This window comes from Sorex araneus, chromosome 4, assembly GCF_027595985.1.
Source record: "Sorex araneus isolate mSorAra2 chromosome 4, mSorAra2.pri, whole genome shotgun sequence".
NCBI classification, from domain to species: Eukaryota; Metazoa; Chordata; class Mammalia; order Eulipotyphla; family Soricidae; genus Sorex; species Sorex araneus.
The window spans coordinates 207,451,610-207,523,698 of record NC_073305.1 but is presented as its reverse complement, the minus strand read 5'-3'; positions in this window follow the sequence as shown (position 1 = coordinate 207,523,698).

Below are 72,089 nucleotides of genomic sequence, written 5' to 3'. Positions count from 1 at the left end.
ATTTTTTGGCGAGATGGTCCATGACTTTGGTTTAGAAGTAGATTTGGTTAATTCCCCAAAATAATAAATCCAATACCTTGTGAAAATGTATCATTATTTGTTATCCAATATGTTAAGTAGATACACAGCTTTGCATTCATTCTTGACAACAAATAATTGGTTATTATAATTATCTCCCTTATGAAAATAAGAAAATCAAAGAAGTGTTAAGAAATTTGTTCAAGGCCACACAACTAATTGATAGTTATAATTGTCACCCAGGGGGTTTACCCAAATATATATGGCTTTCCACTTTCTTGATAACAAAAGCTATTGGATTCCCTTGTCCCTTAGAAGTTGACAGATCATGTGACATTCTTTGGCCAAGGACTTGTGAGGGACGTGGCAAATGTCACCACCAGGAGCTGAAAGCTCTAAGGGTCAATGTGGTATCCATTATGCTCATTTTTTCCACCTGCGTATATTCCAGGGGATGTCGCCTTCACTCATCTTAGTGAATATGACATTTATGACATAGCATTGAGTCTTCTGCTGAAGTTATACTAGAAGCAGGACTAACTAAAGAATTATTGTTTAAAATGTTAGGTCTTTCAATTACTGGCCCACCACCTAGACAATTAAACTAATCTATCAGTAGAGTCAGGATTTAAAATGCGGAGAACCAAATTTTAATGCCATAATTTTAGCAGTTGTCTCTTTCTCAATAAGACATGAAGAAATAAGAAGTTTGAAGAAGACAGAAATTTTACAGCATCTCTGTAATATCTGAATCATTTTGCCAACCTATAATAGCAGCAATATCTTGGTTGCTATGAGCACATGATTAAACACTAACATCCAGTGTTCTCTACCCTAAGGTTGCACCATTTGACTCTAAAGCAATTGTGTCTTTAGCTTGACCACAACTTCTATTCCCATCTCAGTTTGGTGATCCTTCTTACTTGCCTTCTCTTGGCATCTTGGATTTCCTTCCTACCCTCTACTTGTCTTGTTGTTTTTGCTTCTGCTTTGGATAATGGTTTCTATAAAGTGCCCCAACATCTCCATCTTGCATTGTCAATTTCCTATAAGTGAGTGCTGAATTGGTTTAGAAAATTCTGGTCCACGCTGGAGGCTGATTTCCATAGATCTATAGATCAAAAGGTCATGTTATCACCTGCTAAGAGACCTAGAGGCTCATATAAAAAGCTGCTTGAAAGATACTTTGTGTCAGATGTTAGAAAATATGAGATAGTCCATACTGGAACATTATAATCACTAGGTATTTATTTTGTAGACTTTCCCACATTACCCTTGAAATCACATCGCTCTTCTTTCTTAAAGTTTCCATACTTTCCTCCCTTCTGCCTAAATCCTATGTCCACCTCTTCTCACAGTCAGTAGACTTCTATGAAATTGTCTATGATATAATATAGAAAACAATATAAAATATAATAGTATAAATAATCTATGTTCTTGTCCTAGAATCCAGAGGCATAAAATTCTTGTTGTAAAGAATAGAAAAGAAAACAGAGTTCTTTTTCACTGAGCAATCAGTGCCTATGTCCTATAATCTACTCTATTAATGGAGCTGTCTCAATGATAGCAAGATTAGAAAAACATATTAATTTTATGTGTCAGTTTGACTAGGCCAATGCAAGCCAATAAAGTGGTTATTCCTAGAGAGATTAGAATTTGAATTGTATACTGGATAGAGGGATTATTTTTCCCCACATGAATTTATATCAACCAATTTAGTGAAGGCCTGAATAGAACATGAATGCAAGAAAAGGGGATAGTCTCTCTCTCTCTGTATCTCTCTCTCTTTCTCCCTCTCTCTCGTCTCTCTTCTCTCTGTTTTTGTCTCTCTCTGTCCCTCTCTATCTCTGTCTCTCTCCATCTCTCTGTCTCTGTCTGTCTCTCTCTCTCTCTTTCTCTCTTTCTCTCTCTCTCTCTCTCTCACTCTCTCTCTCTCTCTCATCCTGATTGCTGATTTGCTGATTGCCAGAACATGGATGTCCTGTGGTCAAACATGGGACTCTGGGTTCTCAGGCTTTTTACACTCAGCTAATGTGACCACCAGTTTTTCTGGAGTTCCAGCTTGCAGATGGCAGATCACGTGATAGCCTCTATCATGGAAGGAGCTCATGTGTTTATATGAGAATTCTCCACCCATGTTCCTCCTGGGATTCCCCAGCAATATTCCTTTCTCCCTCTGAACTCTCACTCCTTCTTAACCACACCCCTCAATAGATCTAAGCAGTCTCAGTTTTTGTTTAGGAGGCAAGTTAGGGTAAGGCTCACACCCTAAATGTCAGGAGTCTGGTGGTCCTGATTTCGGATACTTCCAAGGTCACTTCATGCAACTTCATCTAAATTCTGTATTTTTTCAATACATTTAGTATATTTAATACTTAAGATATTTTAGCGCTTATTTATTTACTATTGTGGGAGTCACACTTGGTGGTCCAGAGGGTGAGAGGGACATGCCATGACAGGGATCCCACCCAGGGCCTGACACACATAAAGTCTTCTTCTTGAGTCACATCCTTAGCTACACAAATTAGCTAATCTCTCTCCATTTTAATTTTCAAAATATGGATAATGAAATGAACCACAAAGTTTCTGAGAGGACTGGGTCAGAAAAAAAATTCTTGGGGTGTATGAGATAATAAAGGATAGCTGTCTCTGGAATGATGTATTAGGATGAGTTGGCATTGATTATTCTTTTCCATTTTCAAAGTCCAAATCCATCTAAGGACTCAAAACATTCTTTCTGGATGCATGGCCTTAAACTTCTTAGTTTCCTCCCTGATTACTCACTTGAATGGAGGATAGTAGCCCTGTGAGAGCACAATGGGGAGCATATGCAAAGGCCCTGAGGTGGTAGAATACATGATGAACAACTCTCAGAAGTTCACTGTGGCTGTAAACGAAATGTTGAGAGAAACTGATCTGAAATGTATCAGAAGAATCAAATACATTAGATTTTCCTCCAGAAAGTATTCCTAGGTTGATGAAAAAATAAAACCAAACAAAATGAAAGAGATGTCTGCCTAAGAGCAGCAGTTAAAAATCTAACTTTTTATATCTTTGGGCTAAAAAAAATACTTCTGTGCATCCCTATATGACAAAAACCATATTATTCCTGGACCAGCCTCAAGATCTTCAATAGGATGCACATTACTAAATACTGGCTGTGGTCAATACCTCTTTCTGTCAGATACTTTCATTTTCTTATTACTGTGAGCATTTATTTTGATTTGTGTGCAATAAAAGCTCATGAATTTGAATTCTACCCATTCAAGAATTTGTAATACTAAAAGAGAAATTGAGTTGACATTAGGAGGCACATAAGAAAGTTCTCGAGCCACTTTAGAAGTATTCAATTAGATACAAACAATTACTAGGCTAATTATAAATCACTCCTACCTATTCATTAAAGCAGGTCCAAGATGGTAGTTAAAAGTAATAAAGCTGCATCTCTTTGCAAACAGTCTATAACTCAGGATGTTGCTAATTCAAATTAGCCTCCCTCTCAATCAAGGAGATTACTGAAGTGTGTTGACTTGCTCTTTTAAAAATAATGAAATGAAACATCTTTTTTCTGATTATGTAAGTGCACCTACAATGCCATACATTTAGAAAATTTATAACAAGAAAAAAAGAAGTCAGCCATTATGTTAGAATATAGTCACTCTGGACACATCCTTGTATTCCTCCTTAAATATTCATCTCTTGTATTCATCTCCTTAAATATTCATCCTTGTATTCATCTCTTAAATAAATGTGAAAACTGAAAAGGATAGGTTGAGGCATGGTAAGATGGCTAGGTAGATGGTAGGATAAATGATGTGGTTATGCAGACTTATCTTCTAAAGATGGGTAAAGAAGGCTTCAGGTTGCTAATGTTCAGCAACTATCCATATGTTCCCCTACAGTTCTCCATTAAAGTTAGTTGGTGTCATGAGACCAAGTCTGATTAAAAGGATGGCTAAGGGGGCTGGAGAGACAGAACAGTGGGTAAGACCTTGCACACAATAGACCTGAGTTTGTTCTCTGGCACCACTTATGATCTCCCGAGCACTGTCAGGAGTGATGTTTAAGCACATAGCCAGGACTAAGTCCCTGAGCAGCACAGTCAGGTGTGACCCCACAAAATAGGATGGGATGGGGCCAGAGAGATGGTACAGTGGAAAGTTACTTTCCTTGCATGCTGATGACCCGTGTTTTATACTTGGCCTTATGTGGTTCTCCCCAGCACCCTGAACACTGCAGGAGTGACCCACAATACGGCCAGTGTGGTCCCAAACCCTACTCTCTCTCTCACTCTCTCTCTCTCACACACACACACACACAAGAATGATGTAGATATTATATGCATGATTTATGATACATATGTATATGCTATAAGCCCTGGCATTAATCAGTACTGTCCATCACTGCCTGTCTCTGGCTTGTTTGTCTTATGATGAAAGGGTTCTTATCCTCCTAAGAACACCATATCAGGGACCTGTGTGACCCGCATCCAACAGGGATAAGGGTAGGAAATAAATTTTTTTGCTGTGTTAGGCAATTGAGTTTTCATAGTCTATTTAGTACAGTCTGTTACAGTCTATCCTGACACACAAACTTGGTATATAATGATTCATGTTCTATTTTGAGTCTTTTTATATGATATCTTATGCAACTTCTTCTGACAACAAATATTACTTAAAATACTACATTATTGGTTACTGAATATTTGTCTATTCATTTGTCACATGTTTGTTCTAGAATTTTTGACATTTTCATCTCTGTGCTTTTTTTTAAAAAATATAGAGTAAATTCCTGTAAGATAATTTCAAAAAATTGTGTTATTTTGAAAAGTTCCTGTTATTTTCTACATTATCTTCAAGAAAGTAAGATGAGCTTTCCCTGTCTGACTGTCTAAGTCAATGTTACTCTGAAGGCATTCCTAATAAAACTGGAGATAAACATAAAGTAATTTTTGCCAACTCACTGGAGACAATGATATGATTAATTAAATATTTATTACCAATGAAGCCAAAATATTATACACTTGCCACTTTCTTTTCAATTCCTTTATGAATTACTACTTCTTTAGCTTGAATTTCCTGTCCGTTTGCTGCCTTTTGCTAATTCCCACATATACCTTAGGTTTTAACTTAGAATCATTCTTCCCAGATAGCATCACTGACTCATCTAGATAAAATTATGCCACGCCTTTTCATAGCACACCTATACCTCCTAAGTAGCAATATCAGTCATACTCGACAAAAATCTGGTTCAGTGTCTTTCTCACTAACAGAAGTCATTTCTGATATTGACCACTGCCCCTTGAACACCCTACATTTGATAACTAGTTATATACTTAGGTAAAATGTTTTTTAATGAATAAGTAGGCTGGAGTGATAGCACAGCGGTTGGGCTTTCGCCTTTCATGCGGCCGACCTGTGTTCGATTCCTCCGCTCCTCTCGGAGAGCCCGGCAAGCTGCCGAGAGTACCGAGCCCGCATGGCAGAGCCTGGCAAGCTACCCATGCGTATTGGATATGCCAAAAACAGTAACGATAAATCTCACAATGAGAGACGTTACTGGTGCCCGCTCAAACAAATCGATGAGCAATGGGATGACAATGAATGACAGTGACAGTGAATGAACAAGTGAACTGATAAACATAATAGTTATAATGATAAAGGAATAGTAATGATGATCGTATTAATGACAATTCTTTATGCACTGAAGTTTTTATTTCTTTTTGAGACACACCCAGCAATACTCAGGAGTTGCACCTGGCTATGTACTCAGGAATCACTCCTGGTAGTGTTCGGGGGACTGGATGGGAAGCCAGGGGTGCACCCTGATAGGCCTCATGCAAGGCAAGTACTATGTCTTCGACCCTACATTGAACTTTTAAAAAATTCAATGATAATCACCACAGTGACAATCATCTTTTAAGGGATAACAGGGCCATACTGGAGAGATCATTGTATGTTAGCAGTAAAAATGTGGCATCGTCTTGTGATGGCGGCTATGTTTGTGGTAGGGACTGTGATCCAAAGATAGCGGTGAGGATGGAACAGCTGACGTGGGTGGTGAATGTTTGGTTAGTAATTCTGCTTGTCAGAACTTTTATATGAGTTTCCTGCGGGATAAGATAAATTAGACTTTGTCATCTGGCTTTGTAAAACCTATTGGCAAACACGCATACCCCTGGCCATGGCAATATGACCATGTCTCAGCTAGTTTTGAATAAGATAGGAAGGCTTTAAGGTTCCAACGTAGGAGATTCATGGCAAAAAGCTCCATGGAACTGCTCCAGGAGATTTAAGCCCTCAAAGTAATAGTTTGTTTCCTAAAATTTAAAAAAAAAAATCACCTTTCTTTCCCTTTGGATATTAGGCTGAATAAAACTTTGGCTTTTAAGTAAGGTCTTTGAGAAACAGGAACATAATGACTGATTATTATTTAATTTTTTCTTTTGCTTTTTGGGTGACACCCAGCGATGCACAGGGGTTACTCCTGGCTCATGCACTCAGGAATTACCCCTGGCTGTGCTCGGGGAACCATATGGGATGCTGGGAATCAAACCCGGGTCAGCCACGTGCAAGGCAAGCGCCCTACCCACTGTGCTATCACTTCAGTCCCATAATGACTGATTATTGAGAGCAAGACTAGAAGCAACAGTGTGAGTTCAGGGTGGTTGAGAGCTTATAGTTTCTAAGTCAAAATAATCCAGGGCAGCTGCAGATGTTGCCGTACACAGAGATGGAAGGAGATATGAGGAAGAGTCAATGCCTAGCTAAAGAGTCAGGCCCTGTAACAACATGTATGTGGCAACATGAGCCTTATGGTTACCACAGGGATTAAGAGAAACAGGCAGTCAGAATAGGAACAGGATATTAGAACGATCTAAACTGGTACAAGTGAGCTGCCACTAATTAATAACATGCCCACCCCAACCTTTTAGTAAAAGAACTAGAAAGATCTTTGTTGAGAAGTAGTATCACCTGAGAGCAAGACTTTTCTGGACTCTTCACAAATGGATGGTGATACAGGAAAATAAAGTTTGGTGGTAATGATTCTGTAAATTACAGGGGTCTGGAAAACCTCAATAATTTGAATTATTAGATAAGCTCTAATAAAACAAAATGAAGCCTATACAGGTTAAAAGTCAGTAATTTAGTTGTTTGAAAATAGTCTAGGGGGAAATAAAGTAGAATCCCAACTATATATAACAATTTATAATTTATAGTATATGATAAAAAATTACTAGATATACAAAGAAGAAAAATGTCAAAGAAAACTAAAGCTCTAGCCACTGCAAAACAGTATATTTAGTATACCTATAAGTAGAGTTCCAGAGGAAGAATACAGTATAAATAAGACAAAAAGGCCAAATAGCATAAATGAAGAAATAATCAGAGAATTTCCCAATTACTAAAAAAATAGGCTTATGGATCCTGTCAGAATAAAGCAGAATGAATATAAAGAAAAGCATGCCAGAAGCATAACATAGTCAAATTGCTTAAATCTAAGAATAGCACATAAAACTTGAAAGTAGCCAGAGGGAAAAAAATATACATACAGATATATGCTTATGCATATACATATGCATACATAAACATATTTACTTACATTTGTGAGTTAAAATAAGAACATTTTAGAAGGAAACATGAGCATTAGGTAAGATTTTTTAGATGCAGCCAAAAAGTCATGACCTCTGGAAGACAAATTTAATCTCATCATAATTAAAAACATTTTCATTTCAAAATAAAACCACTTCAATATATATCATGAGCATAGACACAAAAATCCTGAACTAAATGTTAGCAAAACGTAGGTGGAGGGTAAGCTATTTTGTCTTGTATGTGACCTTCCTGGTTTGATCCCTGGCATCACATATGGTCCAGATCCCAGTCCCAGGAGTCATTCCTGAGCACAGACCCAGGAGAAAGCCCCGAGTATCGCCACAACTGTCCCAATGCCCTCTTGCACATAGTGTTAGCAAAATAAATTCTATATATATGAACAGGAAGATATATGTATTAGCACTAGTGTTCTCCACGGAAGCAGCACCAATAAGAGATCATCGTCATCATCCCGTTGACGGTCTAATTTCTCGAGCGGTCTCGGTAACATCTTCATTCGTCCTAGCCCTGAGATTTTAGAAGCCTCTCTCTACTCGTCTTTCCCAATGATGCCACATTAAAGGCTCTTTCAGGGACAGGGGAATGAGACCCAGCATTGTTACTGGTTTTGGCATGTGAATACACCATGGGGAGGTTTGTGAGGCTCTCCCATGTGAGCAGGAAGCTCTCAGTAGCTAGCCAGGTTCTCCCAGAGAGAGTACTAGGCTACAAGATAGGCTATAAAACCAAGCTTCCGGGAGCTCGGTTTTAAGTCTCTGGATGTGGGCCATTGGTGGGATTACATGGCGCTGGGAGCAGTCCCTGGGTGTGACCACCTAGCTACTGGAAAAATGGAAATCTGGGCAGAAGAGGCCCAGTCCCGATCCAAGCAGGCTTGAAGGTCTCAGCCCCGGGTCTCACACACCTGGGTTCCTCTGCCGGTACCTTCACGCGTGAAGCTCATCTGAACATGTGGAGAGGGGCCTTGAGCATGGCTGTGGCTAGGTTCCAGAGGTCTTTGGCCGTGGGAGCACTGCTCGGGGCAGGGAGGGAAGCTGGAGCCCACCCCCTCCCAGGGGCCCCGGGGGAAGACAGCCAGGTGCAGGGACAAGAAACTCTCTGCCACCAATAAGAGATAGAGATAAAGAAAGAGAGAGAGAGAGAAATAGAGAGAGAGGCAGAGGCAGAGACAGAGGAAAGAGAGATAAGCAAAAATGGGTCTATTGGGAGGGATTGGTTCATAGGATGGTGCCTGAACAGCCCTTTGATCTGAAGTCACTATGTTAAAGTTTCAAGGAAGCTGGTGATTTAGTTCTAGTCCAAACCCAAAGGTCTGAGATTGAGAAAAGCAAAAGGTATAAAATCCAACTCCAAGTTTAAAGGCCTGAGAACCAGAAGTGATACAGTCTAGGAAAGATTGGTGTATGTCCCAGTTTAAATAAGCAAAATCTCCTTCCTCTACTTTTAATTCGACACAGCCCCTTGATGGACTGGGCAGTGCACACCCCAGGGATGAGCTAGATCTTTAGTTGGTCCATGAATTCAAATGCTGACTTCCTTCTGGAAACAGCATCCTAGGCACACCAGAAGTAATATCATACCAATTGCACTGAAATCCTTAACTCAGCGAAATCAACATATAAAGTTAACCACTAACTAACCACTAAGTTAACCATAAAATTACCAAGCAGAGTTTATGCAAACTCTACATTCTTTATACAAACTTTCCATTCAAAAGCCAATCAGTATAATTCGCTATATTAGCATATGAAGGAGCAAGCAAAAACTCTTATATTTATCTTAATCGTTACAAGAACAAGATGCATTTCACAGAATACAATAGTTATTCATGATGAAAGCCTCAATAAATTAGAAATGGATAGAAGAGAAGATTAGAAATGTCCCCAACCTAGTAAAGGACACTTGCAAAATATTAAATGAAAGAAACAGACCAAGTGAAAGCCTCAAAAACTTAGAACTAGAAAGAGAAGCAGATTAGAAATGGCCCCAGCTTAATAAATAACTCATATAAAAAATAAAATAAAGCAAACAACCAAAATTCCTATAGATGAGATCATAGATAACAATGAACGAACAGGCATTTTTCCTTTGTTAATGTCAGGAACAAGCAATTCATTTTATATCATGATTTGTAGCTAAAATTATTGTAAAGGTCCAGCCAGTGTGATAAGGCAAGAAAAATAAAGCTATGTACATGGGGGGCAGGAGATAAAATTGTTTTTATTTACAGAAAAATTATATTAACTATAGAATTATAAGAAATCCACATAATTATAACTAGAAATATTAATCAAGTTTAGTAAGACCAGGTAAAAGAAAAAAATTATGTTTAAGAATATGTGAAATAAACAATTGGAAAGTAAAATTTAACAAAATTGTTTCATTTACAACAGCAAGAAAGGTCATAAAGTATGTAGAAATGCAACAAAATACTTGCATCAAATATGTGCTGAATACTGCAGAACATTGATGAAATAAATCAAAGAAGTCCTAAATAAATGGGGAGAAATTCCACTTTCATAGACTGGAAAACATGACATGATTAAGAGATCAATTATTCAGAAACTTAGATTCATACAATTCAAACCTAACCCCAATAAATATTTTTGTAAAAATCAACATCAGGGAAAGAAAGAAGGAAAAAAAAATAATGCAAACATTTACAAAACATTGAAAAAGTTGAAGTGCTTGCACTCCCTAAATTTAAAAACCAATAATTAAAAATAAAGCTACAGAAATGATGACAGTAGGGGATCAATCAAACCAGTGGATCAGAATAAATCATTAGAATAGAATAGAGTACAGAAATAGATCCATGCATATATGATCAATTGGTTTTCAAGAGTGATACAAAATCAATTCAATGAAATATAATAGTCTTTTCAGAGTGGACTTGGAACAACTGGATATTTATGTGTGAAAAACTGCACCTTGACCTCTGTTTAAAAATGAACTAAAAATGCATTATAGACCTCTATGCAAATTTTAAAATGAAAGTAAGACCATTTTTTTAATCCTGCATGACAGATAGATTACTTTTAAATGACACACTCCTCATTTTAAGAAAGAAAATTGATAAATTGGACTTCATCCTACTTTAAAAGTTCTGTTACTTAAAATGCCTTATAGCACAAATAAAAAGGCAAATTATAAACTGTTAGAAACTATTTATAACACATATACCCATCAAAAATTTTATATCTAAAAGTTTTGAAGTTTTCTGACAGCTCAGTAATAATAATAAAAGCAGATACACCAATTTTAAGAGGTGGGGTGAGGGAACAAATTGAAGTTGACATGACACACCAAAATAAATACAGATATAAACTAATCACATGAAAGGATACATAACATAAACCATTGAGGAAATTCAAATTAAAACTATACTAAGATAATATGTGTCTTCTAGAATGCCTAGAATTAAAAGGACTGATTATCCCCAATGCTGGGTGAGGTGAAAAGCGTCCTGTCCTGTTACTGAAAATGTACAATGGGGCAATTCCCTTGAAAACCAATATGACCATTTCTTATCATGTTAGTTGTGTATCTAATACATGACAGGACGATTTCACTCCCAAATGTTTACTCAAAAGGTGATATCAGTGTCAGTACAATTACTTGTAAGTGGAAGACAACAGCATCATTCTTTGTGATGTTTAAAGACAAAAAGGAACCAAATGTTATCAGCAGAATAAACAAATCATGATGCATCCACCCAATGGTCTACTGTTCAACAATAAGTAGCAAAAGAATAGCAACACATGCACAATCATGATTATAAATCACGATTATGATGCTCAATTAAAAAAAAAACAAACTGACAGCACCCAGTACATATCCGGGCCAGAGAGACACCTCAAGTGGGAGATCACATGTTTATTTATCTATCTATCTATCTATCTATCTATCTATCTATCTATCTATCTATCTATCTATCTATTTATTTATTTATTCTTTTTGGGTCACACCCAGCGATGCTCAGGGGTTACTCCTAGCTCTGGCTCTGCACTCAGGAATTACCCCTGGCGGTGCTCAGGGGACCATATGCGATGCTGGGAATTGAACCCAGGTTGGCTGCATGCAAGGCAAACACCTTCCCCACGGTGCTATCGCTCCAGTCCCTCATGTAGTTAGCATGTATAAAACTTCTACATTCATCCCAGGGACATTGTATGGCTGACCTGGTGGCCACCAAGTTCTGCGAACCCTAATGATTCAGTCCCGCTCCACTGGCATCCACTTAGCATCCCTGTGAGTGGTTCCCAGTCTCCTACCAAGTGCACAACAGTACCCCATCCCTGGGCACGAAGGTACACACTAGATCGTTCCACTCACGTTGAATATTATACAACGCACTGCAGCTATAGGAAGAGAATGTGGACCAGGGATTGCCAAGGAAGCAGGGGAAGGAGAGAGGAAGGATGAAATACAAGCACAACCCTCACACTTTGCAGTCACTTTGGAACAAAGCCTGGTGGTCTCATAAATTTAAACACATTTTGTGTATGAGGTCTAGCAATTGACAAGAGAAGTAAAGTCATCTGTTCACAGCCAGCCTTGTGGATCACTATGTGTTTTTTTAGGGGGGAGGGGGGCACACCTGGTGATGCACAGGGGTCACTCCTGGCTCTGTATTCAGGAATCACTCCAGGCGGTGCTCAGGGGAGCATATGAGATGCTGGGAATCGAACCTGGGTGCGCCCCATATGCAAGCCCTACCCGCTGTGCTATTGCTCCAGCCCCCATCACTATGTTTTTGCAGCATCTCCCAAAGTAACCAACTACTGGGATCAATTAAATGGCCCCCAACTGGAGACTTCCTTAAAAAAAAAGTCCTACATCTGAACATATTTCTTAGATTTCTGATAGATTACATTTTAGATGAAATATTTCTTACATTCCTGATAGGTAACAATTACATTGTTGAGACTCAAAAAGATTATATTAGCAAGGAATTCATATATGGAAAAAAAATCCTGCATATCACTACGTTTATTTGCAGATTAGGCAAAAGCCATCCACAGTGATAGAAATCAGATCAGAAAAGCTTATTGTGTGAACGTAGGGGGAATTCCGCACCCAGGTTGGTAATCAAACTATCTGAGAATGTGGAAATGTCCCATATCTTCATTAAAATGATGGTTCTGCAGCTTCATTTGCCCAACTCATAGAACTGCATACTTAAAATATGTGCATTTTATTGTATGTTAAATATGCCTCCTCCTCAGTGATGTAGAATTAAAAATGGAGTGAGTCTGGGGAAACTGGGGGGGAAAAAAGTGAAAGAGAATAAATCCCTGGGGACCTTTGGATCTGTGCTTCCCAGCCACTTTATAAGAAACAGCAGGTGGCTCTTACCAAATTGAGTTTATTTTTAGGCAGAGTTCATTGGTTTACCCTTGGGGGTTATTTTCTATCACGGAGTGCATTTTCTTCACAGCAAAAGAAAACAAAATAGTTGGAAAAGAGCTTGGCTGCATAAAAATGCGAAGGGCTTTGTTCTCCTTGGGATGCTTTTGGAAGCAAAAATTTCTTATTATTTTCTCTAATTGCGAAGGCTGGCACACAACTGCAGACGGCCTCTGTGACCGTGGACAGGCGCAGCGGAGTCCTGAGTTGCACCGTAGATAGCATGCGCTGGGCTCTTTGCATGGGCCCCTGGGAGCCGCTGGGATTCAAGTGCACACACTCCCAGCTCACTTTGGGCCTTCCCTCTCCTCGTCTGGTTAAAACAACATGAAAGAGGACGCATGTGCTTCCTAAGACGAGACACTTATTACAGGACTCCACTGAGCTCTTTTCTGTAGATGCAAATCACACAGGTTGGAGAGCTCCCAGCAGCTATCTGAAGTCACATTCAGCTGTAAGGAAGAATGGCCAAAGAGAGGCTGTAGGGCTTAAATTAAAAAATAATAATAATAATAATAATAATAAACTCTTTATTCTTGGGTAAATTACTGAACAACTCTGAGCCTCTAGTTCTGTAGTTTGAATGCTCAAATAAAAGAATAAATGAAAATGACTCTTGTCAGAATCCATAATAAAGAATGATTAGATTGAAATAAATTTCATAAAAATACATAATATCACTGTGTCACTGTCATCCCATTGTTCATCGATTTACTCAAGCAAGCACCAGTAACGTCTCTATTACACTCAGCCCTGAGATTTTAGCAGCCTCTCCTTACTCGTTTTTCCCAACGATTGGAGGCTCTTTCAGGGTCAGAGGAATGACACCTATCGTTACTGTTTTTGGCATATCGAATATGCCACGGGGAGCTTGCCAGGCTCTGCAGTGCAGGCGGGATAATCTCGGTAGCTTGCCGGTCTCTCCAAGAGGTATGTATATATCTTTTACTGTATTTGGGATATGAATACGCCATGGGGAGCTTGCCAGGCTCTCCCATGCGGACAATAGACTCTTGGTAGCTTGTCAGGTTCTTCAAGAGGGAGAACAAGGCTATTAGATGTCTCGCAGCTGCTTTGCGGCCGTGCACTTCTGGGAGCTTGGTCTTATAGTCTCTGGATGTTGGCCACTGGTGGGATTACACGGCACCGGGGGCAGTCTCTGGGTGTGGCTGCCAAGCTACTGGAAAATTAGGGGTCTGGGTGAAGGCCCAGTCCCAATCCGAACAGGCTTGGAGATCTCAGCCCCCGGTCCCGCACACCTTAGTGATTATTGTGATAAACAACACAGCTGTCTGTATATATCTCCTCTGTAACTCATGAGGTAGGCACAGTCACTGATTCTTCCTTTATCAATGAGATTTGAAGCACAGAGAAGCTGAGTCTCTTAGCTACACTCACACAGCTAATGAGCATGGAACTGGGATTGAGTGTTCAATCTGCGCCAGCACCATTACACACGGACGTGACCACTAGGCCACTAATTAGGTTGAATCACGGCTGCAGTTGGCCCTGTGTGAAACCCAGTGACAATAAGCCCTTGCTATTATAGGTATTCCATGATCCTGGCGCTGACTCTGTCTGTCTCTTGGGGAGAAGCCGTTCTTCAGGTCCTGTGGCTTTTGTCACCACAAAACATTTGTGTGTCTCCAGGAACACCTCCAGCCAGCTGCTCCTGTGGTGAGACACAATTCATATGTTCCGGGGCAGGTGGCTTTCACTCACCGTTTATCAACAAACACATCCATTGCACAGACACACCTGCTGTTTTCAAGCGCTCCCACGCCGAATTCTTTTGTCAGAAGAAAGAACATTTTGCCAAGGCTGAAAATTCCCCTGCCTTCATTGATGGGTCTCAAAGATTTACATTTGCCTAAAGGGGAATCAGGAGAAGGATTTAGGTGGTAAAGTAAAAGATGACTATAGTCCACCCAAACTGAATAAAATGGCAATGGAGCTCTTACCTAGCACCTGGTTAAATGCTTTTAGCTTTAGCACTTTCACGTGATTAAAAAATAAAATATTCATTATATTGTTTAAGCTAAAGACCCAATTTGCTTCTGTAGGGGTTTAAGCTTCATGTAGACTCTTTGAGACCATTGGATACTCATCATGTGACCAACACGATGTCTATGAAGGGTATCCGGATCTAAGAGTGCATACTGGCTTTCCAAGCCTAAAAGGTGGTATATAACTTCCACTTTGCGTTGATTGGCCAGAATTAATCACGTGACATTGCTTGACTGCACAAATATGAAAATGAGTAGTAGAAAGGGGAATATTGTTATACAGCAGCAAGTATTTCTTTTCTTTTGGTGGGGGGGGGTCACACCACAGGGTTACTCCTGGCTCACGCACTCAGGAATTACTCCTGGCGGGGCTTAGGGGACCATATGGGATGCTGGGAATCGAACCCGGGTCGGCCTCATCCAAGGCAAACGCCGTACCCGCTGTGCTATCACTCCATCCAGCCCCAGCAGCAAGTATTTCTAACAAAACTATTATTCTTCCCAACTTGATAAACAATGAATCGAGGTAGATATTTGACTTATCCAAAGTCACAGCTCTTTGTTCTTGTTTGTTTTTATTTTTTATTACAGAACTGTGATTTACAAAGTTATTGATAGTTGAGTTTCAGGCATGTAGTATTTTAACACCAATCCTACCACCAGTGTCAACTTCCCTCCACCAGTGTCCCCATATTACTGTGTAATTCACAGTGAGTAAATAAAAGTTTTAAATTAGATCAAAATTAGGTACTGAAGCAATAGGACAGCAGATAGAGTGCTCACTCTGTAAGCAGACAACCTGGGTTTGACCCCTGGAACTCTGTATGGCCATTCCATGACCAGGAATGATCCCTGAGTGCAGACCAGTCAGGAGTAAGCCCTGAGCACCATGGGGTGTGGCTTGAAACACAAAAAAAATAAGCATCCTCCATTGTACTCCTGAAACTCTATTATGAACAACTTTGTAAATCACAGTGACTTAAATTAACTTTTTTAAAATAAATTATTGTGGGTCAAAGAAATAATACAGGAGTTAAAGCATGTACCTTGTAGGTGGTTAGCGGTGGTTTGATGGCTGACTCCAAATGCTCCCTTCAAGCAGCCCTGAAAGTGGTACCCAAGCACAGAGCTGGAAGTAGCTCTTGACTACTGCATTGATTTACAAAGAGACTAAGGCTGGAGGCCAGGAAGATAACTCAAAGGGATGGATTGTGTATTGTATGCACAAGTGCCCAAGGCTACTCCCAACACTAGTTTGTGTACATGCATGCATACACACACACACACACACACACACACACACACACACACACCCCTACCTCTCCCCTCACATACATCAAATATGGTCCTTGTGGCCCCCCAAACTGCTGGGCTAGATCATCACAACACCAGCAACAAAGGGAAGAGAAAAAAAAAGCAGTCAGTATTCCCCGAGAGCCACTATTCCTCCTCTGGCTCTGAAGCCAAACTCTCTAGAGAAGCTACTGATGTGGAAACTCTCATGCCCCATATACAAGGGAAGGTGAGGCCAGAGAGAGTACAGGAGTCAGGTGCGACTGACCCGGGTTCAATATCACACCACATATGGTGCCCCAGCACTGCCAGCAGTGGTCCCTGAGCACAGAACCGGAGTAAGCCTTAAGAATTCCTTAAGGAATTCTTCAGAGCATCGTGGGAGCTAGGTGAGCTATCTCTGTGATGCTGGGACCTGAGGTCCACAAGCTGACAGGAATGGAAGAGGATGAATAAGCATGAGCTGGAACTCCATGAGGAAGGATGGGAACCCTTGTCTATTTCTTGGTCTTTGTGTTTGGTGAGAGACCTCACTGCCCAAGCTAGGTACCATCTTCAAGAAGCTAAACATAGCCCACTTTCCTTGGAGTCAAAGAACCAAAGGAGACCCCAAGGAAAGACAAAGCAATTCGTGATTAAGCTGCTCTTTCATACCAAGGCAGTAAGTTGACACATGAGCGAGACATCTGACTTACAAAGGGGCAGCTTTTCTTGTTCCCATCCAACCCTTTCTTTGAATGCCACACTGAAAGCCTTTCTCATTCCCATCAGGATCCTGGTTGGGTGGGAGTGAGCCCTTCCTTGTGGATCTTTCTTGTGGTCATTCTAATAAAAAAAAAAAAAAAACACTTAAGAAATTTAATTCTTGGAAAGTGCGTTTTACCCTAGCCGATCAAACACAGTAAGCCATCCATATCTAATTATTGACAGGGCTTATACATATCTTAACAGTTAGATTCTCTAAACTATGACAATAATAAAGTTGTATTTCTGTCTAGAATCTGGAGGACACAAAACCTGGAGAACACAAAGCCCCCCATTTTTGCCCCCAAGAGGCATTTGTTGTTCCCCTAAATAATTCCATGTTTATCCTTTGATATTCTCCAACAAAAATACTGGAGTGCAAAGTAAACTTTATACATCTTACATCAAAAGAGAAGTGGGAGGAAAGGGTAAAAGATAAAACAAAGAACAACATGTTTGATGACTATGTATGATGTGACATAAATTGGAAGTTTTGTGACATCTGCCCTTTCCACAGTGTCTAGATCAAATTGCAGATATAACTGCCACTCTTACTGGATGACTCTGCCCATCATACTGGTATGCTGCTATGCCCACCATCTGCTAGGCTCGTGACAAATTTGTAAGTGTAGTTGTACAGAACCTGTGGGTACCAGGGATGGAGGAAGCCAGGCACCTAAACCAAAATAAGGATGACGTACGTGTACTCAGTCTGTCCATTCTAATGCTTTGATAATTAGATGCTTCTTGATTTTATTATTAGAATCATGGGGACCATTTGTAGGCCTACCAATGCACACAAATCACCAACATGTTCTTCCTTTCCCTCACACAAGCATAGGAAATGAGACTCAGAGAGGTTTTCTGAGGATGCTCAACCTAACATTGGTTTTAAGCTAAAGTCGCTGCACTGTTAGGAAAGATGAAGTCATGAAATTTGCTTATAAGTGGATGGTCATGGAGAGTATCATGCTAAGTGAAATGAGTCAGAAAGAGAGAGATAGACATAGGATGACTGCACTCATTTGTGGAATATAAAATAATATAATATGAGACTGATACCCAAGAATAGTAGAGACATGGGCCAGGAAGATTGCTCCATAGTTGGAAGCCTGCCTCATGAGCTGGGGGAGAAGGCAGCTGGAATAGAGAAGGGATCACTAAGCCACTGATGGTTGGAGGGATTGTTCAAGATGGGAGATGTGTGCTGAAAGTCGATAAAGGACCAAATGTGATAGCCTTCCAGTATCTCTATTGCAAACCATAATGCCCAAAAGTAGAGAGAGAGTGTGGGGGAAGTTGTCTGCCATAGAGGCAGAGGGAGGGTTGGGATAGTTGGGGTGGGGGGATACAGGGGACTTTGGTGGTAGAAAATATGCACTGGTGGAGGGATGGGTGTTGGATCATTGTATGAGTGAAACTCAAACAAAAAGCGTCATAACTGTATCTCACAGTGATTAAAAAAATAATGATAAAGTCATTACACTGAACTATTGTCTTTTTCTTTCTATCTGGGTTTCTTTTTTGCTTTGTTTCTGTTTTGGGGCTACAGTGACTGTGCTCAGGCATCACCCCTGGCTCTGCACTAAAGGATCACTCCTGGTGATGTTCAGAGGGCCACATGGGGTGCTAGTAATTGTAACTCAATCCGTCATGTGCAAGACAAGTGCCATCCAGCGTGTACTTTCTCTCCAATCCTTTTCTTCTGTTCTTGAAGTGTGTCCAGGGATCTGGAAATAAATGCTATCTTTCTTCCCTGGCCCTTTTGAAGACAAGAATTCATCTATTTCAAGAAACCCAGAGGAATCGGTGTTCTAGAACAGTCTCTTGAGACTTTATCTCTATTGTGACGGGCAGTGATGAAGAAAATAATTCACATTCTCGAGTGTCTACTATGCTGATAAAGTCTACATTTCGGTCTTCAGGACATGGTCATATTTATCCTTTACAGTGACCTCACAGGAGAAAGATAGTGGCTTCCCTCTTACAGATTCAGTTTGGGAATTTAACGTATTTATTAAATGCTGCTGGAGAGTCTGACAGTGTTTATATTTCCTCAACCAGGGAGGTCCCGTTTCACCTTCACATCAACCTCTCAGACACCAGAGAAGTCACACAATTTCATAAAGGACACACTATAAGCAGGTGGAAGAGGTAGGATTTGAATGCCATCAGCCTGACTTTGGGGAGTTTTATTTTTTTAACGGAAAGAAGCTGGTATACTTGAAACCAAGCAATGCATTTTTATTCAGAGAGTCTCTTTTTGAGTGTCAGGAAAAAGAGATGTCTGTAGAATACCATGGTCAACCCCTGACTCCAGAGCTGATCTCCAGACCCTGCCTGGGCCAGGAAACAGAAAATAAAACCCAACAGAGAATAATCACCTGAGCTGCTGAATGGGTGTCCTAGAAAACAGAAGCCTCTAAAACATGAATTTCCTATTTCTCGTATCAGGCACAAACTTACTTATTGGTGGTTTAAAGGTAAGATTTCTCTTTCATATCAAAAATGACCAGAGATGGCGAGTGGGACTTGGTGTCATAGCTCCTCCGAGTCATCAGGACCTCCCTTCTCCCAATGTTTCTGCTCTGCCATTCTTCGTATCTATCATTCATTTCAAAGTTCAGAGTCTTAGGGGGTTGCTGCAGCCCCAGAGGTATTACCATACACATCTTAAAACATGAATGAGGGAAGAAGAGAGACAAAAGGACGCAGCCCCTTCTGTGCGGCTCTCAGGTAAACCTCTCCCTCTAACCAGTTTTTCTGCATAACTTAATTTCTGCTGCATATTTGTATTAGAAGCCATTTCACTCATTCACCCCAAATGCACTAACTCATTGAGTATATACAGGACTCACAGTGCATTGCAAGCTCTGCACTAGGCACTGAGGCTAGTAAGTGAGGAAGGTGGACAAGATTTCTGCTCCTAAATAAGGGCAAGATGATAAATAAGAAAGTTCAGAAATTAGACAAGGTCCAGAGAGATATTACAAAGGTTAAGGTGATTGCTTAGCCTTGAGGTGGTACAAAACAGGTAAAGTGATATGCATGATACCCATTCAGTAACAGTACTGCAAATCACAGTGTTTAAAAGGCAAGAGAGAGAGAGAGAGAGAGAGAGAAAGAGAGAGGAGAGGAGGAGAGAGAGGTACCTGCCATAGAGGCAGGGGCAGGCTGCAGGGGTGGGGGAGCAGGGTAGGGAAGGCAGGTGGGAGGGAAACTGGGACATAGGTGACAAGAAATGTGCACTGGTGAAGGGATGGACATTGAAACATTGGGTGACTGAGACTTGACCATAAACAACTTTGTAACTCTATATCTCATCGTGATTCAGTAAAAATAATTTAAAAGTAAATTGCAAAAAAAAGGGGAAGCAAACAAGATATTATATTTAATTATCTTATATAATAACACTATATTATACAAGATAATTGATGCAGATTAGCAAGTCACACACAATGATGTGATATTAGATCCTTGGTTACCAGTCTCAAGGTAATCTATGTTTTCCATTGGATCTTTTTACCTTATAAATTGTCTCATTCTACAAGGTTATAGTTAAGTGCCTGCCGTTTGAAATCTCCCATAGCAGACAGAATGGATTTTGCCAGTGAGGAATCAGGACACCACTGAATTTTAATTAAGTTGTTTTCACTTGTGGTCAGAGCAGCGTTAATACCGCTCCAAAGGGAACATCTTTAAATACATGGGTTGTCGGCCACTCCTCTTGCAGTACTGTGACATTAAGCCTGTCTAAGGTTTCTCAAGTTACATAAGCTTTTCATTACAGCTTTTAATTTCCTTGGTGTAATGGAATCTGATTGAATGGACTCCACCAGCTGAAGACCTCTAGCCAAGCCCATTTCAGCACGACTGACATGCTGCATACAAGAACATCATGGAGTCAGTGCAGTTTTTGTTGTGTGAATAAAAGCATATCCTCATAACGCAACAAAATACACTCTGCTCCAGTGTGAAGTCCAGGAAATAGTTTCCTTTTCTTTTTAAAATTTTCTTATTTTTAAAAGTTTTGTTCACCATTGTTTATCCTATTGCTCATGATAGAGTTTCATACACGCATACAATATTCCAGCATCACAAGCTCCACCACAGTGCCCTCCACGACCTACCCCTCTTCCTGTGCCTCAACATGGTAAAGTAGGTCTATAGAGTGGATCTCAGTATCCATCGTTTTTCCTTTATCCATTTGTTATCCCCTTATCACATTCCACAAATGAGAGAGGTCATTCTGTATCTATCACACTCTTTCTGACTTCACTTAGCATAGGACTCTCCGGACCCTTCCAGGGATCAGTTAATGGCATGATTTTGTGTTTTTTAGTAGCCTAGTAGTATTCCATTCCAGCCATCTGTTCTTGAACACTTGCGTTGTTTCCAGATGTGTCTATTATGAATAGTGCTTAGAAACATAAAAGCACATGTGCATTTTCTGAATAATTTTTGAATCCACGGAATAGATGTCAAGAAGTAGAATTTTTGGATCTTATGGAAGCCCAATTCTTAGTTCTTTTAAAAATGTTTAAATTATTTTCCCAGAAGGTTGAACAAATCAACATTCCCAACCAGAGTTTGGCTGAAAATTCCTTTTCCCCTCATCTATGCTAACACTGTTTTTTTTTTTTTAATGTGTGCCAGTCTAATCTGTGTGAGATATTTTTATTTGCATTTCACTGATGAAAAGGAATACAGAGCATTTTTTCATGTATGTTTTGGGCATATTTATGCCTTTTTGTAAGGAAGTTTCTATTCATCTCTTCTCCCCATTTTTGATGGTGGTGATTTATTTTTTTCTTAAGTTTTACAAGTGCCGTATGTATCACAGATATTAAGCCTCTGTCAGATGAATGGTGGGTAAATTTTTTCTTCCAGTCTGTGAGGTGTCTCTGCACTGCAGAAGCACCTTATCTTCATCTAGTCCCATTTGGCCTATGGCACCAAATTATTGAAGATGCCTCTAAATTTTGTGTCATGAAAAGTTTTGCTTAAGTTTTCCTCAATATAGTTTATGGATCCAGGTCTGTCTGATATCAGAGTTTTAATTTATTTTCGAATTGATTTTGTGCACTGTGTGAGAGAGGAGTCTAAATTCATTTTTTAAACATGCTATTGACCAGTTTTCTATCACATTAGTTGAAAAGGCTTTCCTACTTCATACCCATTGCTCTTCCATTGAAGATTAGTTATTCATCTCTCTGAGGATCTATCTCTGGGCTGTCAACTTTGTTCCATTGGTCTGAGGGCTTGTACACTATTTTGATTCCTATGACTTTAAAATATGTTTTAAAATTAAGGAAAGAAAAGCCTCACATTATCTTTTCCCATAGAGTTATTTGACTATCAAGAACTTTATGAGTTCATATAAATTTCAACAGCATTTGGTCTGTGTCTTAAAATAATGTAATTTATAGGGGCTGCACTAAATCTGAGGAGTAATTTGGATAGAATTGTCATTTTGATAATGTCAATCATTTCTTCATGAACAGGGGATGTGTTTTTTATCACCTTGTGTCTTATTTATTTTTACTTATTCTATAGTTTTTAATAGCTTTTTCAGTTTTAATATTCTTAGCTTTAGTTTTTAACTATTTTTGTTAGGCTGGTCCCTCGGCACTTTATTATTTTTTTTTGAGGTGCATTTGTGAAAGGGATTTAAAAAAAACTTCTCTCTCTACTATTTCATCATTTGCATATAGTAATGCCAAAATTTCTGTACATTAGTTTCATAACAAGACACATTACAACTTTGTTCTTTCTAAGAGTATTTTTGTAGTCTCTAGAGTTTCCTAAATAAAGTGTCATGTAATCTGCAAGTAGTGAGTGATAGTTTGATTTCTTTTCCAATATAAGTGTGCTTAATATCTATTTCTTGCCTAATTGCTGTGGTAAAGACTTCCAATACTACATTGAATAACCATGATGAGAGTAGACAAACTTGTGCCTGAACTTAGAGGGAAGACGTTCAGTTTTTATCCAATGAGTATAGTTCTGTGGGTATATGGTAGGCAGCTTTTACTATATTTAAGAAATTTCTTCTATCCCCATTTTGTTGAATGCTTTTTTACCATGAATTCTTGTCAGATATAGTCAAATGTTTTTTATGCATATATTTATATGATCAACTTAATTTTTTTAGTGATATGCTGTATTGAGTTGATTAACTCATGTGTATTAAATCATCCATGCATCTCTGGGGTGAATTCTTCTTGGCCACATATTCTTGACGCATTGTATTCAGTTTGCTAGAATTTTGTTAATCTTTTCACTTATGTTTATCAACTGGAGCAGTATCACAGCAGGTAGGGCATTTGCCTTGCATGCAGCCCACCGGTTCGATTCCTTTGTTCCTCTCAGAGAGCCTGGCAACCTACCTAGAGTATCCCGCCCTCATGGCAGAGCCTGGCAAGCTACCCATGGTGTATTCAATATGCCAAAAACAGTAACAACAACTCTCACAATAGAGATATTACTGGTGCCTGCTCGAGCAAATCAATAAACAGTGGGATGACAGTGCTACAGTGCTACAGTGCTATGTTTATCAGGGATATAAGCCTATATTTTTCCTTTTTGGTAGTGTTTGCTTTTGGTATGAGAGTAATGTTTGCCTCTTAGAAAATGAAAACGTTCCTTTTTTTTTAGTTTCTGTAAGAGCTTGAAAAGGATTGGAAATACGTATTCTGTAATGATTTGGAAGAATTCATTAGTAAACCCATCTGTGCCTGGTGTTGTTTTGGGGGGAGACGAGTGTCATTTCAATTTTCTTGAGAGTAATTGGTCCTTCAGTTTCTCTGATTCCTCTTGGTTCAGCCTTGAAAGGTTGTCAGAGTACAAGAAATGTGTTGATTTCTTCTAGGTTCTCAAACTCAGTGGCATGGAGATCCTCAAAGCAGTTCTTGATGATCCTTTGGATTTTTGTGATATCAATTGTGAAGTTTCCCCTTTCATTTCTGATCAGTATATTAGAGTCTCCATTCTTCCTTTGTGAGCCAAGCTAGTGATTTGTCAATTTTGTTTATTCTTTCTAAGAACCAGCTCATGGTTTCATTGATCTTTTGAATTGTTTCTGTTTCCATTTCATTGATTTCTAGTCTAAGTTTTATTATTTTCTTCCTTCTGTTTGTATTCTGCTCCCTTTGTTGGTCTTTTTCAAGCTGCTTAGGCTATGCTGTTAGGTTATTTATTTAGACTCTTTTTTATTTTCTCATGAAAGCTCGCAATGCTATGAGCTTCCCTCTTTAACACCACATTTGTTGTGCCCCATATGTTCTGGAATTTGTGTCTTTATTCTGATTTGTTTCCAGGAGTTGTTTGATTTTTTTTCTGATGTCCTATTTGACCCACTAGGGTTAGTAGTAGTAAATTGTTTTCAGTAGTAAATTGTTTAATTTCAAATGTTTGAGGTTTCCCCTTCCCTCCATTTCTATTTGTGATTAATTTTTATTTTCAAGTCATCGTGATCTGAGAGGATGGTTCATATAATTTCTGTATCACTGTATCACTGTCATCCCGTTTCTCATCGATTTGCTTGAGCGGGCACAGTAACGTCTCCATTGTGAGACTTGTTGTTACTGTTTCTGGCATATCGAATATACCACAGGTAGCTTGCCAGGCTGTGCATGTGGGGAAGATACTCTCGGTAGCTTGCTAGGCTCTCCAAGAGGGTCGGAGGAATCGAACCCAGGTCAGCCGCCTGCAAGGCAAATGCCCTACCCGCTGTGCTATCGCTCCAGCCCCATGATATAATTTCTAAATTCTAATGTTATGGACATGTGTTTTGTGACCCAGCATATGATGTGATTTATCTTGGAGATTGTCCCATGTATACTTGAGAAGAATGTGAGCTCAACTTCTTAGGATGTTGATGGGCCATAAACAGGTCTGCTAGAATCTTCCAATTTTTTCAGCAAGGCCAGTGTTTCCTTGTTGGTTTTTGCCTTGCTGATCTCCCTGTGATTGGGTATTGTTAAAGTCTCCAACCATTATTGTGTAGCATCAACATCTTTCTTCAGGTCTACTAGCAGTTGCTCAAAATATTTTGATGTTTCATCACTAGATGCACAGATGTTTTACAGTGTGAGTTCTTCATCTTTAAGAAATGCCCATTCTTGACCCTCATAGCCTTTTAAAATTCGAAGCACATACTGTCTGCTATAAATATGGCCACTCTAGTTTTTTTAAGGGAATCATTTGCCTGTCAGATTGTTTCCTAGCCTTTGAGTCTGAGTCTGTGTTTACCTTGACTGTTCAAATGTGTCTCTGGTAGGCAGTGGAATGTTGGCTTCAATTTTCAGATCCATTTTGCCACTCTGTTTCTCTCAATTGGTGATCTCAGGCCATTAACACTAAGTGGAAATATTGAGATGAAGGACTTCATTGCCATCCTTTAGTAGAAGTTATGCCTGTTTGTCTTGTGTTTTTAAAAAAACCTCGTTCATGCTTGAAAACCCGATTTCAAGGCAGTGAAGTTCCTAGCTAATTTTTTGCTCATGAAGTTTTGTTTCATTCCTTTATTTAAATCTGAATAGTAATCTAGTTTGATAGAGCATTATTCTTGATTAGGAGTTCATTAAGGGTTTGTTGTTGTTGCTGTATTTTTTTTTTTAGGGCTGGAGCTATAGCACAGCAGTAGGGCCTTTGCCTTTCATGCGGCCGACCCATGTTCGATTCCTCCCCCCTCTTGGAGAGCCCCACAAGCTGCTGAGAGTATCTCGCCCGCACGGCAGAGCCTGGCAAGCTATCCATGGCGTATTGGATATGCCAAAAACAGTAACAATAAGTCTCACAATGAGAGACGTTACTGGTGCCCGCTCGAACAAATCGATGAGCAATACGATGACAGTAACAGTGACAGTGACAAGGCGACACTTAATACTTCTCAGGACTTCGTCTTGTCTTTGTACTCAGAATGACTCCTTGTGAGGTTTGTTGGACCATATGTGGTCCTAGGTATTGAACACTGGCCAGTTTTGTGTAAGGCAAACACACCTTACCCACTGTACTATTTCTCTGACCCCACATTGAGTTTTTCAAAAACAGTATCCTCCCATTATATTCTGGCCCATAGAATGTTACTTGATAAACCTGCTGTGAATCTTGTGTGAATTCCTTTGTATGCAATTTCTTATTTTGTATGTTGTATCTTGTAACTTGCTCCTTATAGACTGCAGCTTATTCCTTTTTCTATCTTGTGCCTTGAACCTTTGTACAAAGTTTCCTATCTTGCTACTTTCAATGTTTTGTCTCAGTCTTTGACTTTTGTCATTCTAATTACTATATGTGGTTGAGTGTGCTTACAAGGGTCTTTTTTGACTGAGACTTCTGGAGCCTCTTGAATTTGATTGTATGCACTTTATCAGCTCAGGGAAAGTCCCATTTATCATTTCTTTAGCTAGTGGTTCTTCATCTAATTCACCTTGTTGACCCTCAGAGCTCCAGTGATTCTTATATTGTTCTTCTTCAACTTATTCAGTAGTTCTCTGGTGTCTTGTTCACTTATTTTGAGACAATTCCCCATCTTCTGTTATTTTCTAGAGGTTTCCCACGTCTTCTCTAAGAGACCACTGATTTTGTCCTCAGCTGCTATTACTCTGTTGCTGAGGATTTTTTTTTTTAAAATTCACCAACAAATCTGTTACTTCTGATTGTAATTTTCTTATTTCCACTCTCATATTTTCTTGTTCCTGTGCTGTTGTTTCTTTGAGCTTATTAACAGCCTCATCATGGTGTCTCTAAAATAATTATCTAAGAGATTAGAGAGTTGGTTGCAACCGGTAAGAGCTACAGGAATATTATTTCCCTTCAGTGAGCTGGGTGGCTGTGGCTAGGCTCTGGAGGTCTTCGGCCGAGGGAGCTCTACTTGGGACGAGGAGGGAAACTGGAACCCAACCCCTCCAAGGGGCCCTGGGGAAGACAGCCAGGCTCGGGGCAAGAGACTCTCTGCCCCCACCCAGTGAGATATCTTTTAGCCTAGTTTTCCCTCTGGGAGAACCTGGCAAGATACAGAGAGTTTCCTGCCCACATGGGAGACCCTGGAAAACTCCCCATGGTGTATTCATATGCCAAAACCAGTAACAATGATGGGTCTCATTCCCCTGACTCTGAAAGAGCCTCCAATGTGGCACCCTTAGGAAGGATGAGTAAAGAGAGACTTCTAAAATCTTAGGACTAGGACAAGTGAAGACGTTACTGAGACCGCTCAAGAAATTCGATGATCAACATAATGATGATGATGATGATGATAGTGATGATGATGATGATGATGATGATGATGATGATGATGATGATGATGATGATGAGCTGGGTGGGCTTCTTCATTGCCCATGTGTTTTGCCATCTGAGGATGAAATTTCAGTTTAGCCTCCCTCTCTCTCTCTCTCTCTCTCTCTTCCCCCTACACCCACCCCTCTCTCTCCTCTCAAGGTAGCTCTCTGAAGGGTGTATAAAAATGGCTGTAGCTTTTTCCTTCCTTTTATTTCCTGTCCCAGAAAACTTTTGCTGTTTCTCATTTGTTGCTTTAGTTCCAGGTATGGGTTACAGGACAACCTGCAATGTCATTGGCCCGTTCTCTCCTCTAACTATAAGTAGTGAAGGTTCTATTATTTCTTACTACCGCCACTGCCTTATGGGTTTTGTTTTGTGGGATTTGTGGAATAGGTTAGGAATGAGTTACTATTATCCCGAAGTGACTGGGGAGAGCCAAGGCTCTACTTAGGTCTGTGGGTTGACTGCAGGAGGGGTAATTGTGTGTCCTGTGAGATCTGAGGGAGTGAGCTGTCTGTTGTCAATCAATTCTGGGGACAGCAAATGATTCAACTTGTGATGGCCAAAGGTCAGAGTAGGTGGAGTTACAGGTGTCTGCTGCTCCTAGGAGAGTCTTTAGGGACTTCCTCAGAAATAGAAAAAGGGTTGAACTGGGAAAATTGCTAATACAGCATGGCTGAGGTCCTGGGCAATAGAAGTTTTCACACTGGTGTAATTTCCCAGAGGTATTATGGATGTCTGGAGTTAGTTTTGGTTTTTGAGGTTTAGTGCAATAGTGCTGTCAGCATCTGGTGGATAGAAAATAGGATTGCAGCTAAATATCCAACAACTGCAGGAGTTATTAGTTGCAGCACAGAGTGATCAAACCCCAAACATCAATTATACTGAACATGAGAATTTCTGGTCTATGATATGTTTGTATGGTTCCTTATATGAGTAGAATTTCAGAAGAGAACATGGCAAAGTCTTTAAAACATAAATCCAAGAATACCCACCTACTTGTCATTTAAAAGAATCTCTGGTGGGGGTGGAATGATAGTACAGCAGGCAAGGCACTATCTTTTTTATGTGGTTGTCCTGGGTTCAATCCCTGGCATCCCATCTGGTCCCCCAAATCCCACCAGGAATGATCCCATAGCACAGAGCCAAGAGTAAGCCCTGAGCACCACAGGGTTTGGAGACCCAAAATGAAACAAAAGAAGCCTGGACCCCATAGAATCTGTAACTGGCTCTTGTGCCACTTAAGAAGGAACTGTCACCCAGAAGTCACCAATAGGCACCTGTCACTGTCATCCGGTTGCTCATCGATTTGTTCTAGTGGGCACCAGTAATGTCTCTCATTGAGAGACTTATTGTTACTGTTTTGGGCATATCCAATACACACGGGTAGCTTGCCAGGCTCTGCCGTGCGGGCTCAGTACTCTCAGTAGCTTGCCGGGCTCTCCGAGAGGGGCGGAGGAATCAAACACAGGTTGGCCGAGTGAAAGGCGAAAGCCCAACTGCTGTTCTATCACTCCAGCCAATAGGCACCTAACTCATGGAAATCATGGAAGTTGACTGGAGTCAACAGAGGAGCCTGGTCACCGTGGAGGAGGAGGCACAGCCAGATCCAGCCAGGCAGGGCTAAATGAAACAGATGCTGCATCTGTGGAACTTAACAATTCATTTCACAAAGGGCATTTTCTTTTTCCTTTTCGCTCCTCTTATTGATTTATCATTCATCTACTGTGTCATAGAATGCCAGGGGTATAGATAAAAACCTTTGTATCCTTATAGGATTCACTGTACCAATCACCGAAAGGACTCCTCTATCCACTCCTCTTTTTCTCTTAGTTTCACCAATTACAGGAGCTAGTTTTGTTGTTGTTTTGGACAGCTCATTTCTTTTCTGTCCATTCAAGATATGAATGAAATAATCTCAAGTTCTCATTCACTTCTTGTGTGTGTGTGTGTGTGTGTGTGTGTGTGTGTGTGTGTGTAGGCAGTTTGGGCTATATCCGGTTTTGTTCAGGACTTACTCCTGGCTCTAAACTGAGGGATACTAGTACTCAGGGGACCATATGGTTGCAGGGGATTGGACCCTAGTCAGGCACATGTATGGCAAGTGCCAATCCTACTGAACCTTCTCTCTAACCCCTGTCTTTCATTTTATTTATTTTCCTTAGCATGATCACCACAAGATCTTCTTGTTTTTCCCCAAAATTACATAATTTCTCTCCTTGGGGAGAAGGGTCAAGCACCACCTGGAAACGTTTGGGATTTGTTCCTGGCAGAGCTTAGGAAGTTGCAGTGCACGAGTATTGAACTCAAACCTCTGGCATTGCAAAGCTCAGGCCCTGGCCCTCAGATCTAACTCTTGAGTCCTTTCAACACTTTTTTTTTTAATGAGAGAGTAGTTGTTCACTGGGTGTGTCTGTCAGAGCATCTAAAACCACTCATCCTCAGCTGGACATTTAAGTTGATTTTTATTTTGGATCTTGTAAGCAATGCAGGTAGAAGCATAGGGGTACAAATGTCTTTTTGAATTATTTATTTAATATCCTTCATATGAATGTGTAGGAGTGGTATTGATGGGTGATACAGAATTTCTGTTTTTGTTTGTTTGTTTTGTTTTTATTATTATATTTAGGAATCTTCAAATTACTTTGCACAGAGATTACACCAGTTTGCATTTCAATCGACAATGAACCAATGTTCCTGTTTATTTATATCCTTGCCAACATTGATTGTTTGCAGTGTTGACATAGGCCATTCTCTACTGTGATTCATAGTATTTCATTCTTGTTTTGATTTGTACTTCTCTAATGATTGGTGATGTTGAGTATTTATCTTTCCTCCTCCTCCTCCTCCTCCTCCTTCTCTTCCTTCTCTCCTTCTTCTTCTTCTCCTTCTTCTTTTTCGTGTTGTGTTGTGTTTGGGGGACAGTCCTGGCAATGCTCAGGGCTTATTTCTGTCTTGCACTCAGGAATTACTCCTGGATATACTCAGAGAATCACATTGGATGCCAGGAATCAAATCTAGGTCAGTTCCATGCAAAGTAAGCAACTTACCCTCTGTACTATCTCTGTGGCCTCAACAAGTATTTTTCATATATCTGTGGAAGTCTTTAGGCTTGCTTTGGAGAAGTTTCTATTTATGTCTTTTGCTCTCTTTCTTTCTTTCCTTCTTTCTTTCTTTCTTTCGTTCTTTCTTTCTTTTCATCTTTCTTTCTTTCTTTTATTCTACATAACTGTTTTTATTGTGAAACTGTGAGGTTGTTTTTTCTTCTTTTTGCCACTCCCAGCTATGCTCACGGGTTATTCCTTGCTCTATGCTGAATCACTCTGGTAAGGCTCTTGTGACTTTAAGTGGTGCCAAGGATTGAACCCAGGTTTCACATATGAGAGGCAAATGCCCTACCTGCTGTACTATCACTCAATTCTCAATGTGTGAGTTCTTCATTTAGATTGGTTATCAATCCCATGTCAGACAGTTGCTGTGTAACTATCTTCTACTTATTGCCAGGTTGCCTCTTTGTTTCAGTGGATATTTCACAAATGGTATGCCATGTCCCCTTCTTTTTTCTCTCTCTTTTCTAGATTCAGAAAGAAGGAGAGGCTGGCAGCTAAAGAAGAAGAATGGGGTGAGGTGGTGAAAGAGCAAAAACAGAATCATTTCATACTGTGATCTTTGTTCTTTGAAACTAGAATAGGAAGAATAGAGAGGAGAATAAACTTGGGGACTCAGTTAAAGGAGAAGATCATAAGGTGATGGCATATGCCCCCTTCTCTTCCTCCAAATCTTTTACTTTGTGAATATACTGGCCTTAGCTAGGGAAATTCACAGACTAAAAGGACATCCGAGAAGAGAGAATTTATATATCATCTCACTCAATATTTCCCAAAATCTGAAGCAACTTATTAGTGATACAGAGATAAGGATTGACACAACAATATGTCATTTATAGAAAACTAATAGATGGTAGACAGAATTTTGTCCTTCCTTATTTGTCTGCCTGGAATATTCCTCCCTAGATCCTTAATGTTCTATCTTTTTCTCATCTGTGAGCACAAAACATCGGAGAGTCTTACCAGACTTAAAGTAGTATACCATATACACAATCATTCACATGCTTCTGGATTGCTTTGTCCTGGATTTCTTTTCTTTCCTTTTTTTCTTTTTGGTCGCACTTCTCATGACCTGCAATTTTATTTTTGCTCCTTTATTGCTCATCTTCTCCACTGCCTCGTGAGGATCAAATACCATGAAGATAAGCACTTAAAGCTGCGCCTCCAGGACCCATAATCATGTCTGCATTCTAATAGGTACTCAATACAAATCTGCTGAAATCAATTGCCCTTTAATCCACAGATTAAGTCAGAGGATGTTTCAGTTTGCTGCACTCCTTTAAGCAAAACAAGGTCCTTCTTGAAGAAAGGTGATGGAATGTGGACTCCATTTCTGCATTCACAAACTTGGGGGGATTGACAAATGGGGTAAAAGGAAAGAGCAGGTGAAGGAAGAAAGAGGCAGAGAAAACGGCAATGCCTACTTACTTTGAAGAAACATCCACAGGATGAACATTTCCAGCTACATCAAGATCCTTTAGTCAATGAGCACTTGGCAAGACTGTCTTCCAAATCTGCCTGATACTGGGACCCTGGGTGGGCAAATGTTTGCTAACTGACACTCAAGTGTATAATTACCTCCCTCCTGGATTCAGAGACCTACAATTTCCATCAACTGGGAGGACGCCTTCCAGGACCCAGAGGGGATTTTCCAGCTGAGATGACAGTGAGATGAAAAATAAAATCTTTTTCTTAGGAATCGGCCTCTGCCAGTTCTGAGAACTATTTGCTAATTCAAAAGTCAGGACTGGAGCAACTGTGACCGGAAGTCAGCTACATTTTTTTGGCTCCGTGGAGGAAACTACCAAAAGCTTTTGTGGAATGAAATAAGCACCATCTGCATAAGGTAGAACTACTGTGCACACTTGCTCTCTCCTCCATCCATGTGCGGTTCCAACTACATGAATATTTATATGAGCACGTGGACAAATAAGATTTTTTACTTTGTTGATATATTTGATACTCCAAGCATAGCTTTGCTTGGAGTATCACGTTTCACTCAAGTGAGAGAAGGAATCCAGAGTTCTGACCTCCGTCAAGGGCCAAGAATCAGGGATGCTGTCTCCTTTGCCAAGGCATCGAAAATCAGATAGGCTGGACACGTAATGCGATTCAGAGATGACCACTGGACTAGAGGTGTTACCGACTGGATTCCATGGGACGTCAAAAGACCACATGGCCGCCCACCAACAAGATTGTCAGACTTCATCATCAAAAACCTCGAATGAATGGTTTGAGGCTCTTCTTGTTCCTGGAGAGAGCAGATATCATTGAGCTACACTAGCACGAGACAAGGATGATGGAGATGTTACTGGCGCCCACTTGAACAAATCGAAGATCAATGGGATAACAAGTGACAAGTGATATATTTGAGTTCTATCTCATTCCAAAAAGAATTTTCAATATTTTATGAAAAAAGGTACAGGCAACGTGAGTAACAAAAATGGAGTACACTGTGAAACAGCTCTAAGCAGCAGATACCAACTCTGGTTCCATGCTTCTACACCAACATCCTGTCTAGGAGTCAAGGGTTACTTACTAGAAGCAGCGGGCAACAGGGAAGGTGCCGTGATCTTTGACATCCTACAAGTCTAGTTCATCTCCAAGTTCCCCAACTCATGGGTAAACAAATTTGGGTCTTTTAGTGACCTTGCTTTTAAACTAGGAATGATTTCAAAGCTGGTCATGAAGTGGGCTCAATTGTCATTTAATTGCTATATGTCTTCTTTATCCAGTTTTACTTCTATCTTGATTTTTGTTTTACTACTGTAAAACTTAGGAAGGCATATATCACTGCACTTCCTGACAAATGTCTTGCTTATACGAAGGATAATGGATCTTCTTAATTTGCTGGCAGTTTGTGTGTCCTCCTCAAAGAAATATTGGTAGCCCAGAAATCCCTGCATGCCAGGAGAGCCAAACGTTAACATAAAAAGTTAAACGTGTCTTTTTGTACTCATTGCATCTGCAGCAGTGATGGCTATACCTCCTTTCTACTGGTGGATCTTAGACACGGGAATGAGTAAGTGCTCTGGAAGTTGGGTCAGGCTGCACTCTAACTCCAGACTCCCAGGAAAACATCTCCTTATTCCCCAGCCACTGACAAGGGCGGTCTCCCCTTGGTCCTAGATCATGTCCCATGATGGAGCTGGGTATTAAAGACAGTTATGTCATCAGATCACTTGCTCAGAACTCTTCCTCACCCCACCAGCCAAACTCACACCTTAAACTCTTATGGGAGGAAGTGGGCTGTAGTTTGAGTCACACCCATGGAATTCAGGATGTACTCCTGGCTCTGTGCTCAAGGATCACTCCTGGTGGGTTTCAGGAAACTGTATGGGGTTCTGAAAATCAAACCCAGGTCTGCTGTGTGCAAGGCAAGATCTGTACAGCCCATAATACCACTCTGGTCCCACCCCTATCTTCAACTCTAAAACAGCATCGGTGATGGTTTTATTTGGATATCATTTAGGGTAGCATAATATGTACACTGTGTGGCAACTGAGATCATTCGGAAAGCCATTGATTTGCATGCTTCATTTCATACTCACTCCGGATATGCACGGTCACTGAACACATGCTCAGGGGAAATCATGAAGGCTCTGCTTTTCTTTCTGTCTTTTTCTACACACACACACACACACACACACACACACACACACACACACACACACACACACACGCACACAGAGTACTTGGCCATATCCAAATCTCTGATCTACTTTGGGCTTTGTCTATACCTAGAAATCTCCATACAAGCCTTCCGCTGAACCCCTCCTTCTCTCGTGCTCAGCATAGGCTCAGGGGAGCTCAGCTGCAGCCCTGGCTTCATCCTTTATACCCTCGTGACAGTCTGAGCTGTTCTTGATTCCAGGACTTTAGGCCCAGGCCAGGATGCACATGTATCTTCCTGTCTCTGTGGATGGACCACACAAAGCTTATGCTCAGAGGTTTAACTCAGCATCATCCTCACGTTTTGAGTATGTAACCCCATAACAAACTCTTCCTCCTTTGTTTGCAGGTCCCCAATTTCCCAGACCGAGTAATCACACTGACCTTTTCCTTCCATTCTTCCTGTGCAGCCAATCAAAACTCCAGAATTTGCCTTTTAACAACCTTGGGTATCCATCTTTCTGCATGCCTACTTTCCCCCAAATAATGATATACCCACAACAAGAGCTGCTAGAAGAATTAATTTTATGTGACTTCACTTGTATCATGTGTCATCCCGTTGATCTTCAATTTGCTCGAGCAGGCGCCAGTAACGCCTCCATTTGTCCCTGTGGCGTGCTAGGTAGCCCAGTGGTATCTGCTCGCTCCAGGAACAAGAAGAGCCTCAAACCATTCAATAGGGTTTTGACGAAGAAGTCTGACCATCTCATACATAGGTGGGCAGCCACGCAGTCTTTTGACGTCCCTGTGGAATCCAGTTGGTTACAGCTCTAGTCCAGCGGTTGTCTCTGAATCGCATTATGTGTCCAGCCCATCTGATTTTTGACACATTGGCAAAGGAGACATCGTCCCTGATTCTTGATTGTCTACGGAGGTCGGAACTCTGGATTCCTTCTCTCACTTGAGTGAAACTTGATACTCCTAGCATAGCTCTTTTGATTCCTCTTTGGGATGCCCGAAGAACGTTCTCATCTGGTTTTCATAGGGCCCAGGTCTCTGACATCCCAGAATATCTAAATTCTTCCTGATTCCCAATCAGGAGCACTGCAAGGCTATCTAGCCTGATGCAAAACCATACCATTGCTGACCTATGTTATGTTTGCTCTGAAATATTTGGTCTTGGATTCTTGCCATGTATGTTTAACTACCAAGGGGTTGAAAAAATACTACAGTGTCAACATACTATGCCATTTCTTTAGCTTTTCATATGTGCAGGGCAAGGGCTGTGCTTTAAAAATATTTATTTTTGCTATTTATATGGGGACTTTGTGTGTGTGTGGGGGGGTACATTTGGCAGTGCTAAGAAGCTACTCCTGACTCAGTGCTTGCAGTACTTTGTGGACCGGGGATTAAGTCCATGCTGCCTGCGTGGCAAGCCTGTGCTCCCACCCATTGAGTCATCTCTCCACATGCTATCTGGATTTTTGGTGTCAGTCCCAAGAGTCTAGATGGGAATGGGAATTCTCCTTGGCCTCATACACACCAAGAAGTAGAAGTACAAAACTCTCCTTCCTCAAGTAAGGAAGAAGCAAGATGGGAAGAAGGAAAATGAACAGAAGGAAGAATAAAATTGAACAGAAAGAGAGGGAAGGAAGAGAGAAAAAAAAGGAGAATGGGAAATAGAAATGAGGCAATTTAAACCATTATGCTTAGCTTGTCTGGACTGGAGTGATAGCACAGCGGGTAGGGTGTTTGCCTTGCACATGGCCGACCGGGGCTCGATTCCTCCGTCCTTCTCTCCCGAGAGCCTGGCAAAAGTATCCTGCCTGCACAGCAGAGCCTGGCAAGCTCCCCATGGCATATTCTATATGCCAAAAACAGTAACAACAAGCCTCACAATAGACACGTAACTGGTGCCCGCTCAAGCAAATCGATGAACAATGGGACGACAGTGCTGAAAATTTCAGTTCCTTGACACGCTAATCCAACTAGTGGGGAATATGATTGGTAGAATAGATGTGGGAGACAAAATAGCTTTAACTCCTGCTCTCCTAATTATTGTGTGACTCCAGTTCAGTTTCTTTGTGTCTCAGTTCTCTCAGCAGCACAACAGGAATAAGATGATCTCGCACTTTTCTACCACTTACCTCCATGAGACAAGCTCTGTGGATTATTCACGAACATCCTGGAGAACCACATTATTATCATCCTTTACATAAGTGAGTGAAGGAAGTCGTATAACTCCTATAATATGTTCAGCCGGTAAGTGGTAGAAGGGGGTTCTGGCTCAGATACTTCAGAGTTCTTTCTCTGACCACCTTAGAAGATGAGGGGATGTGAGGAGGATTATGTTCAAGCCTATAAAAGGTTTAGCATAATGCCTGGTGCATGGTAAGTGCTTGATAATTAATTAACATGCACCAGAAAAATGGGATTACGGTCTCACAAAGTAACCCTGCATGGGGGAGATACAGTCCCCTAAAGGCAGAGCTTCTTAGTAGCTTTGGGTATAGATTTTATTCCTTGGGAAACTATGGCTGTTTAATTGTTCACACCTCAGCCCATAGCACAGCATGTAGGGCATTTGCCTTGCATGAGGCCGACCTGGGTTTGATTCCTCCATCCCTCTCGGAGAGCCCGGCAAGCTACCGAGAATATTTCACCCGCACGGCAGAGCCTGGCAAGCTACCCGTGGCATATTTGATATGCCAAAAACAGTAACAACAAGTCTCACAATGGAGACATTACTGGTGCCTGCTCGAGCAAATCTATGAGCAACGGGATGACAGTGACAGACAGTGACCTCAGCCCAATCTCTGAGATTTGATCACTCTACTTGCCCTGCTCTCTCCTATGACCAAGTTTCCTTTTGGGAGGAGGGCCAAGTAACTGCATCATATGGATTCAGCTTCTCCGGACCCCACAGGGGCATGGAGTGTATAAGCTCAGGGAGACCGTATCAGGTGCATCTTATAGTCAGGAGCTACCTTCAGTATTATGCTGTCTATGAATGTGAAGGAATAGTTTAGCATTCCATTGTTTGTTTGTTTTTTTGTTTTTTTGTTGTTGTTGTTTTAATCCCTCCATTCAATGCATTAGTTGAGAGTGAGGTCCCTGCACAGGACTGCCCCACACCTCTACCTGGTCCTCCCTAGCTGCCCCTTGGCCTCGGCTGGTTCTTTGTTCTTGTCTCAAATACCAAGGAAACTATGCAAGCATCATTTCTGTGACTTCGGGAAAATTTATGACACGCTTTTACTCAGAAAATAGATTCTAGAAGCAGGTTACTATTATTTTTTTAAGACTAGGCTGCTCTTATTTGAATTTATCTTTTAAGTTGCTAGGGCCCTCTCTTCTCCACTGTCTTTTACTCTCCCACTCAGAAAGGCAATTCCCCAGAGATGGGGCCAGCCCCCTCCTCCCCACCCCCCCTGGCTCTTCCTTTTATAATTCAGAGTGGAAGCTTGTGGTGCACTTTATGAAGGACACAGGATAATAACAAAATCGCTGATAATGCTAAAGATAGCTTTTAATGAATCTTGTTTCTGGGTATTATTGGAAACATTTCCACTGGCGAGGGAGACCTTTTCAAGCTCCAAGAGTTTCACATTTGGAGACTTTTACAGCATCGGGAGAGTTGTTTAGTGTTGTTTTAAAAAGCATTTCCTTTGACAAGAGCCGGATCTAATTTGTTAAACCGGTTGCTTTTGTTTCTCTGGTTTTATTATTATTTTTTAATCTGTATACTTTGTGGAATGCAAAAATAGCTGAAGTGCATTTCATTTTTCTCTCTATTTCTCTCTCCCTTGGCTGTTGACAGTCTGGAGTGCTGAGTGCAGAAAAGAAGCCTGTTTTATTCACTGGCTGAGCCTCCCAGGTAGGCACTGGGGGTTGACTGGGCACAGTGTCTCACTAACAAGGATTCTGGCCAGATGCTCCCGCTCACCTGGCCCTCCGATCTCCACAGAAAACATGCAGCAGCCACCCCTGCTCGTGTTTCCTGAGCGCCAGGAGGGAACATGTCATCGTGCCCCCTTCTGCAGGTGAAGATGCTGAGGCTGTTCATTCTTTAACTCATTTGTTCATCAGTCTCTTGTCAAACACCTGCTCTGTGCCGGGCATCCCTCTAGCCTCTGGCGGTATAGCCCAGTACACAGCAGACAAAAGTCCCAGCCAATGCGGGGGCAGGGGGTAGGGTCAATAGACTGGGGCAAAATCCCGAGGGGTTCTGGATCATGAGAATATGAGAATTATGAGGATATATGAGAGCCGATGAGTGCCATGGGGAAAACATATGGTTGCAATGCAGGGGGACATTGGGGAGCTCGAGTTTTCTGGAGACGTGTCAAGGAAGGTCTTATTAAAAGGATGGCGTTCGCAGAATTCCTCAAGGAAAGCAGGTGTGCCGTGATAACCCAGGGAAGGAAGGGCCTTTTGAGGCGGAGGCAACCGTCATTGCAAACGTCCTGCAGCCAGTTTGGCTGGCGAGTGACGAGTAGTAGACGCTCAGCGGGCTAAGTGAGCCTGCTGACAGAACTCCAGGGCCACTGAAGGAATGGGTCAGAGCGGAAATCCCTCAGGGACCTCGGTGAGGGTACTGTCTTCTATGCCGAGAAATTCAGAGTGACATCAGAGGGACTGCACTGGGGACTGATTAGATTTTACCCCATTGCTGACAACTGAGGTTCCCGTCTTTCTGCCTCTGCATTTTGCCACATTCTAGTGCTGCTTGGTCCTCTTCCTATCAGTGTAGCTCTTGTGTCTATTCCTGTCTGCTCCATGAGACGGTGGCCGCTAAGGATATGAACTCTGGGAAAGGGAAAAATAACTGCGGTCTCTTGAGTGTCGGCTGCCCCAGAGGCCACGCCCCTAGCTGCCTCAAAATGAGTCCGAAAGATAGGGATAGACATGAAAGGACTGCACTCATTTGTAGAATATAAAATAACATAATAGGAGACTAACACCTAAGGAGGGTTAAAGTAAGGGTCAGTAAGACTGCCCCACAGCTTGATAGCTGATCTCATGTGCTGGGGGAAAAGGTAGCTGGGATGGAGAGAATTAAATCAATGATGGTTGGAGGGATCACTTGGGATAGTAGATGCACATCGAAAGTAAACTATGGACCGAACATGATGGCTGCTTGTTATCTAAAGGACACCTAAAGGACAAAGAGAGTAAGAGGGAAAGAGGGATTGTGCCTGCCACAGAGGCAGGAGGTGAGAAGGGGTGGGGGGTGGAGAGAGGGATACTGGGAACATCGGAGGTGGAGCGTGGACACTGGTGGAGGGATGGGTACTTGAACATTGTTTGACTGAAACTCAATCGTGAAAGTCTATACATCTGTAAGTGTATCTCACAATCAGTGTATCACTATCTTCTTGTTGTTCATTGATTTATTCGGGCGGGCACCAGTAACGTCTCTATTACACTCAGCCCTGAGATTTTAGCAGCCTCTCCTTACTCATCTTTCCCAATGATTGGAGGCTCTTTCAGGGTCAAGGGAATGAGACCTATTGTTACTGTTTTTGGCGTATCGAATATGCCACGGGTAGCTTGCCAGGCTCTGCCGTGCAGGTGGGATATTTTCGGTAGCTTGCCAGGCTCTCTGAGAGGTATGTATATATCTTTTACTGTATTTGAGGTGTAAATACACCATGGGGAGATTGCAAGGCTCTCCTGTGGGAGCAATAGACTCTTTGTAGCTTGTCAAGTTCTCCCTCTCCAAGGGAGAACAAGGCTATTAGATGTCTTCTGGGAGCTTGGTCTTATAGTCCCTGGATGTTGACCATTGGTGGGATTACACGCTGCTGGGGGCAGTTTGTGAGTGTGGCTGCCAAGCTACTGGAAAATGGGGGCTCTTGGTGGAGAAGGCTCAGTCCCAATCCGAGCAGGCTTGGAGATCTCGGCCTCGGGACCCACACACCTGGGTTCCTCTGCTGGTCCCTTCGTGCATGAGGCTCATCCCTCATGTATCTCATGATGATACATTAAAATAAAAATAAAGGCTACAAACTATGGCTGATGTCTGAGAGAATAGTCCTTGGTTCTGACCCGATGGGAGTTTGCAGCAGAGACTTACAGAACAGGCCAGTTTCTGCTGCCAGGGATAGAGGAGGATCCACTTTATTTAAAACAGACTTGAGATGAAATTCCTTTTCATGCAAACAAGAAGTCTATCACCCATAAAATATAAGCCCAACTAATTTCCTTCTTGTGCTTTTCCTTTCTGCATTTTTACCTGATGCATAATTCAGTTAATCATGATCCCAGGGTAATCGTTTTGTATTTATTTCTTTAACTTTTGCTTATGGCATAGGCATTCCCCAGTTTCCTATAAACTTATTGTATTGAGTTTTTAAATATATGATCCACATAACTTCCCAAAGAGGTGCCCTAAATTCACTTTTCCAGTTCAAGTTCTGGTCATTTAGAGTCCTTTCCGGTACGTTTGTTTGCTTCCTCTTGGGTGTAATGCAGTCACATTTTAGTCTTGTTGTCTCACCACAGGCTTGTAAGTGAAACTACTAGATGTAAAGATCTTTCTACTAGCCATCAGAGTTTTAGGTTCCATTTTCTTATGATTTCTTATCATTCGTGGATCCCAGAGATGACTTTCAGTGTCAGGTAGATGCGTTGCTTGCTTTGACTCAAGGAATATTGCAAAACCTAAAGCATACGGAGATGATGCTGTGATGGTCCAATAGCTCCTTTCTCCATTCCTGGCTCACTCTGTTTATCCATTCTCTGTCATCAGCTCATGGGCAGCCATTCTTGTCTTATTCTCAATGGAAAAAGCCAAGTCTCTGAGAACTCAGTCACTTGCCGCTGTGCCGGGTAAGCAGATATCAAGGGAGACTTAAGCCACTGGTATAAACTGCCCTAACCTCCCCGTACAGCCCGCAAACAAGGTACCTTCTTCCCACCAGCAGCTCATGGCTTAGTGGGGAAGAAGCATGCATATAGCTGCCCTAGCATGACAAGGGTCCTAACAGAGATGGTGTCGGTCAGTGCCAGGCTCACACCTGCGCAGTCTCTACTTTTCATACTACATGATTTCTTTAGAAATAGGAATTCTAACCCAAATGGATTAGAATCCCCACATGCTGATCCCAGATAATGCCAATGTCACGGCCAAGCCTGACAACTTCCATTATAAAATATATCAATCTCAGGGGGTCAAATATGGAATATAGCAACGACCCCCATAGGCACATGGAGGCTATACCCGAATCCCATCAGTGACATACCCCTCTGTTGTGTAGGATGGCTGTGTATGTGTGTGTGTGGAGGGGGGTGAGGATCCACATCAGGCACTGCAGCGTCTGGTGAAATTGTCTTGCCCTGACCGTGTTGCCCCAAACAGGAGATTGATGGAACTGTGAACCCCAAGCTTTGTCATAAGTTAGAATTATCTGAGACACCTTGGGGAGCCCATCTGAACATCACCCATATTAAGTCACTCTCCAGAGAGAGGTCTCAGGTATTGATTTTGTTAAAATTCCAAGCTGACCTTAGCTTATGGCCACACTTGAGAATCAGAGTTTCAGAGCCTTGAGACTTGGGCATCAGAAGATCATGAGATGCCCTTGGAAGTGGGGATAAGACCCCACCAGGACCCACCTGCCAAATTATAACCAAAAAAGCCACAATGGTTTTCAAAATTGGTCCGTCTGCACATTTCAAATCTATGAACACTGGCCTAGAGACAGTTTAAAGACACTCACACCAACTGTAGATTAGATTTTGCAAAAGTTTCTCAGGGCCAGAGAGAGTACAAGGTACAGTCATTCACCTGGAAGGTGACTGGTACTAGTTCATTCTCTGCATCCATAGAGTTCCCTGAGCATGACCAGATGTAGAAAAAAAATGAAACAAAATAATCTCCCAAGCTTGGGGTATCAAATAATATTGTACATTCCAGTTCATTTGCAACTGAGTGGTCCAGTCGCTCCTACATATCTGTGTTGTTGCTTTTGTGTATAAACATGACCTGTGCCTGCTTCCATGTTTTTCTGTCAGCACTTGTGAAGGTTTGAGGCCCTTGGGTCATGGCAGTATGTCATTTAGGTGACTGTACAAGGGTGACCTCCCTATACATAAGTGTGTTTGGGGGGTTTTAATCGTGTGTGTGTGTGTGTGTATGTGTGTGTGTGTATTGCTCTGATTTGTGTTATTTTCTTCAGAATTTCTCCAGGACAGAGCTCCCTAAGCAGTTTTTGTAAGTCTGGGAAGGACTGGAATATACTTGCTGGAAAGCGACATCTTTTGAATATAGTCATTCAGCTTTGTGGCACGCATAGGGTATGATAATCAAAGTTGCTCTCCATCCCCTGTTGTCAATGGGGTGTGAGAATCATTGCAACGAAAAGAAAGACTGGATCTGGAGGATTCAAATATTGTGCAAGTGAGTGTATAGCTGAGTATCCCTCTGTGTGTAGTGTGTGGAGTAGGAGAAATTAAGAACTTGTAAGATGGGGCTGGAGGGATAGCACAGCAGGTGGGGCCTTTGCCTTGCATGCAGCAGACCCGGGTTTGATTCCTCTGTCCCTCTCAGAGAACCCTGCAAGCTACCGAGAGTATCCCACCCGCACAGAAGAGCCTGGCAAGCTACCCTTGGTGTATTCAATATGCCAAAAACAGTAACAACAAGTCTCACCATGGAGACGTTACTGGTACCCACTCGGGCAAATCGATGAACAATGGGACGACAGTGCTACAGTGCATCTATAAGAAGAACCCTCCACATATCCATGTACACAGATAAGGACATGCACAGAAAGAAGTAGTTGTGCCTGCATATCCCCAAGCTTAGCCATTGGATTGTGCATAATAGATAGTGGCATGGTCATTTGTCACATAGTGGGGCCAACCCCCGAAATCTCGAAATCTCATAATCAATACCAAAGCCATATAAGCTCTACCCATACTCCCCTGCCATTCATGCCGATGAACTGCACACTCCCATAACAGCAGCAGCGTCCTTGTGTGCACCCTGAGTCTCAGCCAAGTCAAGCAACAGTGCCAGAACAGTGTAGGATTCCACACACACACACACACACACACACACACACACACACACACACACACACACACACAGCCACTAGCAAACTGTTTGGAGGCAATCTCCGAGACACCTGAACTATAAAAGTGGTGCTCTAGAAGCACCCAAAGGGAAGTGAGATCTGGTTCTGCTGTGGGTGAACGAGTTGCTCTCCTTCTCTGTTGGAACCTGAACAGGCGTCCACAAAGACCCACCAGAGGAAACAGCCACCGCAGTGGCCCTGACTGCAGCCCCCACAGAGGACCCTCCCTTACCAGCCTCCTCCAGTGGCCGTTGGATGAAAGGGGGGCTCTCACCTCTTCTTCCTGGGCCCAGCCTGGACACTCGCCAATGATTTCGGTTTCACTCCATGTCACTACTCTGAGAATCCCACGTATATCTTCCCTGCTGCCTCCAGCTCTCTGCTTGTGTGATCTGAAGATGGGATATCAGATGTGCATTTCTTGATTTTTTTTTCCCCTTCACAAGAGGCACGTGTATCTGATTGTTGTTTCGTTTTTCATTATTCACAGTAGAAAAAAAAAACATGCCCCCAAACAAGACACAATCTCTATATCTTTTATATTGAGCTGCAAAATGACATGCCCCAGTGAAATCTAAAGTCAAACGCACACTATGTACACACAAACATCTAGATTCGTTCAGAAGTCTGTGGGAGCACAGAGAATCAGACACACGGCCTCCAGTCACAGCAACCCTGGCATACACCCAGAGACCCGGACACACACTCACATGGGGGTTCACGATGCTGATAAACTTGTAGAAACTGCCATCATGGCCAGACCCATGCTCCTGCCCTGTCATGGACAAATGCATTTCCCTTGGCAATTCAGACTTTGGCTGGAATTGGAAATCAGGGACAATTTGCAGAATGGCCAACACACCAGTTGACAGTGGAAAGCAGTTATTTATTTTCAAATGTTCTCCCAAACGGCCAGTGACTGCAAGAACCAGGAATCAAACTGTAGAGCTAGTGGTCATATCACAGGAGAGTCCCACTAAGGCAGCAGCAGTTGAGAAGTTTTCCATCCTCAACTTTAAATAATTATTTGCACACCCTTTTGACAGAGAGCTATGTTTTCTTCCAAAGTCTGTGTTGTAGCTATTGCTACTGCTAATTTATAGGCAGAATGAGAGCAAAGAGATACTCAGCAATGTTGTTGAGTCTTTGAGTCTTCCTGGGAAAGCCTCCGAGTCTATGTTCCAGGAGCAAACTGGGGACTGCCATTAGCATCGGCTTAATGACCCCTTCCCTCTGTTATTTATCAGAGAAGGATCTGGTACCACAGAACTGGGGACATGAGAGAAGAAAAAGAGAGAGATGTCTTGGCACAGAGACCAAGAGAAAAAGATACACAAATCCCTCTCCCAAACTCTTCTCTAATTTCCAAATTCTCCATAGGGGTTGGAGAACCCCTCCATGTAGAAGGAATAGGGGGGAAGTAAGAGGAGAGGAGAGGAGAGGAGAGGAGAGGAGAGGAGAGGAGAGGAGAGGAGAGGAGAGGAGAGGAGAGGAGAGGAGAGGAGAGGAGAGGAGAGGAGAGGAGAGGAGAGGAGAGGAGAGGAGAGGAGAGGAGAGGAGAGGAGAGGAGAGGAGAGGAGAGGAGAGGAGAGGAGAGGAGAGGAGAGGAGAGGAGAGGAGAGGAGAGGAGAGGAGAGGAGAGGAGAGGAGAGGAGAGGAGAGGAGAGGAGGGAAGACAATCTGAGGATGGAATGGGGTGGGAGACAGAGAAATTGAGAGAGTAGGGCACGGCATTGCTTATGATACAAAGACAAAGTGTCTGTGAAGAAGATTGTATTATGGGAGGATATTTGTGTACAGGCGTGATGGAAGATACAGTGGAAAAGAAAAAAATATAAAGATAATAGGTTATGTACAAGTGAAGAGAAGACTTTAGAAATTCCATGTATGAGCATAAGTGAAAAGGAGAGGAAGGGAGGAAAGGAGAGTGAGGAGGTGAGAGAGAGAGTGAAGGAGAGAGAGAGAGAGAGAGAGAGAGAGAGAGAGAGAGAGAGATGGAGAGATGGTTTCATCAGAGTACCTGTACCCTGTGTTTGCTTATTTCTCAATCCAGTGTATTTTTCAATTACAGAAGTCAATAAATCCTTTCTGATTTGAGACATGCCTTGTTATTTATGTTGAGAGTTCTGTTACATTCAAATAAAATGTCTAGTCTAATTTTTATTTTTATTTTTCACATTTAATCAGTTTAAATAGTGTGAAAGATAAAAATAAAAACTGGAGTGATAGCACAGTAGGTAGGGCATTGCCTTGCACGTGGCCAAGCCGGGTTCAATTCCTCCGTCCCTCTCCAAGAGCCAGGAAGCTACTGAGAATATCCCACCCCCACGGCAGGGCCTGGCAAACTACTTGTGGCATATTCAATATGCCAAATACAGTAACAACAAGTCTCACAATGGAGACATTTCTGGTGCCTGCTCGAGCAAATCGATGAACAACAGGACGACAGTGTGGCAGTGCTACATCTTTCACATTAATTCTTTGTCTGCATTTTAAGCCTAGCAAGTCTTTCCAGCTTTCTCTCCCTACCTGGTGGATTCTTCACCTCTGAAGTGACAATTCTGATGCCACCTCTTCCATTAAGCTTCACTAAGAATCCTTCCACTAAGTTCCTTATTTCCTGATCACCAAAACCTAATGCAGTCCTCAATGAAATCACTCGGCCTACTTTGGGAAAGTAATCTGTCTATACTTTCCACATGATCTTGGGGCCAAAGTTAATCTTCTTTACTTATATAATTCCATTAACCAGTGAAGTATCTATGACATTGCAAATACAAATGCTTTATCTTCTTTTCTTCTTCCTTCTCATCTCCCTCCTCTCTCTCTCTTTCTCTCTCTCTCTCTATTTTCTACACATGATTTTACCTAAAGAATGTTATTGAAGAGTCACTAGGGAAAGATAACTTAAAGAAAAATTTATAATTGAGAAGTTAGCATATAGGATAATTGGGATCTCAGTTTATCTAAATGAGCACTCAGATCAGAATTTGGGTTTCTAAGAGTTCTGGAGAAACAAAGATGGTCTATGGGAAATTCCTCCTTGAACTTCTCCTGATGGACACTTATGAAACCCTTTCCTGGTCCTGTGAATCTGGAAGTTGAGATTTTGTCTACATTTTCTGGGGTCCAGTCTCAGAGCGATCTTGTCAGGGACATTCCTCCCAAGAAATTTTCCTCTGCTGTTTTCAATTGCTTCATTTTAGATTGATTTTTTTTCTCACATACTATGCTTTTTAGGACAAGAATCCTTCTCAGCCTTAATTTCCATCTTATAACCAATATTGTGGCCATTCTTTCCAGACATTTGACTTGAAAAAATGCCCCTGCAAAACCCCCTCTCTCCATCCATCACTGCATTCCCAGGTTTGGAAGTGGAACAAAGAAGATGACGTGTCTCAATAGTCAGGGTCTTTCCTGTCCACATCCCCTTCTAAGGCAGATGTGAATCACAAGTGAAGCTGCAGTCAGCAGTGTCCTAAGGACACACATGGGTCAGAGCTCACAGAGACACTCAACACATGAGTGTATCAACAGGGGATACTAATCACTGCAGAGAACTTGACCCCATGGGAGGGCAGTATTTTCCTGAAAGCTTCTTCTGCATGTTCCGACTGATTCAGGTTCCTGCCATGATGCCAGTGAGTCCCTGAACAACCCTGCAATAAAATGCAAGTCTCTGTCCATTAGCAACATCGAACGTGTTGCTTTTATTGAAAAGCAAAAGGAGAAAACAGAGAGATGGCTCAATGGGCCGGAACACAGGCTTTGTTTGCAGGAGCCTCTTCGTGAATCCCCAACACCCCATGGCCCCAGGCACTACTGGGAGAAGCCCCCCAGCACCAGTCTGTGTAGCTACAAAGCAAAATGAAAATGTACATAAAAGAAAAAGAGCCAGAACAGAAATTTCCAACCACCTAGATTTGCCTGGATATCTCTCTCCTACTGGGAATATTAAGGCCATATGACGACAGGGTTGGTGGAACTGGCCTGAGCCTGAATGTTGGAATGGGCCAATGTGTAGGCACAGAGAAGGTCCCGGAGGAGAGGACAAACTTGCAAGGTTGCCTATGGATTTTCTTCCAAGTTGGTGACACGTTGTGACCATAGTTCCAAGAGTCTCCATCAGCATTCAGACACAATCTCAGAACTGATATGATGCCCAGAAAATCTCCCCCACTGGAGTGGCTAATAAATGTAGACAGCTTAGGACAGAAAAAAAAAAAAAACTATTACCGTGACAAATAAAATCCACTAGGAAGAGAGTTGGGTCATGAGGCAGCGCTCTGGTAACCAAAATGTTTGCATATTGTAGGGGGAAGAAGAGGGTATGAGAAGGGCGAAGGCTGATGCAGAGAAAGCAGGGATGCTTAGTTATTAGGAGGCAACTGGGTTTCCATCCTGCGGCCTCTGGCTGTTGATTCAGAAGCTAGTGCAAGGATGCTCTTAGAGTGAAGAACATGATGGCCACTCAATACCTCTATTGCAAACTGCCATACCCAAAAGGAGAGAGAACAAAAGGGAACGCCCTGCCGCAGAGGCAGGGTGGGGTGGTGGGGGATGGGGTGGGAGTGGTGAGAGGGATACTGGGATGATTGGTGGAGGTGAATGGGCACTGATGGTAGGATGGGTAAACGATCACTGTATGAGTGAAATGCAAACACAAAAGTTCATAAGTTTGTAACTGTACCTCACAGTGATTCTCTAATAAATTTTTTTTTAAAAAAAAGAAGGGAGAGGCTGTAGTCATACTTAAAACCTACATGAATATGTCACTGTCACTGTCACTGTCATCCCATTGTTCATCGATTTGCTCGAGCGGGCACCAGCAACGTCTCCATTGTGAGACTTGTTGTTACTGTTTTTGGCATATCGAATATGCCACGGGGAGCTTGCCAGGCTCTGCTGTGAGGATGGGATACCCTCGGTAGCTTGCTGGGCTCTCCGAGAGGGATGGAGGAATCGAACCAGGGTCAACCATGTGCAAGGCAAACAAACGCCTTCCCTACCCACTGTGCTATCGCTCCTGTAGGTCTTAGAAATTCTTAAGAGACAGTGAAGTTCTGTGTCTCAGCATGCCCTGCCTTTTCTGGAAGAGTCCCACAATTTTACAAACAGCCTCATCTTTTTGTAATTAAAGACCCAGCTTCCAGAGCAAGGCCGTTGTTGACAAGGTCCATCTGTGGCCAGATTCTACCCTTCACCTTCTGGAGAACAGCATTTCTGAGCCTGGAAGGCAATTGGATGGATTAGTTTAACTGACTAAAGCTTGGTTCATGAGATTGTGCATTTGAATTTTATAATATGGAAAATTAATTTCTTAAGCTAGGAGGACAGAAAATTCAATAGGATTAATTCCCCTGGCTCAGAAATAATCAGGGGTCACCATGGCAACGCACATCAATGGAGCAATATGCAATGAATGAAACATTTCCCATGTTTGGCTGTTTATTTGAGGCCTCTCCACTCCCTGCCCTGGCAACATCTGTTAAGGTGCCACATCCTCGGGGTCTCTGCTTACGAATAAGCCTGGGTCAGTGGCTCTACCCAAGAACCACCAAGATAGAAGCTGAACCCCCGGGGGTGGGAGACTTTTCCTCAGGTTTACTTCTTCATCTCCAAGAGTAAAGGGGAAGATTGGAGAAAATATCAGCTCCTTGTCAAAATTCATGAGGAAATGGTGGACCCAAAAGCAGCCATGGCAGGAATTCAAGTTGTTCCAGGGAAGCCAAAGGCAATTCCTTTGCAAATTGAAGCAAAACAGAACAAGAACTCACTAACAGGAATGGTGAAGGTTGAATGGTTCTGACTGGCTAATATGAGCAGGCCAAGGGGTACTGACTCTTTCCTCTTGATATGCATGGAGAGAGCTAACATTGAGAATTTCTCTGGGTATCAAATTCTACTTTCATAAAATGCAGGATAGACTACTGAGTACTGTCTCTAGAGCCTGGATATGGATGCTAGACCACCACTTTCTTTCTCTCTTTCTCCCTTTCTTTCTTTCTTTCTTTCTTTCTTTCTTTCTTTCTTTCTTTCTTTCTTTCTTTCTTTCTTTCTTTCTTTCTTTCTTTCTTTCTTTCTTTTTCTCTTTCTCCCTTTCTTTCTTTCTTTCTTTCTTTCTTTCTTTTTCTCTTTCTCCCTTTCTTTCTTTCTTTCTTTCTTTCTTTCTTTCTTTCTTTCTTTCTTTCTTTCTTTCTTTCTTTCTTTCTTTCTTTCTTTCTCCCTTTCTCCCTTTCTTCCTTCCTTCCTTTCTTTCTTTCTTTCTTTCTTTCTTTCTTTCTTTCTTTCTTTCTTTCTTTCTTTCTTTCTTTCTTTCTTTCTTTCTTTCTTTCTCCCTTTCTCCCTTTCTTCCTTCCTTCCTTTCTTTCTTTCTTTCTTTCTTTCTTTCTTTCTTTCTTTCTTTCTTTCTTTCTTTCTTTCTTTCTTTCTTTCTTTCTCCCTTTCTCCCTTTCTTCCTTTCTTTCTTTCTTTCTTTCTTTCTTTCTTTCTTTCTTTCTTTCTTTCTTTCTTTCTTTCTTTCTTTCTTTCTTTCTTTCTTTCTTTCTTTCTTTCTCTCTCTCTTTCTCCCTTTCTTTCTTTCTTTCTCTCTTTCTTTCTTTCTTTCTTTCTTTCTTTCTTTCTTTCTTTCTTTCTTTCTTTCTTTCTTTCTTGCTTTCTTTCTTTCTTTCTCTCTCCCTTTCTTTCTTTCCTTCTTTCTTCCTTTCTCTCTTTCTCTCTCTTTCTCTCTCTTTCTTTCTCTCTCTTTTTCTTTCTCTCTCTCTCTCCCTACCTTTCTTCCTTCCTTTTCTTTTTTTGTGGTGGCTTTTTGGGTCACACCAAATGATGCTCAAGGATTATTCTGAGCTCTGCACTCAAGAATTACTCTTGAGAGACTAACACCCAAAATAGTAGAGATAAGGACCAGGAGGCTTGCCCCACGGCTTGGAAGCCGGCCTCACATACTGGGGGGAAAGACAGCTCAGATAGAGAAGGGAACACCAAGTAAAGGGTGTTGGGAGGACCTGCTCAGGTTGGGAGATGTGCACCAAAAGTAGATTATAGACCGAACACGATGGCCACTCAATACCTCTATTGCAAACCACAACACCCAAAAGGAGAGAGAGAGAACAAAAGGGAATGCCCAACCACAGAGGTGGAGTAGGGGGGTTAGGGAGGGGATCATAGGAGGGATACTGAGATCATTGGTGGTGGAGAATGGGCACTAGTGGAGGAATGGGTACTCAATCATTGTATGACTGAAATGCAAACACGAAAGTTTGTTAAGTATGTAGCTGTACCTCAAGGTGATTCACTAATGAAAAAAAAAGAATTATTCCTGACTGCTAAGGGGACCATATGGGATGCCGGGGATTAAACCCAGGTTGGACCTATCCCTCTAATACACTTCCTTTCATGAGTGTGATCAGTTTATTCAGTCTCTGGAGAATTTTGACTAAAGCAAAGAGATGTGGTGGTGGGTTTGGGGAACTTCAGTCACTGTTAGGAGCCTTAAGTCTAAACTGATTGCTCCAAAGAGACATTCATTACATCTCTGAGTTTGGAGTAGTGATGTTTGTGCAAGCATTTAGCAAAATGTCGTCTGGCTTAGATTTGTGCTTCACTTCCTTGGCGACTTCATGGAGAAATAAGAGGGAATATGGTGTTTCTATTTGGGTGTTTTGGGGACCCTGATTATAAGTCATAATTAGATATAATTAAATATAAGCATAATTAGATATAAGCTTCAACCCCAAGATGGTTGTTGGCAGAAGAAGCGATTTACTAAGAAATTGGCTTTTTTACTTACGACCTGTGTTACTCAGAACCAGTGATGAGGCACTGTGTAGCCTCTTGGCATCTTCATTACCTTCTTCATAAAATGACAACCTCAACTGCACTGTCTTCCTAGTGCTGCTGTGACAGTACAAACAGGATCACTAGAAGTTTTAGAACAGTGCCTGGGCCCTAGAGCATGCCTGGTAAATGGCATGAAGAGGGCAAGAGGAAACAGAATAAGAAAAGGAGAAGAAAAAGAGGAACTGCTGCTTAATTACCAGTTGGCCAAGGATGGAATCAAGACCAATGGACTGAAGTTGCAAAAAGGCAGGTTTCGTTGATTTTTCTTATTGACTTTACAATGGCATAAATCTTATTGCTTGATCTTTGCAGAATACACCATATCCATCACCAGAATGCCAAGATCCCTCCACCTCTGTACGAGGTTGGCTCCTTCCCTCATGCTTCAGCATCCTCAGTTCAAAGTTGCAATAACCATAATCTCAGGATTTGTTTATGTTGGGGATTTTCTACTCCCTTCCTCAAAGGACAGGTTTTAGTCCAGAGCAAGAAACCAGCTTCAACTGAGCATCTTGTGGCCTAGAGCCACCCTAGTAAAGACAGGGCAGCTTCTCCATCAGGGAGGGGGCCCGTATATGCTGGGGGCATGGGAATTGAAATAAAACTCTTCAGACCTGCCTGCTTCTGCAACGCTCAGACCCAGAGACCCATCCATGTAGAGGATTCTCTGAGCTCCAGCAAGACCGTTCTCTGAGGGAGCCGGAATATTTGGATTCTAGGGAGGACACGCGAAAAGTCACGTCTCTCGGTCATTTCCCCGAGGGTTTCACAGCATCGTCACTCTGTGTGACACTCTAGTCTGAGGTCAAGGAGTTACGAGAGAATAAAAGATGGTTGTGCGCTTGCTGGACTCAGCAAGAGCAAAAAGTCTAGAGTAGGGAACATTTAAGGTGGCTCCTGGAACCCTAGTCACCTGGTTGAGGGAAAAGGGATGGTGCCCACCTGTCATGAGATTGTGGTGACACAAGAAATGTGCTCTCAGGCTTCCCCGAATGTGGCTTGGCAGAGGAGTCAAGTGGATCATCAGCCTCCTCGTCCTGGAAACAGCCAAGTGAGAGATGGGAAGAAAGTTTCTAGAATGGCTCTGGTGGGAAACTGGGAATGAACATTTGGAAAGAAAATGAAAGTATGCCAGTATGCCGTGTAGCTGGATTCTGTTGCGCTGGAACAAAAGCCCAGCTGGTTGCATAAAGGGTCTCAGACACAAGCACCGAGACCAGGTAAGCAATGAAAGCACGGTGATGGGGTAGGAATGAAAGGCTTGGTGCCAGGATTCTTGTATTTAATCCTTCCTTCCGACTTTGGCAACCTTTGTCAAGTTTCCTACCTGTGTCCGTCTCATCTGCTACAAATGGATTTTCATTAACGGTCGTCTTCTCCTAGAAAATATTTAAGATAATAGAGATAATACTCGCAAAGCACCCAGAATAGTGCCTGGCCCCTGGGGAATGCAGAGATGTTTGTTAAAGAAATGCAAGGAAGAAAGTATGAAGATCAGGAGAGACATTTAAAAAATAACTCCTGGGGCTGGAGCAATAGCACAGTGGGTAGGGCGTTTGCCTTGCACGCGGCTGACCTAGGTTTGATTCCCAGCATCCCATATGATCCTCTGAGCACTACCAGGGGTGATTCCTGACTGCAGAGCCAGGAGTAACCCCTGTGTATTGCCAGGTGTGACCCATAAAAAGCAAAAAAAAAAAAAACCCTCCTGCTGTAGTCTTCAGAGAACAGAAGAGACGCCAACACCTCAGCTCCAGCCAATTGTTGAAGGTAGAAATGAGGGCACTGGGCTGCTGGATTTTTTCAGGGATTAAAAAAAGTTGGAGATTCAGAGGGGCTGGAGCGATAGCACAGCAGTAAGGGTGTTTGCCTTGCACGTGGCCAACCTGGGTTTGATTCCCAGCATCCCATAGGGTCCCCCAAGTACCGCCAGGAGTAATTCCTGAGTGTGAGTCAAAAGTAACCCCTGTGAATCAACAGGTATGACCCCCCCAAAAAAAGCAAAAAAAAAAAAAAGTTGGAGACTCAGAATTTGGCGGGGGCGGGGCGGGGACTTTGTTTATTCATCTGAGAAATGAATTTATTACCTGTCTAATGTCCAGCTGGAAGGAAAGTCACGGTAGGTCTGTATAGCGAAGGGGGAAAACGGTACCCAGGACATCTCTGCTGTTCTGAAGATTTTCTGGGTTCACACAGACGCTCTGTTCAGTGACCATGGAGATGTTTTTCCCACTTTGGAGAGTTTTAGGATGCCCCGTGGCGAGGTAACATCACCACCAGCTATTCTAATATGCCTCCTCATCCCCAGAGCTGAATGACGTCACACACCACGCTTGTTTCCGTTCCAGTGTAGGGCTCTGTAGGTGTGGTTGGCTCACCAAGTCTCTGCCGTCTTCCACCCATCATCCTGTGACCAGCCAAGAGCAGAAGAGAACGCTTAACCAGCTGAATGGCCAAGAGCGGAAATAGTATCACTTGCATGCTAAGTGCCTTTTCATAGCCCTTAGTCATGCGGCTCAGCCCTCCCCAGGAAACTAGAAGCATCCGCCAGCCATATGCCTAGGGAGGGAGGAGAAATGTAAGGGTCAAGGCCAGAATCTCTACCTCAGAGACTTTGCACTCTCAAACAGTTCCACCAGGAACACTCTTCCCCTCATTCTCCACCCCCACCCCCTCTGTCTTTCTCTCTCATTTGGTAGGTGGAGGGGTGTGAGTATTGGGCCACACCCAGCAGCAGAAGCTATAATTCTGGCTCCTGTAGCAGGGTCACTCCTGGTGGTGGTTTGGGACCACATACAGAGATGGAGATTGACAGTTGGCCACCTTCTGGGCATGCTTACATGCTTATTCTAGGCACCCACCTTCTAACCGTGCTGGGCCATCACCCTTCCTCTCTCTCTCTCTCTCTCTCTCTCTCTCTCTCTCTCTCTCTCTCTCTCTCTCTCTCTCTCTCTCTCTCTCTCTCTCTCTCCACATCCTAAAATATGATTTCCTATCCTGCCTACATACTGGGGCCCCACCTTCCTTTGTCATGTTTCTTCCTAGTTCTTAGCACTGTCAGAAGTCACCTCCTGCCTTTCATTCAAATCTCTGACTCTTCCCTTCAATCAGGACTTGCAGCCACGTTCTGTCTTGTTTACCAACGTGCTTGCAGCATCAACAGTATGGCTGAGTTCACGGATTTCAAGTTCTTTCCAACCACACACAGCCTTGTGGGAAGCCAGAGTCTCTCTGCTCCAGTAGGAATTGCAGACTCAATAGGCCTCTTCAATCCCACTCTCTGCAGTTCGATGTCCAGTTACAGCACAACTGTAGGCTGTGAGCCAGCAGCAGCCAATGGGCGGTGTGCTGTCTGCTTCCTAAGGCCAGAACAGATCATCTTGCCTGATTTACAGCATCCACCCCAGGGCTCGCTCCTGCCTACTCTGTCATCTTAGAATGAAGAATCTGTACAGATTCTCGAAATACTTCTTCCATTTTAAGTCCACCACCTGTAAAACATGGAGGAAAATTTCAGCAGAGGACAAAGGAGATAGAATAGCTAGTAAGGCATTTGCCTGGCATGCAGCTGATCCACATTCGATCCCAGGTACCACGTATGGTCCTCACAGCATTGCCAGGCGTCACCTCGGAACACAGAGCCAGAAGTAAGTCTTGAGTGCAACTGGGTGTGGTCCAAAAATCCCCCAAATCAATTAATTAGCAATAAACAAATTTTATTTTTGAAAAGGGAAGAGAAAGAGAGAAAGTGGCCAAGCGGGACAATTGAAGGCCCGTGTGTGGACACGTCCGTAAGCGTGCACTCACGGTTGTATATTGGAAAGGGAGTGTATGGTGGGTGGAGAGATGAAGTCAATTGTTTGTGGCTTAGAAAAGAAAGGAGATTCAAATCTCAATGGTTTGCAACTCCTGGGCTTGTATTCTTCTCAGGCTCTTTGCTGTTGGTTATAGGTGAGCTGTGCCTCTGTGCTCCGTATCTCGTATCTCTCATTGCCCGCTGAGAAGCACTAGGATCTGTTTTTCTCAGGCCACGAGAAAAATTCACACCTAGAATTCTTTTTTAAATTTAAAAACGATTAATTTTTCATCACCATAAAATTACAAAGTTATTCATAGTTGGGTTGGAGCAATAGCGCAGCGGGTAGGGCGGTCGCCTTGCATGCAGCCGACCTGGGTTAGATTCCTCTGTCCCTCTCAGAGAGTCTGGCAAGCTACCGAGAGTATCTCGCCCACACAGCAGAGCCTGGCAAGCTATCCATGGCATATTCAATATGGCAAAAGCCATAACAAGTCTCACAATGGAGACGTTACTGGTGCCTGCTCGAGCAAATTGATGGCAACGGGATGATAGTGATTCATAGTTGGGTTTCAACATAAATCTCTTGACCAATGTCCACTCCAATCACATTTGCCTCTTTCACCAGCCTGCTTCTAAGATAGGCTCATATATATATATATCATATATATATATATATGTATCTACATATGTGTATATACACAGATGTGTGTGTATTTGCACTGTGGTTTGCAGTACGATTGTTGTTTCATAGATAACACTTTACCACCTTTCAACACCACCTCTTCCCAGTTGAAGATATCCTCCACCATAGATGTTGACCCCTCCTTGTTCTATAGACTTGCCCCCTCAAGTTGTAAGTTTCCTACTGAATACCACTTCTCATGTACTTTGTTTCCATTGTCTTTGAGTATCCCTTATTCTGTTCCGTCTCTCTATGTCCTGCATATGAGAGAGATCATTCTTTGTCAGTCTTTCTCCCTCTGACTTCACTCAGCATAAGTCTCTCCAGATCTCTCCATGTAGCAGCAAATTTTATGACTTTATTTATCTTTTCTGATGACTAAGTCTTATTCCATTATGTATATATACCAGAATTTCTTTGTCTTAGTCATCTATTCTTGGACATGTGGGTTGTTTCCGGATTTGGGCTACTGTGGATAGTGCTGCAAGAGACATAGGGTGGCAAATGTCTTTTTTCCATTTTGTTTTAGGGACCTTGAGGTATATTTCAAGAAGTCACAGCTAGATTCTTAAAACTATAGAGTGATGCTAGCATTTAGCCCTGATCACCTTTCATTGAAAAAAGAAAGAGGTGACCAAGCAAAAGGCAGCAAACTCCTTTGTCAGAGACAAAAAAGCAACTTTCCTAAGATCTTAGAGGAGAGAGGGTAGTTGAGAATAGTAAGGCAAACGTCCCAGGTGCCTCCTTCTATAGAAGAACTCCAGCCAAAGATGCTTCTGTTGTCACATGTAGAAACCCAGTTCTAGACTGGTTTTATTTTGACAAATAAAAAATTCTTTAGTCAGGGATGGCTGTTATCCAAATTCATCTCTGTTTTAGGGGGTCTGAATCTCTGTATGGTTCTTCTCTCAGGTAGGATCTCTCCATGATGTAGCTTGTTGGGATTCTGGTAGTCTTAAAAGGGAGGGATGTGTCTCCAAATTCCACTCCAACTTCCAGAAATTGATCATATTGGACCAACATGGTGATATGGCTGGAATTCAATAAATCACTATGAACAGGAAATAAAGTATAGGGGTTGGACATGCATGAATTATATAGTATCTCCTGGTCCTGGAAGCAACAGATCTGGGCATCCCAATCCCAAAAACATGGACTAAGAATGAAGGATCACTGACCTCCTAGATAAAACTAACAAGCTTTTGCAGCAGAAGATGGGCAGCCAGGAAGTCGGAAGGAATGAATTCTATTCAAGTGACCTTTAACAAATCTATCCATAAGTATGTATTTGACCCAAGGAAAATATAAATTGGGATAAAGTCAAGACCATGGCTAAATATAGAAAATAAATAAGCCACCCAGGAGAACTAATTAATTTGCCCTATTGGTGTTGAAAGTTTGACTCTGAATTTCCTAGTGGTCATAGTAACTTGACAAAATATGCTGTCAACAACCATGTCTTCCTGCTGAAAAAGTCTAGCATAAATTATCTAAATCAGGAAATGAAAAAAAAAAAAACAACTTAGGTTGTAACCCAGAACTTGCTCTTCCTGTTGTGCCAGTATGTGCTTATTTATATTTTTCAAGAAATAATTCTTACTTTTTTGACGTTGATCTTTCTGTCTCTACAGTCCTAGTCTAGCCTTGTTAAGTTTGCTTTACCCACTTCCATCTATGTCGTTTCAACTGCTCTAATTTTTTTCCTTAATGCAATTTGCACACTAATTGAATATTTTAACTACCTGCTATTGAACTGCAATTCACTTTTGAAAGTCATCTAGAAGTCCAAGAATAACTCAGTAGTTAAAGCATCTTCCTGGGCAACAGAGAGCTAGTACAGTGAATAGGGCACTGGCTTTTCATACAGCAGACCCAGGTTTGACCCTTCTCAATGGTTGCGATCCTCTGTGCAGTGCTGGGAGTGATCCCTGTGTGTAGAGCCAGGAATAAGCTTTGAAAATCACTGTGTTCCCCTCCCCCAAATAAATAAATAAAGCCTTGCTAGGCTGAGGCTGTTACAGTGGAGAGCTCAATCACTGGCAATACCCCGCAAGCCCATCTTTGAGATTCTTGGCACTGTAGCATTGTTGCACTGTCGTCCCACTGTTCATCAATTTGCTCTAGCGGGCACCAGTAACATCTCTATTGTGAGACTTGTTACTGTTTTTGGCATATTGAATATGCCACAGGTAGATTGCCAGGTTCTGCTGTTTAGGGAGGGGGATACTCTCTGTAGCTTGCCAGGTTCTCTGAGAGGGACGGAGGAATCGAATCCAGGTTGGCCACGTGCAAGGCAAACACACTACCTGCTGAGATTCTTGGCACTACAATAAAATATGATCCCTGGCACCTGACAATCAAGTGTTTGTGATTCTGCTCATCACAACAACAAAGTAAAGAAAGGAAAGGAAGGAGAATAAGGAATGAAATTAATAGAAAACTGTTGAACCGGTCATGGAAGGGAAGAGTCTATGACACCTTACAAACATCTGTCAGTTAACAGATTGAAGAATGAGTGAAAGCAATACATCGCAACCTGTAATTATCGCGTACTCAACTAGTATGTATAATTATGTGTTCCTGCTACTTGTAGTACAGATAGAAACCAGATTCAGTTCCTGAGCCCTTTCAACAGAGGGACAGAGAGAGTGAATGGATTCTGACAATGACCAAGGAACTCGCCCGCAAACTCTCCCACAAACTCTGCAACAAAGGGAAGCCTGCTGCCAGGGACATAGAGATTGAAAGCCATAAGCCCTTCCAAAATGGAAGATGGAAGGGGAAATATATGGAGGTGACATGGGAAGAATGTGAAATTCAAAACAGGTTTGTTTGGTTTTTTTCTTTTTGGGTCACACACCTGGTAATGCACAGGGGTTACTCCTGGCTCTGCATTCAGGAATTACCCCTGGCAGTGCTCAGGGGACCATATGGGATGCTGGGAATCGAACTTGGGTCAGCCACATGCAAGGCAAATGCCCTACCTGCTATGCTATGGCCCCAGCCCCTCAAAACAGATTTTTTTTTTGCTTTTTGGGTCACACCTGGCGATGCACAGGGGTTACTCCTGGCTCTGCACTCAGGAATTACTCCTGGCGGTGCTCAGGGGACCATATGGGATGCTGGGATTCGAACCCGGGTCGGCCGAGTGCAAGGCAAACGCCCTACCCGCTGTGCTATCACTCCAGCCCCTCAAAACAGATTTTTATCCTTTGACTTCACTACCTCTTGAAGTCATACTTCAGTCTGGGCCAAACAGTGGGGGGTAGGGGGGAGTAAGCAAAATGAAAGGAGAGTAGAGCCTTGGAAGGATCATGTGTCAAAGTCTCTCTGACTTCTGCTCATATTCCATGCTTCTGTTTTTGTTGTGGGTGTTAGTTCTGTGGGTGGGGGTCCTCTATTGTCTGAAATTAGGCAGGCAACTTGATTTTTGCTGCCCACCTGCATTCCAGTGCCATCAATAGGAGAGGGGAGAATTCTTCTAACAGGAACTAAGGTCATAAATATAGGGAATTTTGCTTTCTTCCTTTTTTAGCCATTTTCTTGTCCTTTAGGAGACTTCTCATATGTTTACCTCCCGCTGTCTGATGGTATTTCAACAATTTATATATTTTTTTCTAAGTCTCGTATTTAGTGTGGAATTTCGAGGGCACGATGCCCTAACATTGTCATCTAATCTGAAAAATAATAAACAAAAAAACTCAACCTTCTGCTTTGGGAAGGTAGGGACACAAAGACAAGGGGGATTTCTGAGCACACAGACGTCTGATGTATGGAATGAAGACAGTTGTGCCTGATTGCATCAGTAATGAACCCTCATAATTTTAGATTAGGGTTATGTGGACTTCCCAACTAGTGGGCACCAGATTGTGTGGACGTAATTCTAGTCTATCATACTTTTTCTTCAATATCCATTACTTTGAATGCTGAAATATCCAATTTCCTGAGATTTTTATTGTTCAATTTTCTTGTGAAGTGACCCTCCCTCCCCCAAGTAGAATTTGCTAAAGCAATGAGGGATGAGAGCTGGGGAACTCTGGGTCAATGAAGGAATGCTTTATGGTTCCGAATGTTTGGAATATTCCATGACAAATGCCGCCAGAGATTAGAGACTCAGATCTTTTCCCCAGTGCTCAGACAGAATTGGAAAAAAAGAAAAAAATTAAAGACAGGTTTAATTAACCTGCCAAGAAGGGGGAAAAAAATCGCAGACTGTCTGTGTGTGAGATTAAGAGCAAATCTAATGATCAAAGAGATTGGAACGGGAGATGGTTTTAGAAGGCACATTTCATATTCAGTCAACTAATATATCTGAATCTCCTTAGAACCAAATCATTACATTATTTCAGCTTTGGGGTTGCAGCAGGATGAGAGAAAGGCTGCAAGCGGAATTGAACTAAAATGAAGAGCCAAGGTCAGCCAGCCCGTGAGCTAGTCCGTTCCCATGCAATTGCCCAGCTAGAAGAGGAATGGTCCAAGCTACCCCTGACCACCAGAATTTCCTACCCCAGTGAGGATAGTACAGGCAGAGGTCAGGGAAGATAGAGAGAGAAAGCAAGTGAAGCCAAGAGTCAAGAGAATTTGAATTTATCCCAAGTGAAAATCTAAGTACAAATGTTGCAAGATTCAGGGAGGCTTGAGGGTGGATGTGTGAGACGGGCATGGTGAGAAAGTTGGGTGTGTCTGTATTGGTCATGTTGGCGTGTCTGTGAGTATGCGATTGGGTTCATCAATACTCACATCACCTATCCTTTCCCTTTTCATACCTACTATGTCCTCGTTGGATGGAGCTAGGGCTATTTGGTGGATTAAATCAGTGGCCTGTGTGTGGTCGGGAGACAGAACACAGCCCAGGTGAAGAGCTGGTGAGCACTCCCCACTCTTTCTCCATCCCCGAGTGACACTGCTGAGGACGTGACCCTGGGAGAAGGAAAGTCACATAGAGGTGACACATTCGAAAAGGTTGTGGTGAGCGGGCCTTCAGCATATAGCTTGCAGTCAAACATTCGCAGAAACAGGTTGAGAAAGCCATTTTACACGAACAGGATGGTTAGCCAACAGGAATAGATAGATCAGCCTTCTGGATACCTACTGTTATCTCCCCTAGTTGCCCCGGGTGCCATTAGTTACTTCTAGTTTTACCTTAAGGCCATGACACAAGTAAATTGAAGCCTAAGCATACATAAGCACTGTGGAGTTACAGTAAAGTAGCTTTTGCTCACGTGTGTGTGTGTGTATGTGTGTGTGTGTGTTTGTCTCCCCTCTCCCTATCACTCTTGCACCCTCTCCTCATGAACCCCGTTACCCAGTTCTGCGGGTCAGGACAAAAGGTCACAAAGAGGTCCTGGTGGCTAAAAGACTGTATCGAAGCATCTGCTCTCTATGTCCACACTGGACTTGACTTTATAAATGAAGCCTTATTAATAAGCACTTTCCTTTTTTAGAGAATTGTTGCGAAGATTGAGTAAGATTCTGAAAATAAAGGGACAAGGCATGGCAGGTGGAATCAGTTATTAGAGGTGTTTTTTTCCCTGGAATATTTGTTTTCTTGTTTATACCCTACTGCCATTATATAATTGTCATCCATAGAGGTAATAGTAGTTGTAATAATGATAAATATATTTTCATTCATAATTTAACACATATTTACTGAGCACCTATTCTGTGCCAGGCACAGAGAGAGATACTGAGATACAGAGGAAAATAAGAACAATTCTTACATGTACCTGGCAGGCATGCATTTTTATTATCTTGATTAAGCTATGAGTTACAATAGTTTAATATAGAAAGATTAGACTTACAATGTTACTGCACCACACCTACCACCATCTTTGTCCCTAGGTCCATTCTTGTACACCCTTCCCTTTCTACTCCTCACTCCAACTTCCTTTTGACAAACTCAGTTCTGTTCGCAGAATCTCAGGGGTTTTATTTTTTCCCCATTGCCATTGTTTCTTCCTTTGATTCTTTATTTATACTCCATATATGGATGATATCATTAAGTATTTGTCCTCTGATTTACTTCACTTTGATTCCTTGCTTTTTTTATCCAAGTTACAGTGAACTGAAAGAATTTCTCTTTTTTCACCATTGAGTAATACTCCAGTGTGTAAACATACCACAATTTCTTTATCCACTCATTTATCATTGGGCACTTGGATTGTTTGTAGATGTTGACTATTGTAAATAATGCTCCACTGAATATAGGCATGTATCTTTTCAAGTTAGTGGTTTTGTGTTCTTGGGATAGATGGAAGCTCTATTTTCAATCTTCTGGAGAAGGCATGACTTCTTCTTTATACCATGCTCTTCTCAGACTTACAGTTCAACTTTTGACTCTGCTCCTTGACATTTCAGTCTTTGAGGAAAGACTAAAATATTCACCACAGGTTTCTCACTGAAGCCAGAGTCTTCCTTGGGCATTAACAACCAGAAACCTGTATTCTAAGTAAGGAGAAAAACATGCTGTTTCCCTCTAACAGAACCCATGACTGCCGTTCTGGCACTCGCACGTGTGAACCATCTCCTTAAAAGCTACCCCAGTATCATAAATGACAGTGTCTTTCTGATAGGATTGGCCATATGAAATTTCCCATGCTTGAAGGTGATCACATGACCCAAACCAGCCAATCAGTATCCTACAGCCCTTGGAAACAGTTAAAAAAAAAGGGGATAGACATGTGACCCACACTGGGACAATAACTTAAAATTCCAGGAGTTCCACAAGGATATTGGCCAAAAAATATACTTTTTACATTGTAATTATGAGACTGGTAGAAACGTGACATTCTGGAGGTTCCATGACCATCTTTGTGATGACACGGAGAGAACCTGCCTGGGCTTAAAGTCAGTGCTGGGAAACTGAATTAAAAGAAGAAATGAATTACTTCCTGTGGGTCTCATCCAAGCATTAGGATTCAGGTATCTTACAATCCTATCTTCGGACTTTTCCAAATTCAGCCAGATACTTGAATCCTAAGGCTGTTGGATTCTGTGCTTCTTTTTTTGCAACCAAGCTATTTCTGCATGGTAGAAAGAATTAACCATTAAAACCTATTTGCCCACTAAAAAGAAATATCCCAGTACCTTAGACCAGTGTTCCTCAACCTTTCTCTGACTATGGCAGCTTTCTGCCCTTGTTCCCTTGTTACCCACCAGTGCCCTCATCCTGTCCTCTTGTTTGGTCACCTAGTTTCCTTTAATGATCCCTCAGCTATGCATTTTTTACCTGTGGACACTTTGGTATAAGCCATGGGCTAACAGAGGGTCATAGGGTACTGACGATTGTCCTTCCCACCAGGTTCTCTTGTGTGGGTCACCTTATAAAAATAATTCCAAGGTCAGAGTCTTACATATATTTTGAAAGTTACTTTCTAGACTACGGTGACCAGACCCTTCCCTGGCTCTCCTGGCTTCCTCCTCTTATTTACTAAGCATATTATTTATGCTTCTCTATGCCCTTCAGGTGACATTTCCCATTTTGACAAGTTTATAATTTCTGTGTAGACGATAATCTTTTAAAACTTCCAGCTCTAGTAACTTGAAAGACTATAACCTCCAGGAAAATTTAAGGGACCTACATGTCCCTTATATCCTCCGACTCCCTGAACCTGCAAAGAAATACTATTTTTCTCTCCAAGACAAGAATCACTTTGGCTTCGTTTTTTTTTCATTAAAATTCAAATTAATTTAATAAAGTGCAGAATTGTAAATTAATGAACCACTTGCAGAATCACCACAATAGAAGCCTTTCGTGTAACTATGGAATTTCTTCTATTAACAAAGTCTGTGACTCCCCAGGGAACTGAGTAGATTGGAATTACCCTTATCAGTTTAACTCAGTTAATAGCAAGCATGTCTCTTCACTTGAATACAGATTTGTAAACATACCCTGAGTCTGTCCTATGAACCAGATTCAGAGAAGCTACTTCCATGTGCCTTGTCTTCTGAAATCCACTTAGTCTCTAGATGTAAGTGGTATGAGAGTAACAAGGAAAACGGTTCCAACCCTTTCAATGTCTCAGCTTCTTTGGAAAAGAACACAAATTTAGAACCATGGTTAGCCCTATCTTACCACATTAAAATTATATTACACTCCCTGAAATTCAAGGAAAGCATGCATTTAAATGAAATTATAAAAATTATGTGACTATGTTATACTTCCATTACTGATTTTTTAAATCCCTATTGATATAAAACTTAGTGAGAGTAGATAATAGGGAAAGGAGTTTAAAAAAAAAAAGCTGGAAGTTAATGTATAACAAATACAAAGCTGGAAGTTAATGTATAGCAAATACAATTTGTGAGATGCTAATTATATGTCAGGCATGGTTGTTTTTGGATCACCAGATCTTCATGTCAGATAAATTTACTGGAGCTCATGTTGGCATATTTCACTTACAGGTTTTTTTTTTTAAGATGTACACAGTATATCTAATCTTGTGTCAATTTATCCCATTAGTAAATGGGGAAATAGGACTTGTCTCAAAACAATTTTTTGCTCCAGACCGGAATGCTTCACCACCAAACTATCATGTTTCATATATATGTTAAAAATATTAGTATACCAAGCAGATTAAAAGGAAGCTATATATTCAAAACTCTTATGGGGGAATAGGCACATATTTTAGCTAGATTATGAAAATATTTGTTGCCTACTCTGTGTTCGTGGATATTCTAAAAACCACAGACACAATGTGAAGAGACAAAGACACAATGGTGAAGAGACAAAATGAATCAAGAAAATAATTGACTCCAACTTCAAAAGGTTGGTGCACTTGGGGACTGGAGCGATAGCATAGCAGGTAGGAGGGCGTTTGCCTTGCAGGTGGCCTACCAGGGTTCGATTCCCAGCATCCCATATGGTCTCCTGAGCACTGCCAGGAGTAATTCCTGAGCACATAAGCCAGGAGTAACCCCTGTGCATCACTGGATGTGGCCCAAAAAATAGAAAAAAAGAAAAAAAAGGTTGGTGCACAGTAAAGAAACCCAGAAAGGCACTAGAACCAGAGAAGAAGGGCAAGAGGCAGTTACAATGAACCCGACTTGAAAAGGAACAGGTGGCACTATCGTCCATCTAACATTCCTTTCTACTTCTAACAGCAATCAAGATTCAATTTTAAGGAGTTATCATTGGAAACATTTTTTAAAAATTTTATTCTATTGATTCACCATGAGATACAGTTACAAGTTTTCATGTTTAAGTTACAATCATGCAATGATCAAACACCCATCCCTCCACCAGTGCACAGTCCCCATGACCAATTTCTCCAGTATACCCTGCCTCCCTAGCAGACAATTTCCCCCATACTCTCTCTCTACTTTTGGGAGAGATTTGGTTTGCAACACAGATATCGAGATATCAGACATGAGTCCATAAAGAACATGGAGGAAAATATAAGCAGACCTCTCCATGACATTGAAGCCAAAAGTATCTTTAAGGATGAAACACCAATGACCAAGCAAGTGTAAATAAACATAAACAAATGGGACTACATCAAACTAAGATGTTTCTGCATTTCAAGAGAAACAGTGACTAAAATACTGAGAGAGCCCACAGAATAGGAAAGAATATTTACCCAATAACCTTCTAATAAGAGATATAAAATACATTAGTAGAATTGTACAAGAAAAAAACCTCCAACCCCCTCAAAAATGGGGAGAAGAAATGAACAGAAACTCCTCAAAAAAGAAATGCAAATGGCCAAAAGGCACATGAAAAATGTTCCACATCGCTAATCATCATGGAGACGCAGACCAAAACAACAATGAGAGGGGCTGGAGCGATAGCACAGCAGGTAGGGCATTTGCCTTGCACACGGCCGACCCGGGTTCAATTCCCAGCATCTTGTATGGTCCCCTGAGCACCGCCAGGAGTAATTTCTGAGTGCATGAGCCAGAAGTAACCCCTGTGCATCATCAGGTGTGACCCAAAAAGCAAAAAAAAAAAAAACCCAACAATGAAATATCATCTCACACCACAGAGACTGGCACACATTCAGAAGAAACAACCTTGATGACTTAGTTACTTCTGAGTAGATCGATAGCACAGTGGCCCCATTAATAAAGGGGAAGAGAGGTTAAGACATTTAACCTCTCTTTGGGTCATTTAACCTTTGCATTGGGTCCCAGTTCAATTCTTGGTACTGCAAGTGGTTCCCCAATAACTACCAAGAGTGATCCCTGAGCCATGAATGAGCCCTGAGTACAGCTCATTGTGCACCAATGCCCCCAGCCCCCTACTCCTGACCCAAATAAAACAACACAGGAGGAAATGGAGTTCTATAATTACCAACTTCCATGGGAGTATAGGCCTCAGAGTCTGTCTGGCAAGTTAATTGTCACCATCCAACCTGACAGTTCCCATTAGGTAGAGTTACCATCATGGTCCCTCGAGATAATAGCCATTATCCTTCCATGTCATCGCTGATTGCCTTGTCTTAATAACCAAGACCTCAACAATAATCTGTAACCATCACAGGAGGTTTGGTCTTATTTTCACAGTTGGAACCAACTCTTGATACTGAGTGCTTTTAGGAGGAACATGTAGACATGGAAGGTAATGGCATGTCTCATACTCAACTCTACATAACCTAGACTTCAAGGAAGAAGAGATACTTGGGTCATAATTTTACTGATTGAGAATATGAGTGAATTTTTCCCGCCCAACCTCAGGAAAGCCTCAGATAGCAGAGTCCAGATTCTACCAATGCTTTTTCCTTAAGTTTTGCTCTCCTTGAGAATCAGTTCTGACTTTGATATTGAGTTTGTCATTGTTTTTCCACTTCCGTGTGGACCTTCATCCTTTCTCCCATCACCGGAATAAACTGGAAGACTAACTCCACTAGTGCAGGAAAAACACTTTTTCTTTATTTTTAATATTCAGAACAGTGCCTACACATAGTAGGTATTCAATCAACACTTTCTGACATATTAAAGAAGTCCTGTTTACTGCATTCCTGATGATGGAAGAGTTTATGACTGTGTATTCCCCAAATAAACCAAGTATAATACCATCTCCCTGGCTATCATTAGTAAGGGAGGAAAAGTTGTTCTTCATAACTAATTCCATTAGATGCTCCACAAATAAGTGAAATCCCATTTTTCACAAGAATTCTAGATATTTGAAGATACCTATTGAAGTCTTCTAGGTATCTCTTCCCTACTGGAAAACCTACTGTAACTTAAAAAATTCTCATAGTGTGTGTGTGTGTGTGTGTGTGTGTGTGTGTGTTTGAATCTTCCTACTTTTTTTGGTGGAGAACTTTCATATTTTTCTTTACAACATGCCACCTCATTATGTCATTTTCATTTATATGTACTCATCATCCAAAACGTGTTGGGCACAGAATCAGTAATCAATAAATGTTTATGCAAAAAATGAATATATGAATATCCCGTTGAGAATAAGCTCTAATTTTTCTACTGCTCTGTTATAATAGAACACTCTATGCTAAAGATAAAATATCCCAAATTAATCAGATTGATTAAAGGTAGAACAATCACCTCCCTGAACATAATATTCTATTAAAATGATCTAAGATACAAATGCATCACTATACGTGTTCATTTCATGTCACTAGGGTAAGCTATGAGATAATAATGTTGTTGCTAAAATACAGACCCCAGAGAATTGTGGGTTGCTCAGATCCCAGCAGGAGGAAGGATGCAAGATCATATCGGATGACAGAGTGGTTCTGCTCCAGAAGTATTAAAGAAGTCAGCTGTGTGAATCCTTTGATATCAAAGAGCATCAATGACAGGAGATGGGATTTTTGTACTTTAATAGTGGAGAGATTATACATTATACATTTTCCAACAAGCAAATAAATGAATTAATAAATAAAATTATATGACATGTAAAACACTTATCTGCAGATATTCCAATAGAGCAAGAAGTGACAATGGGAATTTTTTTAGAGGAGGTGTTCTGAGATGATTTCCCTGAAATTGCAATATTTTCACTGAGAACAGAATGGTGATGACAAGGAATAGCTTTCCAGGCAGAGGAAGTGGCATGTTTGTCCCAGAGGATAAAACAAACCTGACTCTTTCATAGAACAGAAAGATAGTGTTGTGATTTGAGCTTACTGATAAGAAGATGAGAACTATGTGATCAAGTCAGAGATCAATAGTCAAATCATGTGCTAAACAAGGTATATGCGGAGTTTGGAATTCATTCTAAGTGTGGTTGAAGCCATTGGAAGTATTAAAACAAGATAATAATATTTTTTTATCAAAATTCTGATAAACTTGCTATATTTCATGGATAAATTATTTCTGGAACTAACTCTTTGAACTTACTTAACTCTTAGATCAATTTTCTGTGTGGCATAGTTAAACTGCTTCCATTTTTTTCTATTTTCATTTTACTGAAATTATTTTCATATGGATCAATTTCACAGCGAAGATTTTATTCTTATTATAGTTCCAAGTTCTGGCTCTGACAAGAATGACACAGGAACTGAGACATGGCCAGACTAGCCATTTATCTATAAGCAGGAGATTTATCTTCATGCCAAAAACCAGCACCCCATAAAAATAGTTCTTCATTCCCTACTATACCCTGACCTATTTCTCCTTGAAGTGCCTTAAGCTCTTTTCCTAATCTTTTTTTGTTGTTCCTCAGGTTTTATGTGTCAAGATTATTTATTTTTTAAAAGAAATAACTCAATTTAACTCAATTCAAGTTGCAATGTATTCATTTATAGGTAGCTTCAGGTATGACTGGATCCAGGAACTCAAATAATGCCATGTGCAGTGAGTATTGTCCAACTTTCCCAGAGATAGGCTTTATTGCTTTTTTTTTAACCTAACGCATCTGACCAGTTCCTTGTCCATGTGGTTGCCCGTAGCAGTTGCACAAAATGGTTTTTCTTCCACCTAGCAACTACACATAGAGTAGGGAGAACATTTTCTTGTTTCCTTTCCTTGATTTCTGATGCTCAATCCAGGACTGGTTCTAGTTTGCAATCCTGTACCAGGTATTTAAACAAAAGAATGTAACTTTTTGCCCCTGAGCCAAAGATAGAGTCGACCCTTCCTTGTACCATATTGGATTAAGACAGAAAAGTGATCTCCTAGGAATAAATGTCCAGCTGTTAAGAGCAGAATGAAAGGCCCAGACAGTGATTAGCACAGTTCATGAGCCCGCAAGAGCTTTTCTATTTGCAGGTCTTTTCCTTCAGAACCTATTCTACTACCAAGGTTGTGGCTGGCCTTTGGATCCTCCTTCCTGGACATATTGCTCTTCTCCTCACCTGGCCTGGCCTGGTGTATTCTCTGGCCTGGTTTATTCTCTGAACCTAATAGATCATCTCATTATTACATCTCCACAAGTCTCAGCTATTGTGCCAGGTATTGCAAATCCATAGATAGAAACAAAGGAACTGAAGCCAAAATAACTACCTCTATGCCCTTAGTTGGAGAGGCTGTTCTCACTCTCTCTCTGTCCTTTCTCTCTCTCTCTTTCTCTCTCTCTCTCTCTCACTCTCTCTGTCTGTCTCTTTCTCTGTGTGTGCTGCAATGTCAAGTTGCTGAGCCAATGCTTAATTCAAAGGCTAGAAGAAATCCATTAAAAGCCAAAACAAGGAACAGAAACGAAATCCTCTCATTAAATCTATGTTCAGTGGGGTGTGTGCATAATTTATCCCAGTGCATCAAATATAAATGTCTCGATGTCAGAAGAAGTGGAGCCGGCACCACAGAAGTCTGAGTTCTCTTAGAAGGAGAGGCAGGGAAGAGACAGGGCTCGTGAGGACCTTCGTAGGGCGCTAATGAGATCTGACACCAGAGTGTCTCCAGCCAGGAGCCTCGATGAGGACATGCTCGGCAATGGAGCTTCCCCGCCAACCTCGCTGTGGGCACTCGCATGTTTATAAACTCTGATCCGGATTCCTTCTGAACTGGTGCTGGGCTGTCAGGAGTTTGGAAAGGAGCTTCTGAGAGGTATGGAAAGGAGGTTTCCTGGGCTGCAGAGGAGATTGGTGAAAGGAGTGCCTGAGGAGTGGGTTCCTGCCGTAGCAGCTGTGCTTAACTGAAGAAGCACTGCCTCCAGCCTGTGGCTTCTCACTCCATCTTGCTCCAGAGGCAGAACTGATTGCACTCGGAAGGACATTGCATTGTGGGTCTCTTTTTCTCCCAACCCTGTGGTACAGAGCAAAGAGTCTGTTGACTTTAGAGGACATTGTGGAAGTCCGGGCTATGAAAATTGCATATGCATCTGCTCGAACAGCAGCATTTATAGCCTGATTCTTCCTGGTCTCTTTCCAGGTAGGTTGTCTCCTGCCTCCATGATCAGACACCGGTGATAACTCTTAACTGCCTCCCCCTCTTCCTCCTCCCTTCCCTCCTCCTCTACAGCACCATTGTCATCATCACAACAAATGTTCGTTTAACAGGTATCATATATTGAGATGGGCTGGAGTGATAGCACAGCTGGTAGGGCGTTTGCCTTGCATGCGCCCTACCCAGGTTCGATTCCTCTGCCCCTCTTGGAGAGCCAGGCAAGCTACCGATTGTATCTCGCCTGCATGCCAGAGCCTGGCAAGCTACCCGTGGCATATTGAATATGCCAAACACAGTAACAACAAATCTCACAATGGAGCCGTTGCTGGTGCCCACTCCAGCAAATTGATGAACAACGGGACGACAATGATACAGTGCTACATGGGAGAAACTTTAAGGCACTCAATTGGGAGTGAATACTATGATTCATTGCAGAGTTACTCCAAGTGTGGAAACCTAAATCACACCATAGCCAAAAGACTTCTTCCCAATCTTTCAGATATTGACCCTACTTTAGAATGAGGCCAAGTTTACCAAAATCCTATTGGATTTGTCTTCTGTTGGAAGCTTTCCATGGAAGGAGCGTGGCGGAGGTATTCAGACAATGTTGGAGGGATGTAACATTCTATCGGAGAAGGATACTCTCGTGAAATAGAAAAATTCCAGTTCTATATCAGCATAAAAACTTAAATATTTTATATATAAAATCCTACCATCAATAGTATTGTAAACCATGATGCTTAAAATTAAATTAAAAGTATAATAATAAAAGAAAATGTACCACATAAAGGAGACACTCGGAGATCATTTTGATGTAATTGAGTATTTTACAAATAGATGGAATCAAACTTCCAGAGGATTTCATCCATCACCCAAGGAGTTACACAGTTCTCCACCCTACCAGGGCTTCAGATTCAGTGCAGACTACAAAGAAGCCAGCAAGTTTTCCAGATAGCAGGGGGCATACGTGTTGGAGACCGCCCCTCACAGTTCTTTCTTTGGCTTACCACTTGGTGGGCGGAAGTTCCCCTGAGCTGAGTCTACATTGGTACCTCTCAGGTCTCTGGATTCGATACAAATGCATGGGTAAGAAATGAGCCATCTTCCAAGGTCGAGGTGAGGAGCCATGAGGTAGAACCCATGACTGTAATTGGTAGTGCTCATAAAACGATGCATGAGTTTAGCAAGGAGAATCCTTAGAACGTTTAGCCTCATTCGCCTCTCAGACTCATGTCTCAGCTCACCCCTCTGGTATCCTTCCATCCTCTCCCATTCATCCCCACCAAAGTCATTCCACCGCCCTGTTCTGTGCTGAATCTCATCTCCAAAACTTTGCATGCCCTTCTCGCTGCCTGGATCACTAAGTGCTCCTACACCGTCTCAGCTGGGACTTCTAAATTGGTCTGTTGTGGGTCAGCAACCACTCTCCCCTTCACCTGAATAATTCCGTATCTCTTAGAACTCTCCTTAATAATTTCCTTCCAAATCTCCCTGACCTATACCAGACCAATTTAGAAGTCCCAGCTGAGACTCATTCAAGCTCATACTCCCACTTAGTTCCTGTCCAGCAACTCAGTTTTTCTTTAGTCAGGACTTTTCCTCCTCCCAAAATTAGTTTTTGCTAGGTCTTCAATAATAATAATAATAATAGGAATAGCACTGCATAGCACTGTCGTCCCCTTGTTCATCAATTTGCTCTAGCGGGCACCAGTAACATCTTCATTGTGAGACTTCTTGTTACTGTTTTTGGCATATCAAATACGCCATGGGTAGCTTGCAAGGCTCTGCCATGCGGGCGGGATACTCTTGGTAGCTTGCCTGGCTCTTCAGAGAGGGGCGGAGGAATCGAACCCGGGTCAACCTTGTGCAAGGCAAACAAACACCCTACCCGCTGTGCTAATAATAATAATAATAATAATAATAATAATAATAAAATCTGGAGCAGGAGAGATAGTACAGTGAGTAGGGCACTTGCCTTGCACACGGGGAACCTGAGTTCTTGGCATCCCATTTGGTCCCCAAGCACTGCTAGGAGTGATTCCTGAGTGCAGAGTCAGGAGTAAGCCTGAGCTATGCCCAATGTGACAAAAAAAGAAAAATGAAAACAAATCAGACCCCACCCACCCCACACTTCCATAAACTGAATTGCAAGGGAACAAAAACTGATTTAAATATAAAATGGCTAATTGCTACAGAATTTGTTATTAGTCTGAAATCCAAATGTAACAAAGTTTTCTGTATTTTGTTTGGCAGCCTGACCTGAAATCCTGTGTGGTTCACCACCTAAGAAACTGGTTGTTTCATGACTATGTTGGTT